This window comes from Microtus pennsylvanicus, chromosome 8, assembly GCF_037038515.1.
Source record: "Microtus pennsylvanicus isolate mMicPen1 chromosome 8, mMicPen1.hap1, whole genome shotgun sequence".
In the NCBI taxonomy this organism is placed as follows: Eukaryota; Metazoa; Chordata; class Mammalia; order Rodentia; family Cricetidae; genus Microtus; species Microtus pennsylvanicus.
The window spans coordinates 14,920,442-14,991,747 of NC_134586.1; the positions used below are offsets into that span (position 1 = coordinate 14,920,442).

Sequence of the window (71,306 nt, forward strand, 5' to 3'; positions counted from 1 at the left end):
GGCATTGAGGTAGGAAGAAGGTGACTAAGGAAAATAGAAAATATATCTTGCTGGACAGTGGTGGCGCACGCCTTTAATCCCAGCACTCCGGAGGCGGAGGCAGGTGGATCTCTGTGAATTCCAGACCAACGTAGTTCCAGGACAGCCAGAGCTACACAAAGAAACCTTGTCATGAAAAAAAGAGGGGGGAAAAAGGTGTATCTGGAATAGAATGAGGTGTTTCAGGCACTGATCCCTGCTCCACCCAAAAGATTGCAGAAGGCTCGTGTGGGTGGAGCCTGTGGGGACCCCGCCTCGGCCACGCCCCGCACTGCCCAGTCCCTTGACTTCTCGGGCACTCACTGGCCGCTCACTCTGTGGACCCTGCTGTCCTGTTTGGCCACGGAGTTTCCGCGCAATCGTCCAGCTACTAGGGTGACACCATGTTGGGCATGATCAGAAACTCGCTGTTCGGGAGCGTGGAGACGTGGCCTTGGCAGGTTCTGAGCACCGGGGGCAAGGTAGGCCCGCAGAACGGCGTTAGAACTGGAGGACTGCGCAGCCGTCCCCACCCTGGCCCTGGGCTGGAGGGGGTGTTGCGAAACTGTGGGTGGGACTGTGACTGAGCTGCGTTCCTGCTGCCGCCGCACTTCACAGCCAGGCGCTGGCCCTGGGAAGGAGGGGAGAATGCTGTCGGGCTCAGCCCGAGCAGGATGCGAAAAGGATCCATCTTGGAGAGTGGGACACCGCCTGTTGAATGCATTCGTCCATTTAAGCATTCCAAACTGTTTGAACTTCCCCCCTCTTAGTACAGAGACCCATTCTGTCCCAGGCTGGCCTGGCACTGGCTGTGTAACCCAGACTGGTCCTGAACTCTGTGGCAATATTCCTGCCTCAGCCTTCTGTGTTCTAGGGTTACAGGCGTGAGCCACCACGCCTGACTACATTCTGAGCAATTTTGTTCGCGATAGACTCTTGGTTGCAGAAACGACTGACAAAAATCCTAGCGAGAAAAAAACAAACAAACATAAAAAAAAAATCCAAATACAGAAGGAATACAAAAGGTTTGTGTTGCAGACATCTTGTGCAGGTTGGGAGTGCCGGGCGGGGTGGGGTGGGGGCAGCAGGCAGATCTGCTAGGGAGCCATGAGGGGATCTTCAACCTGCCTTGGGCTGTGCAGCGCAGCTTGTGTGGCAGTTCACAGTCACGGGTATTTTCAAAAGTTCAGAGCTATACGGGTCATGATTTATAGAACTGTTCGTGTTGGGTGCATAGAGAGAGTGAGGAGATATAATCACCGTGTTCTGTCTAGCTTGCCTCAACACATGAGTGGGCAACGGTCTGCTTTCTTGAAAACTGGAAGCTGGGTACTCAGCTAAAATCTTGCACGCATACATTGTTTTCCCTAAACTCTATTTGATTATTGACTGGTTGATATTGGGCATCAAACCTAGAGCCTTATGCTACAGATTGAGTGTTTCACCACTGCCCTGTGCCCTTGGCCTGACAAGTATTTTATCTCAGTACCATCTCTCTTTATAACAATTCTGGTAAAGGCTTGTATACTTGGGGACCAAGTTCTGGAACGTATCACAGTGAGCCTCACACAAAAGCTCACAACTCACCTCTAGACTAGACTCAGTTATCTAGAGGCCTAGCAAGGCATCTGTCCCTCTCTCAGAGTTTCTCCAGCTGTAGATGGAACAGGCAGTTGAAGGGCTGATCGCAGGGGGACCCACATTCAAAGGCCTTCACCAGCCAGGCAGATAATGGAAATGAACGGAACCGGCTGGTTAGATTACAGGGCCTGGTGGCCACTGAAACATGTTAAGAATGTTTTATGAAGCCAGGTGGTGGTGGCGCCCACCTTTAATCCCAGCACTCGGGAGGCAGAGGCAGGTGAATCTCCGTGAGTTCGAGGCCAGCCTGGTCTACAAGAGCTACTTCCAGGACAGCTAGGACTGTTACACAGAGAAACCCTGTCTCAAAAAACAAACAAACAAACAAACAAAAAAACAAAGAAAAAGAATGCTTTACCACCAAGCAGCTTCCCAGGACTAGTGTTGTCAAGTTAAGAAAAGCCAGATATCCAAGTTCTCTGTGAGAAATCCCCAAGTTTACAATAATTATTTTAACAAATAACACTCTTTTGTGTGTCAACTATGTGTGGGCCAGGCATCTTAGAAAGAAAGAAAGAAAGAAAGAAAGAAAGAAAGAAAGAAAGAAAGAAAGAAAGAAAGAAAGAAAGAGAGGGAGGGCCAGTTGGAGGGACAGAGGGAGAGAGAGAGAGAGAGAGAGAGAGAGTAGACAAAACCATGCTGGATATGGTGGCTCATAGCTACAAACCCAGAACTCAGGAGGCGGAAGCAGGAGAATTGCCACGAGTTCGAGGTCATCCTGGCCTACATTGTGAGCTCCAAGCTGGAGCTATATAACAACAGAATGAATTCACCCAGGAGTTCTGCCCTCATGAAACTTTTGTTTCAGTGGCTAATGAGCAAATAAGACATATACACTATGGGGCTGGAGAGACGGCACAGAGGTTAAGACTGTGCAGCACTCTTGCAGGGGACCTGAGTTCGAGTCCTAGCATCTACATCAGGCAGCTCACACCCCAGTGCTAGGTGTCTGCTGAGCGACTTATAGCGTAGTTATCTCATTGAAACTTCAAAAGACGTTGTTAAGACTTGAACTAAGCCAGGCATGGCTGTGCCTAGCTGCAATTCCAGCACTCAGCAGTGAAGACAGGAGGATTATAAATAAGTTACTTAACATTCTAGCCACCCTAGGCCCCAGATTCTTCAGTTTCAAGGGAAGGCTAAGGCTGCCTTTGTGACATATTGTTAAATATTCAAAGAGACTTGTAAGATTTGTCTTTGACATACAGAGTCAGGGTCTGGGTCACAATCGGTTGTCTACACCCCTGGCAGGTGGAAAGGGCCCTGTGGGCTGGGCCTCATGTGGCTTTGAGCCGCCCACATGCTAGGGACTGATTTCAGCCAGACCTTATCAGGTTCTCCATTGCTCGAGGAGGGAGGGAGCAGGGAGCCCACTAGTCTGAGTTGGGTGGGTCCTGAGAAGGCTTGGCGCAGGACTGATAAGAATGTTCCACCAAATGATCGGTGTCCTCTGGTCCAACCTGTGCAAATACGTGCAGGACGTGCAGGACAACAGCCTAGGTTTGAGTCCTGGGCATGGCACTTAACCTCTTGTTCCCCGATACCTCTAAAAATGAAGACTAAAGCACTAACCTCCCCTATGCATATGTATTGCCTTCCAGGTCAATAAGAGAACCTGTCTCAAAACAAAAGCAACCAAGGGATCTGGAGAGGTGGCTCAATGGTTGAAAGCAGTGGCTGTTCAGTTTCCAGCACTCACTTCACAACCATTCGTAACTCCAGTTTAAGGGGCTCTAAAGCTCTCTTCTGACCTCTGGGGACCAGGGATGCACCTGGTATACATTTATGCATTATTCATGCAGCCAAACACTCATACACATAAACAATCTTGTGTTTTGTTTGTTTTTTTTCCAAGACAGAGGTTTCTCTGTGTAGCCTTGGCTGTCCTGGAACTCACTCTGTAAATCAGGTTAGCCTTGAACTCAGATCTTTCTGCCTCTGCCTTCCAAGTGCTGGGCTTATTACACCACTACTTGTCCAGCATAAATTTTTAAAAAGGTGGTTGGATCCTGATAAATGATATCTGAGCTTGTCCCTTTGTTTACACACACACACACACACACACACACACACACACACACACACACCGAGGGGAGAGAGTGAGGGAAGGTAGGAGAGAGAGAGAACGTGAATGAATTCAGGTCCTTTTGCACAATGATACCCAGTGCAATGCTCAGTCCTTAGCAGATACTCAGAGCCTGCTGATTATTTGCATAGAAGGAGGAAGGAAAGCCCAAAGAATCGGCTGTCTCTTTTTTCCAGTGAGTTCTTGCCTTTAGCTGCCCCACTTGTTACAGAAGTTAACTGAATAAAATGAATTCTGAGACTTTGTTCCAAATTTGTCACCGGACATACAAGTGTCTGACTCCAATAGCATTGACCAAAGAGAAGCGGAATGCCGCGGGCGTCCGCACACCCCTGGGGTCCTTCGACAAGCACTAGAACGGAGGGTGCCGAGAAGAATTCTGTTTCCTGTTTCGCCTTTCAGCAACTGGGTCTTCTTGGGCAATCCAATCTGTCTGATTCTTCATTTCCTACTGGGTAAATACAGTTAGGTGACCTTTGAAACCGTTTGCAGTTCTGAAGCTCTGTGATTCACGTGGTTGAGTTTCGAACGTTAAAACACGGCAAATAGCAGAATGAGGGGGTGCGGGGTTCACGGGGACAGGGGTGTTAGAGAGTGAACTCTGCCGGGGTACACCCAGAGTTAGTCCTGGAAGGCTGTTTGGAAATATCAGTCTCACTAGCTGGAAGCTTCATAGGGGTCCCCGGTGTTACTAGGTGAGATGGCCCAGAGTCAAGGCTGTTTAGCTGCCTCTTGATTCTTGCTTTGATGCAATTCCTCTATCTCATAGGAAGGGGTTTTCTTTCTTTCTTTTATTATTTAATTCTTTGATGATTTCCTACATGTATATAATCAATATTAGTTTTTTACACTCCTTATTATCTTGTCTCATCCCCCAGCCTTCTTTCCAAAAGTACCCCTTCTTGCTTTCATGTGTGTGTGTGTGTGTGTGTGTGTGTGTGTGTGTCTGCCCCACTGAGTTCAAATAGGCTTTCCTGCATGAACATGGGTGACCATGGCAATATGGATACACCAGCCACCATGAACTGTAAAGCTATGAGAAATATTTACTTTTGAGACTGATCTCAGATAGACCAGACTGTTCTTGAACTCAAACTTCTGCTCCTCCTGCCCAGTGCTAAAATTATAGGCAAATACCACCACAGCTTTGTAAACATGAGGCAAGCACTCTCCCCATGAGTTACACTCTCAGTCTCTGAATGGGAGTTAAACGTGAACTGGACACTCAGAGTGTGCATGAAATTTTCCTGGCTCTGGGCATGGTGGTGCACGCCTTTAGTCCCAGCACCAGGAGGCAGGGGCATGTGAGTCTCTGTGAATTTGAGACCAGCCTAGTCTGCACAGCCAGTTCAGGCCAGTCAGGGCTACATAGTGAGACCCCCACCCCCTCAGAAAAAAATTAAGATAAAGTCTCCCTGTCCTCGTTCTTGTTACTCACCTTTAATTTGTACAAAAATAGGTTTTGCATTTTAAATATGAAGTTAGAGTATTAATTATACTTATTCAAACTACAGAGACCATTCACAACCCACAGTCCTACCTAAATTCTCTTTTCCCCTCTTAGAGCCCTAGGAGTCAAAGCCACCTCTCCAGTTGAGACTCGTTGGTGTGGCATGATACAGGAAACCCTGTTTGATAACCCTAACCCTAACCAGCCAGTTCCTCAGTCATGAGTACCATTTTCCTAATCACTAAAGGAGAAAGCCTTTAACCAAATAAACACCCACGGATTTGCATCATGTAAAGTTGGGTGGTTTAGCTCTTATCCACAAAGACTTTATTTTTCGACTACAGCAGTGTCTCATTGCCGGACAGACCAACTTTACTTTTAGTGCCCTGAGATAAACTTCACCCAACCCGAGTAGAAGGGAAAAGACTTGAAGGAGTCACATTGTACCCCGTCGCTATGGGTGAAGTGTTGTTTTTGCAGAACATTGGTTCAGCCACGTGTGTGTTCATGATAAAGGCTGATGTAGAAACAGTTTTCTTTTGTGGATTGTAAAATTTTTTAAAAGTTTGAAGAACAAACACAAATAAAGTTTGAGCAATACTGACTTCCTGGATGTCCAGGAACACAGCATTTTATCACAGAAGATGTCACAAGGCAAGGTGAAGGGGACAGGGCACAGGAGAGCTGCATGTTTGTCGTGAGTCTGAACACAGGGAGAGGTTAAAGGCCATAGGACAGAGGCTCGGTACAAAGGACAGACCTTGGTGGAGAGAAGCTTTGTGTGGGAAGAGAGACTGCAGTGTGCGGGGTGAGCTGGGGAGGCTGGGAATGCAGCTCCATGGTAGGACAGCATTGAAGGCCCATTGCAGGGGAGCTGTTGCCCTTCCAACCCAAAGAATGGCATCTGCCGTGGATAGAGGCATGCCACTGTCTCCTCCCTTCAGAGTTCATGCAGCTGCGCAAGCTAGTCCCCCAAGGAACCAAGGGATCACCCTCAGGAAGGCAGGTTTGCCATAAACCACGATGAAGAGAACGGAGGAATACTTACTATTTTAATGAGATTATAGCACACTTTTCCTGTCCAGAATCCCAGCCTTTAGCAGCAAACGGAGCTACAGTCAAGCCTGCCTACTTTGCTGGTTTACTCAGAAAAGCACAACTTTCAGCTTGGTGGTGGTGGCACACACTCATAATCCTGTCACTTGGGAGACAGATACAGGTGGTTTACAGAGGGAGTTCCAGGACAGCCAGGGCTGTGCTGTTGCACAGAGAAACGCTGTCTAAAAAATTAAGGAAAGAAGGGAGGGAGAGAGGGAAGGAGGGAGGGAGGGAGGGACGGACGGACGGACGGACAGACGGAGGGGGGAAGGAAGTAGGGAAGGAGGGAGAAAATGAAGAGGGAAAAAGGAAGGAAAGAAGGAAGGAAGGAAAGGAAGGAGGGAGGGAGGAAAGAAGGGGGAGGAAAGCAGGGAGGGAGGGAGAAAAGGAAGAGAGGGAGAAAGGAAGGAAAGAAGGAAGAGAGGGAGGGAGGGAGGGAGGGAGGGAGGGAGGGAGGGAAGGAGAAAAGGAAGAGAGGGAGAAAGGAAGGGAGGGAGGCAGGGAGGGAGGGAGGGAGAAAAGGAAGAGAGGGAGAAAGGAAGGGAGGGAGGCAAGCAGGGAGGGAGGGAGAAAGGAAGGAAGGGAGGGAGGAAGGCAAGCAGAGAGGAAAGGAGGGAGGCAGGCAGGCAGACACACCTTTCTCGTTACTTCTCTGTCTCTCTTCCAGTCAGGCTTTCCCTTCACTTCAGCCTCACTCTCTCCAAAGCCCCCCCCCCCCCCGCCACCGTGTGGATGTGTAGTAAGGTTTCTCACCAGGCTTTCTTGTGGGGATCACCACCCCCAAATAATGACATGAAGACTTATTATTAATTATGAAAGCTTGGCTTTAGCTTAGACGTGTTTCTAACTAGCTTTTATAACTTAAATGAACCCATTTTTATTGATCTACATTCTGACACATAGCTTTCACCTCTCTTCCATTCTCTACTGCCAACTTACTCCCCATCTCGCTGGCCTCTCTCACAAGCCGACACTCATCTCCACTTCCTCTTTCTCCCTGGAAGTCCCGCCTATTCTCTCCTGCCTAGCTATTGGCCATTCGGTTCTTTATTAAACCAATCAGAAGGTGCCTTGGCAAAGACCGTCTTCACAGTGTACGAAAAGATTAGCCCACAACGAGTATGGCCCCCATGTGCGCTTAAGTCAAATGGCATGGCTCTTTCTCCTTTCTCTGCTCCGTCTCCCTCCGTCAGACTGCTGCCAAGATTCACAGCTTGCCTGCCCCGGGTTTGTCTTTCAAAGGCTGATAGGCTTTCTTTTGAATTCTTTTGTTAATGAGTGTAAGAACCCCAAGAGGGGACCTCACTCCTTCAGTAACATGGCAACACTGATGGGACGCCACAAATTTTATGACTACATTTTCTTGGGTTCCATCCCCAGCTCCAAAAGAAATAAACACAACTAGAGAAAGGAAAGAAAAGCAAGATGGGGCAGTGTCTAGCTGAGTGGTAAAGCTTGACACAAGCATGCACACACACATGCTTGTACACATGCACACGCATGCACGCACAGCCCTGGGCTCGCTCTCTCTTAACACCAAAATAAACCAAGCGGAGTCAGGGGCTGGTATTGAGTCTAGAGCTATGGAAGAGCATACATACTTCTTTACCCTGGCATTGCTGGGGTTAAAACAGACAGCCTCACCCACAATAAGCAAGTCCTCTACTGCTGAGCTGTATCCCAGTCCTCAACTTCAACTTTTCCTCACTCTCAGCCACACTACTAGAACAAGACTGTTCTTGGTACTGTCAGTTCCTGGGGGATTGTTACTATTAATACATTTTTTTGCTTGTTTTTGCCTTTGTGTGTGTGTGTTTCTTTTTCTGGCATCTCCTAAATGTTGAATTTTCTGATCTTTTTTGTTTTAATTTTATTTATTTGGTAGTGTGTGTGTGTCAGGGTGTGTTCATTCATGTGAGTGGGCATACCATGGCACACATGTCAGAAGACAACCTGCAGAAGTCAGACCTCACCTTCTACCACATAGGACTGGGAACAAACTCGGGTCATCGGACGTGGTGGCAGGTGTCTTGACCTGCTGAGCCATCCAACTGCTGGCTCTCTATTATTAATGTTTTAAGTTAGTATACAAGATAACAAGCTTCATTCAGGGATTTTCACTTACATATCTATATAAATATCAATGTATTTTGCTTGTATTTGTTCCCTGCGTTTCTCCTCCTCCCTCTCCACAGATGGTTCCCCTTCAGTTTTCTTGCCTGTGTGTGTGTGTGTGTGTGTGTGTGTGTGTGTGTGTGTGTGTGTGTGTGTGTGTGTTTAAAGCTGGGTTCTGCATGAAAGAAAACAAGATAGCTGTCCTCACCCTCTTCCACCCTCCCTTTAGCCCTCTTCCTCCTCTATAGTTCACATGCATGTCACAGGTGTATGTACCTTATATGGATTTAAATGTAGATGCAGCAATGCGGAAATGTGGTCTTTATCTCCCCGAGTCTGGATTGTCTCACTCCACATGGTGACCTCCACTTCCACCCATTTTCCTGCTGTTGTTGATTCCCTCTTTACCGTTGTCTACACCTCACACTCGGTGTCCACTGCTCCGCTGGGGAACATCTAGATTGGCTCCACGTCGGAGTTACTGTCAATAACGCAGTGATAAGCATGGGTGTGTGGCTCTCCAGGGTGCAGTGACGTAGGAGCCATCACATATGTTCCCAGGAGGGGAATAGCTAGGTCATATGGTCATTCTTAGCTTTCTGAGGATCCTCCAAACGGATTTCCGGAGTAGCCGAACCACTGTGCATTCCACCCGCAGTGCAAATGGTTCGTCTTTCCCTGCATCCTTCTCCTTGCCAGCATACACTGTCGTTTGTCTTTTCATTGCTGCTGTCACTGCCCCTGCTGCCACCTCCTCTTCTCCTCCCCTCCTCTCCTCCTCCCCCTCCTCTTCTCCTCCCCCTCTTCTCTTCCTCCCCCTCCTCTTCTCCTCCCCCTCCTCTTCTCCTCCCCCTCCTCTTCTCCTCCCTCTCCTCTTCTCCTTCCCCTCCTCTCTTCCTCCCCCTCCTCTTCTCCCTCTCCTCTTCTCCTCCCCTCCTCTCCTCCTCCCCCTCCTCTTCTCCTCCCCCTCTTCTCTTCCTCCCCCTCCTCTCTTCCTCCCCCTCCTCTTCTCCTCCCCCTCCTCTTCTCCTCCCCCTCCTCTTCTCCTCCCTCTCCTCTTCTCCTTCCCCTCCTCTCTTCCTCCCCCTCCTCTTCTCCCTCTCCTCTTCTCCTCCCCCTCCTCTCTTCCTCCCCCTCCTCTTCTCCTTCCCCTCCTCTCTTCCTCCCCCTCCTCTTCTCCCTTTCCTCTTCTCCTCCCCCTCCTCTCTTCCTCCCCCTCCTCTTCTCTTCCCCCTCCTCTTCTCCTCCCCCTCCTCTTCTACTCCCTCTCCTCTTCTCCTTCCCCTCCTCTCTTCCTCCCCCTCCTCTCTTCCTTCCCCTCCTCTTCTCCTCCCCCTCCTCTCTTCCTTCCCCTCCTCTTCTCCTCCCCCTCCTCTTCTCCTCCCCCTCCTCTTCTCCTCCCCTTCCTCTTCTCCTCCCTTTCCTCCTTTTCTGCTGTTTGTAGCTTCTTTGGGTGGTTATATCTGGTAAAAGGGAGCATTTGGAGGATTGTTATTTTTTGGTTTGATTTAATTATTATTTTGCATTTTGAGACAGGATATCATGGAGCCCAGGCTGGCCTAGAACTTCTGATCCTTCTTCCTCTACCTCCCCAGTGCCACCCAGTCCAGCCTTCACGTCTTCTCTTGCTAACTTCCTTTATCACCTTACCCTGTGTTGTTCTTAACTTTCTGGGATGTTCCAAGCAACGCTATCTGCTAACCTTTCTAGGGATTTTTTTTTCATATCAGTAAGCAGATTTTTTAAAGATTTATTTATTTTTAATTATGTGTATGTGAGTTGAGGTACCCCCAGAGTCCAGAGGCAGAGGCTTTGGATCCCTTGGACCTGTAATTAAAAAGAGTGTGAGCTGCCCAACATGGGTGCTGGGATCGAAACTTGAGTCCTCTGCAAGCACAGCACAGTCTTCACTCTGAGCTACCTCTCCAGCACCTCGTTTTTCTTTCTTTCTTTCTCCTTTTTTAGTCTCTAAAATCTTTTCGATCTCTTGGTGTTTCACTTTTGTGTTGTCTCCAGTATTCTGAGATCCAATAGCTTCACTAGCAACCTCAGAATATCAATCATAAAATGTATTTGTTGTTTGGTGGTCATTGGGTTTGCTTTGAGACAGCCTATCATGTAGCCCAGGTTGACCTTCATCTTGTTAGGTAGCTGAGAATAACCCTGAACTCTTATTCTGTCTCTGCCTCCCAAGTGCTGCCATTACAGGCAAGCGCTAGCCCTTCCTGTAAGATTTTTAAATAACTTTTGATAATCTACATTTGTAAAAACCTCAGAATCAGCCGGGCATAGGGCACATGCCTTTAATTCTGTGTTTCTGAGTTTGAGGCCAGCCTGGTCTATAGAGAGTTCCAGGATCTCATGGTACTTCATTTCGACTCCGTCTACACGGCCACCGTACCCACTCTGAGGAGTTTCTCGCTGCTTCGATCTCTGTTCTCATCACTGTGTCGCCTGGATCTCTAGGAAGACGTCTCCTATGAGGAGAGGGCCTGTGAAGGAGGGAAGTTCGCTACCGTGGAAGTGACAGACAAGCCTGTGGATGAGGCTCTCCGGGAAGCAATGCCCAAGATCATGAAGTATGTGGGCGGCACCAATGATAAGGGTGAGCACCCCAGAGGGATGGGGCTCTGTGTGAGCTCATGTCAGCCGAGGAAATGCCAGGGGTGACTAGAGACACCTGTGACTGCCTATTCCAAAGCTCGGGTGTCAGCCCAGCCGGCCTCTCATTTCGAGATATACACGTTCTCTGTCACTCAGTTCGTGGTTCTTCCCAAGTGCAGAGCAGTGCTCACTCGTCTGTTTTACTGTGTTTTTTAACACTACGTGTTCACCGTGGGTGAGTGGGCAGAGCACACCCATAGGAAGCTGGGTTCTGTGCACAGCTGTCATCTGACTGGAAACTGTCAGCACCAGGCTGGAAACCCGTCAGCCCTCAGTGAGCTGTGCGTGTGGCAGCCCCAGACTCAGCTCTGGTGGTAGAAGGTCTGTGAACTCTTAAGCCATTCCTGGCGTTGGGACACAGCAGTCCAGGCTGGCTGCCCCCTCCTCCAGCCCCATTTCTAGTCATTGGGCTGAAGTTTTATGTAAGGTACACCATGAGAGTGTAATTTTTAGTTTTATTTTTACTTATTTCTTGGGGGTTAGGGGTTGCGGCAGGGTCTTTACATAGTGAGGCTGTCCCGGAGCTGACTATGTAGAGCAGGCTGGCCTCAAACTCGCGGAGATTCACTTGCCTCTGCTTTCCCAGTGCTGAGAGGCGTGTGATACCACATCAGCTTTTTGGACTCGTAAGCAGCTTTCTGACTTAGGTAGCCCTGCAGAATCCTTGAAAACTAGTCATGGGTTTTAAAAGAACATGAAAATAGAGATACTGGGTTTGATTTTTTGAGTATTTCCCGTGCTGGTAGTTAGAAAGATAGTACAGAACTATTTTAACCTTGGTAATATTTTCTTAGAGCAAAGTAAGCAGGCTTTACAAATTAAGATGCCCTGTAAGAGGTTAAGGAGATTTTTTTCTCTTAACTGTTAAACTATCTGTCTCAGTTGTCAATATGTATAAACAAAACTCAATGGCTAATTTCCGCCACCGTTCTAGCTCACACATTTCTGTGTCTCTTTAGAACTTCAAAGTGCTAGGGGCCGGACCCAGGGCCTTGGGTGTGCTAAGCAAATGTTCTACCATTGAGCTGCATCCTCAGCTCCTGGATTTTGAGTCAGGATCTTGCTACGTAACTTGGGCTGCCTGGAACGTAATCTTTCCTCTGGAATTCTGGGATTATAGGCCCGTGGCACCACACCAGGCCTTTCAGGGGACCTTTCAATACAAACCGAATATTCCGACTATTGCATATTTTGTCCCTTTTACCTGTTGTTTTGTAATTATGCTCTGTGGTTAAACAGCCTTCTCAGCACAATTCCTCATAGTTGCCTTGTATGGATGGCATTACGTGTCCATAATTTACTCAGACATTCTCCTGTTTTGAACAGTTATACTCTGTCCTGCAAGGGAGGTCGTATTACCCATCCTTTTCCATATTTTATATTTTTCTCACATATGCAGATCCTGACATATCTACAGTCTTGCTATGTGCAACCAAATAGTTTTTTGTCTTTTGTTTCCTCAAGCATGGGGGCTGGAGAGGCGGTGCACTGGTGTAAGATGAATTACTGCTCTCAGAGGACCTAAACTCAGCTCTCAGCCAAAGGAAAGGCTGGAGAGATGGCTCAGCACGTAGGAGAACTTGCTGTACTTGCAGAGAACCAGTGCTCGGCTCCCAGCACCCACAGGGCTCCCAGTCATCTGTAGCTCCAGTTCCGGGGACCCAGTACCCTCTCTGGCCTTCACAGACACTTACATGAACGTGATACACATACGCTCAGAAGGCATACATGCAAACACGTAAAAATGAATAGCACCATTATACTCTTATCTCCAGCATATAAAAGTTATATAAAACATTTGCACAAGTCTAATTATATATTTTTACTGCCTAAAATGTTTGTTGCTCGTTTAAAAAAATGCCTTGGAAGAGAAATTATATCCATGGCTCATAGAGGCTCTATCTAACGCCTGCTGCCCTCTGTGTTCTGATGCCTTTAGGAATTGGCATGGGCATGACAGTCCCTATCTCTTTTGCCGTGTTCCCCAATGAAGATGGCTCCCTACAGAAGAAGCTGAAAGTCTGGTTCCGGATTCCGAACCAGTTTCAAAGCAGCCCACCGGTTCCGGGTGATGAGAGCGTGAAGATCGAGGAGCGGGAGGGCATCACCGTCTATTCCACGTAAGGAGAGGGTTCTTAGCATCCCCATCCACGCTTGACGGCCTCAGATTCTTCTTGAATCTTTTTGCTGTTGAAGATGAATACCTACCTACATTATCCACAGCAGGGGCTTAGAAAAACCAAGGGATATATACATCAATCGTAGTTTGGGCTCACAAATAAATTGGAATGTAATAGTGGGGAACGTGATTTACACCCCGCACTTCCTTTGAATGTAGAAGGGTAGGGAGTGTTTGTCAGAGCTCAACAGCCACCCCCCTGATTGTTCCTGGTCTGTGGTCCTCTAGGCAAAGGACACATCCACTCTCTTGTCCTTCTGGTTCTGTCTCAGGGACTCCCTCACGGTTGCATTTCTTCACTATAGGAAGTAGTGGGGGCAAACCGTTGCCGGCTTCTGTTTGTTTTGCTTTGCTTTGTTTCCTTGGTGCTGGGAATTGAACCCACTACCCCGTGCATGCTAAGCATGTGCTCTACCACTGAGCTACTCACACCCCGGGTCTGGTACATGGCCTGCCCTGCAAGTCAAATCTTTCAGATAACTGGTGACTCCCTGCTCGTTGAAATCCCACTGTGTAACAGGCCCCTGATAAGGTTCAGAAGACCAAAATCTTCTTTAATAGTAGCCATAGGCTGGGGGTTGGGTTCTGCTCAAGACCACTTTGAAAATTAGCCGTATAAATGATCTTCCGCTGCACGGAGTTTCTGTCCACTACTAGCCCACCCCATACAAAGGTGGACTGTAGGCTTCCCTGCTCCAATTCCTGCTCTGAGGGTGGGACTTCCTCCCCACCCTTATTCCTTAGAAGGCCAGCCTGTGAGAGCGCCAGCTCTCTTAGGTCTTTGGCTGGGTGAACAGAGCCCCCCAGAGGTCAGAGGTGGAATACACAGCTGTGCTGCTGCCGATGGAGTTGTTTCTTTTTACTCTAGTCCTCATTCAGACTTCCCTGCCTCTGCGCAGAGGCTGGGTGAACTCTAAGCAGAGTCAGGACTGAGATAGGTAACTGAGGGACCCAGGATGCAAACATTTAAGGAAGCACTTTACTCCTACAGCCACCCAAGTGCGGGGTGAGCTCTGAGAGTAAGAGCCTCCTTAAATCTCGTCCCCTAGCCGCCTACTGGTCTCTCTGTCATTCCCACTCTGTCTTGCCCGCTCTCCTTCCTACAGTTTGATAGGTGGTCTGGGGCAAAGTATAAACTGCTATTATGTAGAACGATTCTCAGTTCTGCTGCGTTAATAGCAAGACTTTGCTTTAGAAGTTACTAAACTTCATTAAGGCCTAGTTTTCCCCATAGGTTAAGCCCTGCTGATATAATGAATGTGATACACAGTACCCTGGGCTACTGTGAAAGGCTACCTATTAATACTCTCTAAAACACTATTTGTAAGTTACTTAATGCTGTGACCTATTATTCTTTATCTAGTAATTACCTGAAGATTGGCACAACTGAACCAGTTCCCCGCTCACCCCAGCCCCAGCACATGTCTTTTGTCCTTTGGTCCAGGCCTCTCTCAGAAGGCAAGTCTCTTCTAAGTGGTTGGTGATTCCCCATTTGTTAAAAATCCCAGGTGACAGGTACCTAGCCACGTACAGAGGAAGACAAGCATCTTCAGCCGTGGTGGCCACAGTTGAGGATGCAGCTAAGCTCTAACCATTTGTCCATCCAGACTCAGAATAATGGGTTGGTACTGTCATAGTTACTGTTCGGTTGTCGTGATAAAATCCTGTCGATAGAGTTTATTTTGTCTTACGGCTCCAGAGGGAGAGTCCATCATGGTGGCTGGTGCATGGGAGCAGGAGGCCCGAGCTAGAAGCTGAGAGATCGCAACCCAACAGGAAACACAAAACAGAAAGGAAAGCGAATGGAGCAAGACTTTAAACTCTTAGAGCTCACATCTCCTGACATCTTTCCTCCTGCAAAGGTTCATAATCTCCCCAAACAGCACCACCAGCTGGGGACCAAGTGTTCAAATACCCGAGCCTACGTTTGCACCCAAACTACCACAGTATAATTGCTTTTGTTATTTTATATTATATAAAATATATGTTAGAATATATTTTGTTGATTTAATTGCTAAATATTTTATGGAAATTTTCATCCTAAGCATCCCCAGCCACCTATAAGAGGCAGAGATCAAAAGATAGTGAAAGCATTTGTACCTGTCATTCGCATGGATGGTGAACCCGGGGTCAGTTTCCTGTCTTATGATGACAGGCATGAACACCCTGAACTACTTTTTTGAGTAAGTCCAGGCATTATATGATTTCACCCATAAATAGTTTAATGGAACTACTGGATTTTCTTTTAAAAAGTACAATCATAAAACCATACTACTTCTAAATGTTAACAGTAATTTGTTCAATTCTAAAAATATATAAACTAATTATTTATCTAGATCTTTGTTTATTAATTTACTTCCTTATTTGGGTGCTTGAGTCAGGGTCTCTTAAAGCATTCCAAGCAGGCCTTGAGTTCTGGGATTACAGGCATACATGACCATGCCTGACTCTCCCATCATCTTATAGTTCATTTTCAAGGTTTACTTGAACCCATGACTGCTTTGCGATTAGTCAGTTAATTTTTTATTGTGTATGTGTAATGCATGTTCATACGTGCCTTGGAGGTCAGAGAACAATCTTGGTAGTCAGTTCTCTCCTTCCATTGCCAGTTTGGGGGATCAAACTCAAGTCATTAGGTTTGTACGGCAAGTACTTTATCTGCTGAGCCATCTGGCTTTGGTCAGTCTGTCTTCAAGCTTTTTCAATCTCTAATTCTCCACACCACAGAACGCATTCATTTGTCTTGCAGTTGGTGGATCACTGGTCTTGTTGTTTCCCAAATGTCTCAGTCTCGCAGCTTGCATTTATGTGACATTTAAACATGTCCCTTTGTCCTGTGTTGACTGGAGACTGGTATTTGGTACTAGAGATCCATTTAGACTGAGGGCGAGTTTGGAACCCAAGTATTTCTTAGGAGTTTGGCTCTGGTAGGGACTCCTGTGTCTCTAGGTGTGGAACCCTGGTAGGGGCTCCTGTGTCTCTAGGTGCTGAGCCCTGGTAGGGGCTCCTGTGCCTCTAGGTGCTGAGCCCTGGTAGGGGCTCCTGTGTCTCTAGGTGCTCAGCTCTGGTAGGGACTCCTGTGTCTCTAGGTGTGGAACCCTGGTAGGGGCTCCTGTGTCTCTAGGTGCCGAGCCCTGGTAGGGGCTCCTGTGTCCACTAACCTCTGTTCCTGTGGAGTTGTCTGGTAAGCCATGGATGTCCCCACTTAGGTGCCTGTCCTATTGGAGCTTACCAAATAATGTCCTCTATTTGCATCTTAGTTTATCTGCTGGCGTACCTCAACAAAGACAAGTCTCCCCTCTTCCCTTGTTTGGTTCTACAAAGGCAGGGTCATATAGAAAGATCAGGATGCATGGCTGTCACCTTCTCCTCCTTTGCTAGTTTTTAGAATGACGATTTCTTTCATCCATGTCTTCCAAAGGCAGAGATCTTCCTCTCTGTTGCTTGTGTGTTTTTGTTTTTGCCATACACAGAAACCTACGACTTTAGACATGCTGGATGCTTTGCACTACTTTGTACTCATTCTTTGTTGTTTTTTGTTTTTCCTTCTAGACTTTTTGAAAAGAATCTATTTATTTGTTGTGGGTATAAGCGCAGGCGTGGGTATGCCGTGGAGAGGATGTGAAGGTCAGAGGAGAGCTTGGGTCTTGATCCTTGGTGTTCGCTTTGTTTCAGACAGACTCTGCTCCTTTTCTACTACCAAACCAGGCCAGCTGTCTCCACTTCCTGTCACCCCAGGAGGGCGCTGATATTACAGGTGCTCTTGCTATGTGCCTAGCTTTTATTGACAGGACTGCAGATTCGCTCAGGATCTCATGCAAGCACTTTTACCACTGAGCTATTTCCAGCCCCTCCCTCCCTTTGTGAGACTGGGTCTTAGGATCCCACACTGGTCTTGAACTTGTCCTTTTGACACACCTTTTGGCATCTTCCTTGCTTTCAAGCACATCTTACTGTTTTCTGCTCTCAACTCGAGTTAACCACCCTCTAAGGAACTTTGTTCCTTAGCATGGAAAAGGGCATTTAGACAAAGGGTAGATTAGGACCAGGGAGATTGCTCTGTGGGTCCGAACAGCCACACAACCTACTAACCTAAGTTCAGTCCCCAGAACCCACATGAAAGCACAGATGCAGTGTCATGCACCTGCAAGCGCAGCACCCCTATGGCGAGATGGGAAGTGGAAACAGAACCATCTGGAAGCCATAGCCTAGCTAGCCATGCGGTGAAGCAGCAGAAACAAGAAACCCTAAGCTCAACAAAGTGGAAGGAGAGAATCAGCTCCCCAGCGTTGTCCTCTGGCCTCCATATGGCATGTGTAAACATGCATACACACACATAGCACACATGTGTGCACAAATAAATCAGTATTAAAGGGTCGACTCAGGGCTGGAGAGGTGGGCCGGTTGATGGCGTTGCTTGCCGTGTAAACCAGAGGACCTGAGTTTGGATCTCTGGCACTTATGCAACGAAGAAAAAGCCTGGGGCAACATCACACATTTCTATTCCAGGGCTGGGGAGGCAGAGATGGAGAGAGCTCTGGTGCTCACTGGCCAGCGGCTCTAGCAGAACCGGTGAGCTCCAGGTCTAGTGAGGGACATTTTAAAAAATAAGGTGGAGAGTAGTAAGGAAGACACCCAGTGTTAACCACTGGCCTTCACACATCTGTGCATGCACAGCAATGTATACATACATGAGCACACACTGTACTCAATACACATATAAAGTAGAGCCATGGAAGGGAGGATGTTAGCGGAGACTGTTCATTCCGACCACCTGGACCCGAAATAATCACACAGAAACTGTATTAATTAAAACACTGTTTGGCCAATCACTTAGGCATATTGCTAGCTAGCTCTTATATCTTAAATTAACCCATCTCTATCCATCTGTGCATCATTATGAGGTCATGGCCTACCGGCAAGTTTCCATCAAACCCCTGCGGGAATCTTTCTCCTTCAGCGGCTACATGGTGTCTCTCTGATTCCGCCTACTTTCTCCCAGCATTCAGTTTAGTTTTCCCACCTAGCTCTATTCTGCCCTGTCTATAGTTCCAAGCATCTTCTTTATTCATTAACCAATAAAATATACAGAAGGACTTCCCATACCAGAAGGAAGGAAGGAAGAGAAAGAAAGAGAGAGGGAAAGGGGAGAATTGGGAGAGGGGAGGAAGAATTGAGCCAGGTCTATGGAAGTCTATGAAATCTAAACACATGAAGGCAGCACATATCTATAACCCCATCACTTGGGAGGCAGTTTGAGGCTAGTCCAGGGTACATAGTAAAACCTTGCCTCAAACAAACCAAAACAAAATTGAAAAGTGCCAAATACTGCACTGATTTAGCCTTGCTCCATGAATGAATGTGTTATAACTGAACATAGAATTCTAATTTATTGTGGGATTATTCCTAGGTTGGCCACATGGTGTCACCACAAATCAAATGTGCATTTCCAGCACTGTGTGTCACTCTCTGATTCCGCTGAAAGCAAGGTTGATAAGACAAAGCAACAGGGCTATTTCTAACCAGAAGTACTATTCCCATAATGCAGTCTGGTGACTAAATTCTTTTCCTACAGTCTTGTAAAGAGGTGTCTTCAGAGAGATCATACATTAATTAACAGGACTTTCTAGATAAATACAATGCCTTAGGAAGAAATGTAATACTACCTGAATACTTTTAAGTCTTTGTCTGAGACAGAGTCTTACCATGTAACCCTGGCCCTGGCTATCCTGGAACTCACTATGTAGATAGACCAGGCTGACCTGGAACTCACAAGAGATCTTCAGGGATTAAAAGTATGCACCACCACAACTGGATATATATATATATATATATATATATATGGGTGTGGGGTGGGTGTGTATATACATGTATATGTGTGTTTGTATGATTAGAAGAAGTTGGAAGGGCAAGGGGTGAGACTCAGTGATGGAGAGCATTGTGAGCATGATTTTTAATTTGCTTCCCTACTCTGCAAACAATAAAGAAGAGAGGGGAAGCTGGAAACCAGGAGTTCATTGTCAGGTGACCAACGTTACAGCCCCAGTTCACTCAGCAGCCATGACCTTAGAATTGATGGCATATGACTCATGGTTTCCATGTCTGTAGAACAGATGTAAGAATGCCTAGCCCACTGTAAGGATGAGATAAGATCATATATGTAAATGTCCACACATCACCCGTTAGGTTGTGTTTCCATCTGCCCTTATAGTCTGACCGAACAATTAAAGCTGGTGGCCAGGGGGCCACAGAGCTTTTCAGCTGCCGTGCTCCGCCTGGGCTTTGTGCTCAGGGATGTTCCACGCAGTCAGGGCTTTTCCATCTGCTTGAGCGTCCACGCAGTCAGGGCTTTTCCGTCTGCTTGAGTGTCCACGCAGTCAGGGCTTTGTCTGCCTGCTTGAGCATCCACATAGTCAGGGCTTGTCCGTCTGCTTGAGCGTCCACGCAGTCAGGGCTTGTTCACCTACTTGAGCGTCCATGCAGTCAGGGCTTGTTTGCCTGCTTGAGCGTCCACGCAGTCAGGGCTTTTCCATCTGCTTGAGAGAAATGCCCTCCTCGTTACGGAATCGAGAGATGCAGTTACTCCGCTGCTGTTCTTCATGCCTGGTGCATAGCTGTGGCATACAGCGCTGGGCTGCTTAGTTTTTGTCAACGTGGCACAATCTAGAGTCACGTGGTGTCTTCGTTGCTCTGATGAAGCACCATGCCTGAAAACGACTTGGGGAGGGAAGGGCTTATGTGGCTTAAGAGTCCACATTGCTGTTTATCACTGAAGGAAGTCAGGACAGGGACTCACACAGGGCAGGAACCTGGAGGCAGAAGCTGATGCAGAGGCCATGGAGGAGTGATTGGCTTGCTCTTCATGGCTCACTCAGTCTGCTTCCTTATAGAACCCAGAGCCAGCAGCCCAGGGGTGACCTCATCCACAATGGACTGGGCCCTCTCCCATCAATCGCCAATTGAGAAAAGGACCTACACGCTTGCTCTCCTCAGAGTACCCTTGTTTGTGTCAAATTGACATAAAACTAGCCACCTGGGAAGAGGGAATCTCAACTGAGAAATTACCTCCATTATATTGGGCTGTAAGGAGGTTTTTGTTTTGTTTTGGGGCCTTCTATTGATTAATGATTGATATGGGCGGGCACAGCCCACTGTGGGAGGTGCCATCCCTGGGCTGGTGGTGCTTGGTGCTATAAGAAAGCTGGTTGAGTAAGCCATGGGTGGCAAGCCAGTAAAGAGGGTTCCTCTGTGACCTCTGCTTCAGTCCCTGCCTCCAGATTCCCATCCTGAGTTCCCTCAGTGGACTGTGATGTGGAAGTTAAGCCAAAGAAACCCTTTTCTCCCCTGGGTTGCTCTGGGTCACTGTTTGTCACAGTGACAGTGGGAAAGGAAGGACAGCAGCCAACTCTGCCAGCTGCTGTTGACCTCCTGTTAAAGGTTTAGACAACACTAGATGGTCAATCCCATAGTCATTCCATTTTTCTCCTTCCCTGTGGTGCTAAACTGAATGTTAGCATCACAGACCTCAGAGAGATAACATGGTGGGCGAATTACCCTCTTTGACTGACTGAAAGTCTGCCTCTTAACCACCTCCTAACTTCCCTAGTCTATTTAGTTAGTCCCTTGTTTCTGGAAGTGTGTGCATGCGTGTGTGTGTGTGTGTGTGTGTGTGTGTGTGTGTGTGTGTGTGTGTATCTGTATCTGTGTGTCTGTGTCTTTTGCTTCCATGGTAACCGTAGTCTCTATTCTAACATTGGGCGAGATAAAATACAGCGCCCCAGAGGACAGCTTCTTTGAAGACAAGGAGTTAGAAACTTATTAACAGGCTTACAGAAACAATGGGAGCACTTTATTTCCTTTTGGGAACTCAAAGTACTTTACGAGCATTCCTTAGTGCGCATTTGAGCACGCTGATGCATCTGGAGTGCTGTGGACACGTAGCTGTCATCCTGTGTGCAGCGGGGAAGCTGAGACCAGCAGGAACGAGGTGGTTGGTGGTGGTGACGGGCTGAGTCAGCCAGTGCTGGGCCTCCTCCGTGTGAGGGGCCAGTGCTGGGCCTCCTCCGTGTGAGGGGCTGTGGTCCTGGGTGGAGTCGGCTGTCTGGTTTGTTTGTATCTTTCTGGGATGGGGCCAGAGTGAGTTGGTAAAATGGGCAGAGAAGAGAGCACGTGCCCGTGTCTCTGTGACCCTCCCAGCGATGTTTGTTTTCTAGTCGTTTCCATGGTGAAGCCAGAGGGAAATTTTATTTTTATTCCAAGCATCATGTTTTTCCCAGGAACAAATGTTAAAGAAGCCGGGGGCTTTCAGGAGTGAACTTAATAAATTCCTGAGCGATGGCATTCCCTTTGTCGCCCTCCACGGGGTTTCCTCCTCCCAAGAGTCCTTTGTCAGGTCCTGTTCCTGTAGTCACCACTGAGGTCCCTGGGCCCCTGAGAACCATTTTTGAGCTCTCCTCGCTGTGACTGTAGCCAGTACCTCCTGTGTGGAGACGCCTTTGCTTCTGCTACCAGCTCCATCGCTTTCCCAGTGAGCCTGTCTGACTCCAGTTCTTTGTCCTGTCTACGATTTCAGTGTGCGTTAGCTTCCTTGTTGCTACGACAAAAATCCTGACAAAGAGCAGCTTAAGGGAGGAAGGTCCTCAGAGGCTGGGTTTGAGAGGGATTGCAGCCCGTCATGGCAGAGAAGCTGGAGGCAGGACTGTGAGGCAACAGGCACAGCGCATCCATCAAGCGGAGGGTAATGGGCGCTGTGGATGCTCAGCCCACTTTCTCTGAGTTTGCATTCAGTCTGTGAGGCCACACTGCGCATGCTCGTTCTTTTCTCTGTTAAACGTCGCTGGAAACATTCTTTTTTTTAAATTTATTAATTATTTTATTAAAGATTTCTGCCTCCTCCCCGCCACCGCCTCCCATTTCCCTCCCCCTCCCCCGGTCAAGTCCTCCTCCCTCGTCAGCCCAAAGAGCAATCAGGGTTCCCTGCCCTGTGGGAAGTCCAAGGACCACCCACCTCCATCCAGGTCTTGTAAGGTGAGCATCCAAACTGCCTAGGCTCCCCCAAAGCCAGTACGTGCAGTAGGATCAAAAACCCATTGCCATTGTTCTTGAGTTCTCAGTAGTCCTCATTGTCCGCTATGTTCAGCAAGTCCGGTTTTATCCCATGCTTTTTCAGACCCGGGCCAGCTGGCCTTGGTGAGTTTCCCGAAAGAACATCCCCATTGTCTCAGTGTGTGGGTGCACCCCTCGCGGTCCTGAGTTCCTTGCTCGTGCTCTCTCTCCATCTGCTCCTGATTTGGAACTTGAGATTTCAGTCCGGTGCTCCAATGTGGGTCTCTGTCTCAGTCTCCTTTCATCGCCTGATGAAGGTTAATATTCAAGAGTACAGACGCTGGAAACATTCTTACAGGCACACCCTGAGGTGTGTCCCCTGGGTGATTCCAAACCCAGTCAAGCTGACAAAATTTAGCTGTCACACGGTGACGGTGACGGATAGACATTAAAATAGTTAGGAAGGGCTACGTGAGGGCTGTTGAGATGGCTCTGCTGGTAACGGTGTTGGCCCACAAGGCTGACAGCTGAGCTTAATTCTCCAGATCCACACTGTGAAAACAAAGAAACGACCTGCACAAGTTGTTCTCAGTCCCCGCCACAGCGCGGCACCATGCTGTGCACCACATGCACCACACACATACACACAACTAACACACACACACACACACACACACACACACACACACACACCTTAAATAAATAAATAATAAATAAGTAAATAGACTTGTTTGTTTTGTTTTATTTTTCGAGACAGGGTTTCTTTGTAGCTTTTTGGAGCCTGTCCTCCAACTCCCAGATATCCACCTGTTTCTTTCTTCTTTTTTTTTTAATTTTAAGAAATTACCACATGAATATATTCGTCTATCTGCTTGACCCAACACAGATCTGTGTGGAAAAATACTTGTAATCAGCACCTGTAACAAACATATATAAACATTTTACAAAACACTTTGGGACAGCTGCTGGTGGTGGTTGGTTGCGTGCGTGCGTGCGTGCGTAAATGAGTGCATGGCATGGTGAACATATGGATGTCAGAATGACTTGGCAGGAGTTGGTTCTCTTTGACCACGTGGATCCTGGTTATCAGGCTTGGTTGGCAAGTATTTTTACCAAATGAGCCATTCGCTAGCCCCACAAACCTTTTTCCCCTCATCATTATTCCCTTAAAAAATGCATTGTAATAGCTATTTATAGAGCATTTCCATTGCATGAGGTATGGCCCGTAATCCAAAAATTATTTGAAGGGCATGAGAGGAGCCAGCACTCAGTGGGGAAAGGGTTTGCCATGCAAGCCTGGAATTCTGAGTTTGAGCCCCGAGCCCCACCACAGAAAGAGAAAACTGACTACCCTAAGGTTGTCGCCTTCTCTCCACCTGTGCTGTAGCGTACATACACATATCCTCCTTCACACATCATACCTGCACACACACGCATGCATGCACACACTCACACAAGCATATGAGAGGATTCCATGGGCCATATCCAGATACTGTGCCTTTTGCATAAGTGACTTGAGTAACTACAGATTTTAATATCTTTGCGGCGACCTAGAATACACACCTCATAGACGGCAAGAGACAGCTGTTATACTTGTACCCCCTAGCACTCCACTGGGCAGTCCGCAGTCTTTTCTCCTCACTTCAGTTCCCCGATAGCCTCTCAAGATTGGCACTGTCACCATCCTGACTTAACAAAGGACTCAAACAGTCAAGATACTAAAGAATTTGACTTTGACTGGGAGCTGGAATGTGGCTGGGATAGGATTGGAGCAGGCGCGCAGCCATTTTGCCTTCGGCTGATGAAGGCACATTTAAGAACAATACTTCTAGACCTTTCCAAAATCAGTTCTTTAGTGCTTTTTGTTTGTTTGTTTGTTTGTTTTTGTTTTGTGTTTTTCGAGACAGGATTTCTCTGTAGCTTTGGAGCCTATCCTGGAACTCACTCTATAGACCAGCCTGGCCTCGAACTCACAGAGATCCACCTGCCTCTGCCTCCCAAGTGCTGGGATTAAAGGCGTGCGACACCACTGCCCAGGTCTGTTTTTGTTTTTTAAGATTTTATCTCATATTTAATTAAGCATGTCTGTGTGCGTCTGTATGTGGTTTTGTGTCTTCAGAGACCAGAAGAGGGCATTGGATTGCCTGGAGCTGGGGTTGTGAGCTGCTGTGTTGTGTGGGTGCTGGGAACTGAACTCAGGTCCTCTGCGAGAGCAACAGGTACTCTTAACCTCTGAGCCATCGTGCCAACCCACCCAGAATTGGTAGTTGAGAGAACATGAGTTATCCGTTTTCACGGAACAATTTCATATCGAGGCCTAAGTCGAGGTTGTGGGAAGCCTTCTGTTCATGCTCCTATTACTAGATCCTCACTTTCACACGGGCAGTCTTTAAACACAGACATTACAAAACTCCAGCACCTCACCCGCGGGCCTTTATTGCTAGAAAAGCCCTTGAAACTTATCTTCTGTCTGCTAATCCAATTTCCTCCTCAGCAAGTCCCAGTGAAGCAGAACTCAGCTGTCTTCATCTGCCTCCTGCCCTGCCATAAGTTTTCATGAAGAACCAAGTTGCAATCAATTGAAATTGGCTTCGTCTCCAATATTCGCTGGCTGTTGTTTGGTCCTTAAGATGAGCAATGCCTCACAGAGGAAGTCCTGGGTGACCCTGTAATCAACAGGCGGAATGCTTGCTGAGTGTGACTAACCGCTCGTAAAAGAGCCAAGCATGATTCAAAGAACCCCACCAAAAATAATGTACCATTTGGCCTCGTCTCGGCCTGGTGCGAAGTCAGATTTTGAGTCACAAAGCTCATTAGCCATGCGGGTGTATTGGACTCTAATAAAGAAGGTAGTGTAACCCAGATGTAGAATGATATATTTAGAGCTGGCTGCGGGATGGGCTTTGGTGTGGAGGCAGTGACATAAGGAAGCACCTCACCCCGAAAGGGACGGCTCCTCTAGTCCCCGTTTCTGCCACCAAGAGAAGTAACCCCATCCATGGGGAGTCTCTTTACTTCCTAGAAAAGAAAGTTTTCGTAATTTTGCAAAAAAAAACGGGGGGGCAGAAGAGGTTTTTTTCGTTGTCAAAGCGTGTAAAGCTGGCATGGGTCCCTCCCAAGACACCCTAGGGTCCCAACCTTGGTGAGCATCTAATGAAGACACTGTTTGTCTCCATTAGAATGTGCTCCATTGTGACAGCTGCCCTGCTTTAGAAGACATACAAGTGCTACTCCAGCCACAGCAGCACCACCATGGCTTCTCCTAGGTGTCCCTTCCTGCTGGTGACAGGCTAAGAATTCTCTTAGCTGAGGCAGCAGAGGGAGCCAGAGAAGAGGGTGACAGGCCCTGAGACTGTCAGCCTCCCCTAAGGGGACTCATTTAGCTGCATTTCATTCTCTGGGTTACTGGTTTTAGTTGCAATGCTGCATGCAACATGCATAACTTGAGAACAACAGTCTTTGCGTGTTCACGGATGAGGTGAATCGGACCCCGCTAGTCTCGCCTATCTAGCTTGCTTAACCTAACCACGGCCGTGTCTTCTCGACCTAAACGACTGCCCTTCCCTGCACGATCATGTCCTTTCTCACCAGCCCTTGCTCTCCTATTTCCAGACAATTCGGTGGTTATGCCAAGGAAGCAGACTACATCGCTCACGCCACCCAGCTCCGTACCGCCCTGGAGGGCACGCCAGCCACCTACCAGGGTGACGTTTACTACTGTACCGGCTATGACCCGCCCATGAAGCCCTATGGACGTCGTAATGAGGTCTGGCTCGTGAAGACATGAGTGGCCCTCTGAACTGAGAACGTCCTGGAGGTGTGCCACTCTGACCCCTGACTTGGGGTCAACAGGGGGCAGTGCTTCTCCAGTTCCAGCTTTTCTTCAAATTCCCTCCCTGCGGGTTTTCTAAAACAAGACAAGATTGGCAACATCCTTCTTGTTGAGGGATAAAATTCCGTGGCAGAGTAGAAAGATCCCAGCATCATTTTCTCTGCTGTCTGGGTCACTGAAAACTGGTTCTTAAACATTGTTATCAACTTTGTATTTTTGTTAGTGAGGGAACATGTGATCTATGCATGGGCTTTCACCTATGATTCGTCTATGAACTTATCTAGAAAGAAACCAAAAAAATACAAATCTTTGACTTAAGTGGCAGAGACAATTCTAAGTATAATTTTTTTCCTGGGTTCTATTGTCCTTTAAAAAATATTTATTTTTACATGCGTGTGTGCATGTGTGTGTGCGCATGTGTGTACAGGGGCCCTCGGAGCCCATGAGAAGACATCAGATGCCATGGAGCTGGAGTTACAGCAAACTGGGAGTCACCTGACTTTCATTGCTGGGAACTGAACTCCAGTCCTCTGGAAGAGCAGCAAGCACTGTTGAGCCATCTCTCCAAACCCAAGGTTCACAGTCCTAGCAGAGCCCAGCTGATTTTGCCACTGCAGTTAGAGATCGGGAGTCTGCAGAGCATCCTCAGGGATCCCAGGGAAGAGGCGGTGTTCTGATGCCTGGCTGCCTCTGAGCCGCTATGTACCAGGGCTACCAGGCAGCGCATCTGGGAACAATAGCCGAGGGTCGGGTTTGCAGCTGTGGTCCCCAGGGGTTTGCAGAAGCTGGCAAAGGCAGATGGAGAAGACAACCACACTCCCACACACAAGCAGCCCTGGGGGCAGGGAATTTCACGAGAAGGAGGATTTATTCAGTATGATCAGATGAGCTCAGAAAAGGCCCAAGTCCAGTTTCCTTAACTGAACGAGATAGGAATGAAGAAAATGAGTAGTTTGGCCCACAGAAAAGAAAAAGAGGGAGAGGCCATGAGCGGGAAGTGGGGAGTATGGCTGAGCTGGAACAGGTTGTGGGTAGGCAAGGCAGTGAGCTTCGGGGTCATGCGGTGCTCCAGGATCAAGTCCCGTCAACAGCCCTGCCTTAGACAACTGTAAAGATCCCCGGGAGAGAGTCAGGAAGCCACCTGTCGGGGTTTGGTTACTATGGGAACAGCAGGGGCTCTGTGCTTAGTAAAGGTGGGCACAAGTGAGAGGTAAGGAGAGACCATAGCAGATGAAGTGATTGCTGGAGGCCTTCCAGGGTGGCTTCTGGTTTGCAGCCCCGGCTGTTTCTAAAGATCGGCCTCACCTCCTCGTGCACTCACTGCATATTCTGACTCTGTATTGGGGGTGGTATCATGACTCTCACACAGATGAGGAGGTGAGACCCACCCCAGGCTTTCACAGTGAACTCAAGACTAAAGGAAGTGTAGCATAGGGCCCTTAAGTCATGTCAGGCAGTGTGGATTTTTATTTACTTATGGTGTGTGTATATGTGTGTGTATGTGTATGCATGTGTGCATGCATGCGTCTTTGTGTACACAGAGGCCTAAAGAGGGTGTTGGGGTGCCTGGCTTCTTATGTGGATGCTGGGATCCAAACTCAAGCCCTCATGATTGAGCAGCAAGCACCCTTAATCACTAAGCCATCTCCGCAGCCCCAGTTTGGATTTTGTCCTGAGCAAAATTAAAAGTAATTTGCGGCATTGATCAGGAATGTGACCCCCATCATATTTCAGAAGGAAAAGTCTGTCCCATGGTGCAGAGAACACAAGAAGGGGCACATGGCTGAGACAGGAAGCCCAGCTTCACTGTTCAGGAAATAAACACAACCCCCTGTCATTGTACTAAGACAACTGAAAGTCTTTCTGACCTGCACAGCCCTATGTGATTTGACCTCTGCCTCCCTGCTCTCTGATCTCTTCCTCAATACGGTCCAGCCACAATGGCAGTACATTCTTTGTTACCTTTTCAGGTGGCTGGGTCTCATCATCCCATTGATGGTACCTTGACCCCTACCTTTTCAAAAAGGCCTGGAATGCCCCTGTCTCTAAATTACCCTACTCCACCCCATCCCAGAGATATCATTTAGGAATACGGTTAAGTGTTTAAAAGAAGCTGGTAAGGTTTTTTTTTTTCTCCCACAGCAAGAAACACACAAGTATGTTGAACGACAGGTGCTTGCTTTTTGTCTCAGGATTGCAAAATGGCAGAAAAGGGCAAAGGAGAGCAAGCTGCCACTTCCATAGTCTCATTGTGTGAGAAAACAAAAACATTCTCCAGAGTTCCACTAACTGGTGAGGCCAACTTGAGCTGTAAGGTGTGTGTGCAACCTGGGAAGTATGTGCACCTGGGAAGTGTGTGCCTTTGTAGCTAGGAAAGTCAGAGGCATATGAGATAAGTATTCAGAATGGCATTGGGGGACAATCAGCAGTAACTGTCACATGAGGGGGTGAGCAGGTACATCTGCCCAGAGCAAGTTAGAGAAGGCGCAGGAGGGCAATGAGATGGGTGTGGCCAGATCTCAGATCTGCAGGTTTTGCTTGGCCTTCTCCCCCAGTTCCTGCTGTTCCCCAGCTCCCCTCCCTCCCCTTAGAAAGCCAGAACTGAAAAAAGAAAAGAAAAGAAAGCCAGAACTGGGGAGCACAGTCATGGGGGGGGGGTGGTTTCAGTCACCTGCCTCACGCTGAGAACCCTGAGTGGCTAGATGACAGTGACAGAGCTAACAAGACAAAGGGAGAAGGGCTAAGGAAGCAAAACGAGTTTACCCCAATTCTGCATTTAATAATGGAAAGTAGCTGGCACAGTGGTGTGTGCCTGTAATCCTGAATTTCAGAGCCAAGAGGAATGGGAGCTCAGAGTCAACCTTGGCTATGTAAAGAGTCTGAGTCTAGCCTGTGCTGCCTGAGCCCCTATTTCAAGCAGGGGGAAAACAAACAAACAAACAAGCAAAACAGGACAGACGTGATGACACACACTCGTAAGGCCAAGGCACGAATGTCACAAGTTCAAGGCCAGCCTAGACTACACAGTGAGTTCCAATCTGAGCTAAAAATGAGACAATGTCTCTCAATGAAAAAAAAAGAGGGGAGGTGAGAGGGAAGGAGGGAGGGAAGGGAAGGGAAAGGGAGAATGAAAGAGAAACAGTAGGCTACAAGCACCAGACTTTCCCATTGCCGATCTACAAATGAGGAAACTAAACATTCCTATCCCCACCTACCCTCATCAGCATCACTGCCCAAACCGAAGTTTACTTTTCAAATCGTTCGGTCTCGGCTCACTTCTCTCCCTGGGGTGCTGGAGCAGAGCGTGTGGCTCCTGTCTTAAATGGGTAAAAACCTGCACTGGAAACCAGTGACCAGAAGAACTTAGGTGTCAATGACTAACTCTTTCCAGGACTGAGTACCCAGGGCACAGCTTGAGCTACGGCCTCCTGAACTGTGTGCGTGAAAAGGGCTCTGCCTCTTCCCAGAAGCTACCACCTTCCCGTGGCCTTAACACTCCTTGCATTTTTGCAAGCTCTGTCCAGTAAAATTTGCTCTGTGTGTACCGTGGCACAATGCCACATTCTTAGGCTTACATACGAGTGTCCTGGGGTCATGGGATGATTGTATGCACAAACACAGGGGAACCCTCAGTGAGCCCGGAGACTTAGTCACAGCTCGTTTAAGGAAGATCTCCTTAATTTACACTTGGCTTCTCCACTCTTGAGTAATGTTCTTTGATCTTGAGAATAATAATTACAGTTTCACGGCGTGCCACACTGATGGGTTTGTATTTAGTGGATGCCACAGGTTTGGCATTTGAATTTATGTCCTGAACTGGAGCTAACCTTTTCCCTACTTTTGTTGCTATAGCGACATCAACCTCTAAGAATCTGGGGAGAGACCCAAATAATAGCCACAAATGCAGAATCAGGAGCCAAGCTAGTAAGGTCGAGATGGCACAGCAGCCTGTGAGCGAGGCAAGAAATGGTGTTGGCTGTGAAGAGCCATTGCACAGCCCGACTGTTGGACTGTTTGTCTCTGTGAGTAAACTACACCTTCATAAACAAACAAACAAAAAAGCTGTGCCGTGGAACCGGAGAGATTGCTCAGTGTCTTTCAGAGGACTGGAGTTCAGATCCCAGCATTGACACTGGAAAGCTCACAACCTCCTATAACACCACCTCCATGGGATCCAACTTCCTCTTCTGGCCTCTGTGGGAATCTCCATCTACATATACAGACAAACACCCACCCACTCCCACACACATAAACAATAAAAATAAATAAATAAATAGAGTAGATCTTTTAAAACATAAGCTTATGAGTTGGCTCAGGCCCCAACCTCTTCTCGCCTGGCATCTCTTCCTCTCTCCTCAGTCCCTTATTCTTCAGAAGGTTCCTTTGCCTCCCAGGGCCTCCTTCCCAATGTCACTGTGCTCCCCTGCCAGACTCCTCCATCCCTCTCTACCCTGTCCAGGTCCAGCTTCAGCAGCTTCAAAGTTTTCCCTGGCTCCTCCAATAACAGCTGCTGCCTCTGTGATTTCTATCCCCACCTCACATCCGCTTCCTGGAGATATGTTTGCTCACAATGGAGTCTGGGGTGTAGCTTGATTGCAGAGCACTTGCCTAGCATTCGAGAGGTCCTGGGTTTCGTCCCCATAGACTGGGTGTGGTGGTCCCAGCACTGAGGAGGTAGAGGGAGGGAGATCAGAAGTTCAAGGGCATCCTTAGCTACAGAGCAAGCTTGAGGACAGCCTGGGATCTATGAGACTCTCTCCACACATGCACACATGCACACACACATGTTCACAGTACATTATTTTATTTTATTTTTTTTCACCACTATACAAACGAGGAGCATTATTTTATTAATATAGATTAAGTAGAATTTTCAAAAGAACTACAGCACTCAGGAGGCTGCCAGGCCAGGCTGGGCTACATATCAAGACCCTGTTTCAAAAACAAAGCAAGGGTCTGGGGACACAGTTCAACAGCTAAGAGCATTTGTAGCTCTTGCAAAGGACCTGGGTTTGGTGCCCAGGACCTGCCTGGTGGCCCACAGCTATCTGTGACTCTAGTTTTAGAGGACCTGATGCCCTCTTCTGACCTTTGAGGGCACGCACATGGTGCAAATATATGCACGCAGGCAAAACACCCACACACATAAAATCAGTACATCTAAAAGGAGTGTTTTTCTTAGCAAAACAAAAACGAGCTATTGATAACTAAAACTTATGACACATTCACTGTGTCCCGGCTACTTGTTCATTCTGTGACTGGCCTGATTTACCCTGTAAGCAGGTCATCAGCACTATTTTCTCTATTCTGTTTACAGATGAACTGGGAGATTCATTAGGGTGGCCTAGGCTAGCCCGGTGTGATGAGCACCAGGGAGTTGGAGGCAGGAGGATCAGGAGTTCAAATTCATCCTCATTTATATAGCAGATTTGAAGTTAGCCTGGACTACAGGACAGAATCGCCTGTTCAGAAGCATGTCCTAGAACTAACTGAGGGACTTTTGAGCTTAACTGCTGTCTACAGAGGGTGAAGAATAAAGACAAGTCACTCAGATCACTGCTGGGAGACAGTGCTGCTTCTGGATGTTCAGGTTCACAGAGTTGTCCGTCTTCATCCAAGGCCCATACCCTAAGGACACAGGGATCGAGGACAGCCACTAAGCCACAGAGTAAATCCCACAGGAGGACGAGCCGCCTCCCTCTGCCTCACCTGTAGGCACACGCCCTGTCTCATTCGTCGTTCTTGAATATCCAGAGCTGGCTGCCAAGCGGCTGAGAGTGTGAACCCAGCTTCCAGGAGGCAAATTCTGGCTCTGACATATCCTATTATCCACGTGACCTTGGGCATTCTAGTCTGTGTCTACAGGGTCTCGTGTAGTCAACATTCACCTGACTGCTCAACTCAAAATGCTGGACATCAGCCTGGGAAGAGATGAGTGGCGGGATGCTCTCAGATGGCATCTGTCTCCCCCACGCTGCCATAATCTGAAATTAGCCTTCTCCAAGGCAGCAAGACCATCCTTATCCAGGCAAGCCCCCATGCTGGCATATCATCCTGCCAGTTCCTCTCAGCGTCCCGTGGAATGAGAGTCTTTTTGCCTGCATGTGTGTCTATGTGAGGATGTCTGATCCTCTGGAACCGGAGTTACAGACAGTTGTGAGCTGCCATGTGGGTGCTGGGCACTGAACCCAGGTCCTCTGGGAGAGCAGCCAGTGTTTTTAACCACTGGGCCCTCTCTCCAGCCATTAAAAGCCTCATGCAAAATGGAGAAATGAAAGGGGAACAGGGAAGAGCTTCTTCAGAACTGGACATCCATGGGGCGGTGAGGAGCAGAGGGAACCTCTCCTGGATCACAAACTCACCGGGTTGTTCCACTAGCCATGACCAGACAGGGCTGAGAATTTATGGGACCTTGTGGAATCGGCCAATCCTCTTTTCTAACTCACCATAATTCAGCCTGCACCGTGGTTTTTATTGTTCTTGTTTGTTTGTTTATTGTTTGTTTTGAGTTTGATTCTACTGTTTGACCTAAAATAGTATTAAATGTTCTCATCATTTGTTCACTTCTCAAACTTTTTATTCCCGCCTCCAATGCACCAAATACGACTCTAGGCAATTACACGTGTCAACAAACAAGCAAAACAAACCCTTGCAGAGCAGGTGTGGAGGAAACATGTGTCGTCTATGACATCATATTTTAGGAAGTAATAAGTGCTATGGATGAATTAAAAAGTAGGGAAGAAGGAAATGAGTGATTTTAGGGAATTCGTGAAGAGGGTGAGGTCATATGAGACCAGAAAACAGTGTTGGGTGCTAGCCAAGCATCTGGGCAGATGGATGGCTGGGAACAAAGATGCACCGAGGAAACAGCCAGTGCAAAGGCCCCAAAGGAAGATGAGGCTCTGTGACTAAGGGTTGCTGGAAGGTTAGGGGGTCCCACAGGGAACAGGGGGAAACACGGACCAGAAGAGTTCGTGTGAGGACCAAGCAGAGGCCATGTAAGGACCGAAGGCTGTTGCAGTGCCTTTGACTGTTCTACAGTAAATGGACAGGCCCCCTCCAGGGCACAAGCACAGGATGAAATGATCAAAGTTAACTTTGAAGAGAACTCCTCTACTGCGAATGAGGATGCACTGTAACGAGTGCAAGATTGGAGCTGGGTTCACGAGAGCAGGAGTCAGTGACCCGCTGGGGTCCGTGACAGCAAAGCAAGGAAGAGGTGTTTGTCACTTGAAGCAGTGAAAAGCGCTTACCAGAGTAGGCGTATAGTGTGAAGGTTGACCCAACAGGATTCCCTAATGGACTAAGCACTGCATATGAAGGAAAAGAATGACATCAAAGAGACAAAGATTCTTTAAATTTAACATTTATGTGTTTCTTGGAGAGAGAGAGACAGAGACAGAGAATGAGAGAGACAGCATGCCCTGACTCATATGTGAACAACTTGGGGGAGTTGGTTCTCTCTTCCACCATGAGGGTTTCAGGATAGAACTCAAGTTAGCAGGCTTGGTCTCGGGTGCCTTTGCCTGCTGAGTCATCTTCCCAGCCCCAAAGGTTTTGTTCACTTGTTTGTTTGTTTGTTTGTTTGTTTGTTTGTTTTTAGTGGGGTCTCACTATGTTGTCCAGGTTGGTCTTGAACTCGTAGAGTCAAGCAATCCTCTTGTCTCAGCCTCTCAAGTAGCGGGGAATACAGATGCAGACCAGCATGCCCGACTTGACTCTTGAGTGTTGTTGTTGTTATCACTATAAGTGTGGCTTTCCTGTCACCCGAGACACAGAGGCTTCTAGTGGGGCAGGTTTGGGGGAGTCGGGGAGTTCATACTCTTTCTTCTATCCTTAGCAAGTGTAATGTCTACGATAGTGGTAAATTGTTATATGGTTTATGAGTCACTGAGAAGCTGGCCTAAAACCCAGGTTTTCCACACTCCTTCAGACTCAAATATATTTATGCCAAGTGTCCTCCAAAGTCCTTGCCCTGAACCAGGTTGGTCCCTTGGCACTGTAAGAGGGAGAGAGAACATCAAAAGCTCTTACTAGTAAAGACACAGTGTCCTTGAGAACAATAGAAGATAGACCGTTTCTGCCCATGGTTACCATAGTAGTTGGCCTATATTACAAAAATGCTTACGGTGCAGAAAAAAAGCTATACTGTGCCCAGAACTCTAGCCGTATGCCAGCAGGCCTTCCCCAGGCCCTTCCATGGAGTGATAAGTGCCAGATTTGGTGATGCTCACTGTCTGCTGCTCCCTGCTTGTACTCTTCCTTAGACGTCTCCCCAGACGCCAGCTTCTTCCAGAATTCTTGACCGAGAATTCCATCTCACTACCTCAGGATCCAGTTTCTCCTGGATGACTGGGAACCTTTGATTTGATGATGGTGGCTTTTGTTTGCTCTCTCTCTCTCTTTCTCTCTCTTTCTCTCTCTTTCTCTCTCTCTCTCTCTCTCTCTCTCTCTCTCTCTCTCTCTCTCTCCTGCCTCCTTTGCTTATGTATCAGATGTCAACTCTCAGCTACTGCTCCAGTGTCAAGCCTGTCTCCCTGCTGCCATGCTTCTTTCTGCCATAGTCAGGCACCGCAGAGCAGTGTTAATCGACAATAGCCCACATCATGATGTAAGATCACATTACCTATGAGTGCGCCTTAGCCTTCTTCATTTAGTGAGTACACTCAGCGATTGTTTAGTTCCCTTTCTCATTGCTCTGACAAGACCCCTACAGAAGCAAGCTAAGGGCTGAGGTGAGAAGGCATGGAGGCAGGAGCGGTAGGTGGCTGGTCACCTCGCATCCACAGTCAGGAAGCAGAGAGAGACGAATGCTGGGGTTCCACTTGCTATCTCTCTTTTTTTTTTTTTTAGATTTTTCGAGACAGGGTTTCTCTGTAGCTTTGGAACCTGTCCTGGCACTAGCTCTTGTAGACCAGGCTGGCCTAGAACTCACAGAGATCCGCCTGCCTCTGCCTCCCCAGTGCTGGGATTAAAGGCGTGCGCCACCACCGCCCGGCTTGCTATCTCTTTTTTAAAAATTCAGTCCAGAAATCTCCTTTTTAAAAATTCAGTCCAGAAGTTCAGCCGATGGCATGTGCCAGCCGCATCCCAGGAAGGTCTTCACTACGTGGTGAATGAAGTGCTCTCAAAGACACGCCCAGAGGTGTTTCTCCTAGGTGGTTCCAGAGTCAGTCAAGTTGATAGTGAAGAGTCCCCTTCGAAGTGGTGCTCCAGCAATGATATGTCAAACAATGTGCTTCCTGTCCCCAAGAGAGTCACAGCTCTCACATAAAATGGAAGTTTAGCTGTGAGCTTCTCCTGCCCTGATTATAAGCTTATTGCAGAGGAATGCCTGAGGAGAGACCAGATGCTCCCCTGTGACATTGTTCAGCCTTTAAAAGTCCAACCAAAGCTGAAAATCCAAAAATCCACGTTAGTAGATTGTTGTGGTTGTTATCAACAGAGATTTGCTAGTAATGACTGTAATGCTGGAAATTTTTCATTAATATTGATCCAAACAACACATGAGCCTTTCACTCGTGTTCCCTTGTAAGAATTCAGGGAAGTCACCTACTATTCCCAAGTTTTTAATTCAATTATTCACTTGGAATTCCGAAAAGAAAATGGATATTTGATTCCTATGTTTTTATTTCTTCTGGAAAAAATAAACCATCGTGATCCTGAAAAAAAAAAGATACAACAATATGTCTAATTATTTCATTCATGCGGACTCTCTATCCCCTTCTGTGTGTTGCAACAGTTAGGGAACACACAGAAGTTATAATCATTCCGTTTATGAGAACATTTTTAACACTTCAGAGCATACGCCCTTTCGGGGGAATGCTGGTGCCTGTGGCTCTACCTGTTTCCATAGAGATAAAAGCCTTGGGCTTTGACAACGCTGGCTTAGAACTCTGTCGAAAGCCAGCATGATAACAAAGCACACAGTTCCCTCCTGTCGACACAGACATGAATTCAGCTCCGAGATTCAGCTGGACAGTGGGAACCAGAGGATCATTTCTTGCTTTGGTGGCGGCAGCTGGCAGGCTGGGCTCAGCTGGCGCTGCGGACCGGAGAGACTAAATGTGCACTCCTGTGTGGCAGCTGTGTCCCAGGAGAGAGCATTTGGTGACCAAGCCCTCCAAGATGCCATGCAGGTGCCGCAAGGCTCTGGCCTTGCCTGGGAGTTCACGCGTCATCACGCCCCGCTGTAGTTTACTATGTATGTACGAATGCCTAAGGCCAGCCTAGATCTGAGGGGGGACCAGACCCACCCTCTTGGCAGGAAGAGTGTCGGATAATTAGGGACATCTTGAAAACTGCCCTGTCTTCTTCGGAAATCCTTAAATGTGCTTGGCATATTAAAACATATCATTGTCTATCCTGTGATTTAATTTCATTAAGCATTTACAAATACCACCTAAACATGCATTCTTATTATCCAGGTGCCATGTCCAAACATGTTTGTCAAGTCAGATAGTTTTGTTTTGTGTGTCTTTGGGTGTTTTGTTTAATTAGTTCCTTAGCTGGTTTCTGTCTTGTTTGACACAGTTTCACTTTGCCGCTGATGCTGGACAGTAAGCCATCGTGTTGCCCAGGCTGGCCTTGAACTCCCACCAAACCTCTGCCTCCTAAATGTCGAGATTACAGAGGAGCCACCCTGCCCTGCTGAGAAAGTTTTCAACTTAACGCATTTAAATAATTTTTTAAGTGGGGGAGGCGATAGGGAGAGGGGGAAGGTATTGAGCCCCCAGAGGTCAGAATAGTGGATTACAGGTGATTGAGAACTGCTAGATCTAGGCTCCGGGAACTGAGCTCAAACGCTCTGCAAAATCAGTATGCACTCCTAACTGCTGGCCACCTCTCTAGCAAAACTTTCGCTCTCGATTCTGAGTTTTTGTAGTGTGGATGTCGCTCTGAGACTTCGTGTTTTTTCTTGTGGAAAACAGAAACATGGCTGTGTGGTAAGTGGATCTGGCCGGCTTCAACATCCGAACTAAAGATCTCTCTGCAACTTTTGTGTGCTAGGACCTCATCTGATTCCAGTAAATCAATAAAATCTATCTTAGTGTCAAGGCCTCATTATAAATTACTGCTGGTCCTGAAACTGAGAAGCTTCTGTAAAGCAAAGGACACTGTCAACAAGACAAAACGACAGCCTGCAGAATGGGAAAAGATCTTCACTAACCCCACATCAGACAGAGGTCTGGTTTTCAAAATATACAAAGAACTCAAAAGACTGGTCACCAAAAGAACACATAATCCAATATAAAAAAAAATGAAGTACAGACCTAAACAGAGAACTCTCAACAGAGGAATCTAAAATGGCTGAAAGACACTTAAGGAAATGTTCAACATCCTTAGTCATCAGAGAAATGCAAATCAAAACAACTCTGAGATTCCATCTTACACCTCTAAGAATGGCCAAGATCAAAAACACTGATGACAACTTATGCTGAAGAGGATGTGGGGAAAAGGGAACACTCCTGCATTGCTGGTGGGAGTGCAAGCTGGTACAGCCCCTTTGGATGTCAGTGTGGCGATTTCTCAGAAAATTAGGAAACAACCTTCCTCAAGACCCAGTAATATTACTTATGGGTTTATAGCCAAAGGATGCTCAATGGTGCCACAAGGACATGTGCTCAACTCTGTTTATAGCAGCTTTGTCTGTCATAGCCAGAACCTGGAAACAACCTAAACACCCTCAACTGAAGAATGGATAAGGAAACTGTGGTACATTTACACAATGGAGTACTACACAGCAGAAAAAAATAATGACATCTTGAATTTTGCAGGCAAATGGATGGAGCTAGAAAACATTGAGTGAGGTATCCCAGACCCAGAAAGACAATTATCACATGTATTCACTCATAAGTGGTTTTTAAACATAAAGCAAAGAAAACCAGCCTACAAACCACAATCCCAGAGAACTTAGACATCAATGAGGACACTAAGAGCAATTTACATAGATCTAATCTACATGGGAAGTAGAAAGTAGAAAAAGACAAGATCTCTGAAGTAAATTGGGAGCATGGGGAGAGTTGAAGTGGGGAGGGGAGAGACAGAGAGGGAAGCAGAGAAAAATGTAGAGCTCAATAAAAATCAATAAAAAAATTTACCACTGGTGTCGATAATTTTTAAAACTCTGCCATCTAGTCTAATCTAATTTCTTGCTCATTTTTGCAATTCCTTTGTAGATTTTTTCACCTTAAATATACAGTCTGCCATCTTGAAATTTTCAGGCAAATGAATGGAGCTAGAAAACATCATTTTGAGTGAGGTAACCCAGACCCAGAAAGACAATTATCACATGTACTCACTCATAAGTAGTTTTTAAACATAAAGCAAAGAAAACCAGCCTACAAATCACAATCTCAGAGAACCTAGACAACAATGACTCAAAGAGAGACATACATGGATCTAATCTACGTTAGAAGTATAAAAAGACAAGATCTCCTGAGTAAATTAGGAGCGTTGGGGACCTTGGGGGAAGGTTGAAGGGGAGGGGAGAGGCAGGGACGGGAGCAGAGAAAAACGTAGAGCTCAATAAAAATCAATTTAAAGAACCATATGGGAACCTGCTACTCTGAAGCCTTCTACAATATATGCATCTATGAAATATATCTATATTTATATACATACATACATATATATATATATACATACATACATACATACACACACACAGTCTGCAATGAACTTCTCTAACTGGGAGCTTGTAGCTAATTGAGGTGTGATTGAACCACATTTAATCAGAGCAATAAATGGCAAAGATTGTTCTTGTCACTTGTGTCTGGTCTAACTAAGAGTTTGAAGAAATTGCAGCCCCAGTATTCGTTGACGTTTGAATCCTGGAGCTCCACACCAGGCTGGAAAGTGTCCAGAGAGCATTGCTTCCTCCTGATGGAAGACAATGTGAACTTGATGACTGACAGCGGTCCACGGCCTAATTTATCGGTAGATTTATCACTTTATCATCAAAGTCCTAGGAACCATTTCATACATACTATAGAAGAAGAAGACGCCGCCTGCTGTGTAACCCCAGTATACAACCAGGAGATGATTATAAGGTTTTTTTTGTATTAATAGAAGTTGACAACATAGAAGCTAGTAATGGTATGTTTCCTTTGGGAAAAAAAATGGGATATTCATTGACAGAATATCATGGCCCTGTCACGGGGTGTGTGTGTGTGCGCGCGCGCACGCGCGTGCATGCATTTTTTATTATTATTTTGAAGGTTTTAAGCTTTCTTTTTTCTGAATTTTATTGCAAATAATGCTATCTGTCATTTTTTGTTAAGCCTTGCACAGTTCACGAGAACACATTTGAATAACCTCTGCCAAAAGGTCCTATATCTGCATTTTCCCTTTTAGGACTTAGTAACTTAAGGAAAATTAAATTTTTACGCGTCAACATTTGGCTTAGTAGTGTCAGGCTCTCCCTTCTAGATGTAGCGGCCGAACTTGAATAGACCTGCAGTATTTTTCACATTATCTGCTCTCTTCTGCTAATAAAGCAACCATGGGCCAGGAGAAACTGCTTGGCTTTTAGAAGTTCTTGCTGCTCCTGCAGAAGACTGCAGTTTGGTGCCCAGTCATCTATGTCAGGAGGCTCACAACCACCTGCAACCCCAGCTCTAGGGAACCCACTGCCTTCTCCTGGCTTCACACGCACACACACACACACTCACGCACACACACATATGCATGCACGCACATATGCATGCACACACATACACACACGCATGCACATATGCATGCACACAAATAATACAGCAATTCTTTAAAAATAACTCATTATAAAGAAGCAATATTAGTGCAATAGAAAGGTTGTAATAGCTACGGACTAGGGAGAAAGCAGAATAATTTTCTTTTCCTTTTGTAAGATTTTTTAAAAATGTATCTGTTTAAGTGTATGCCATGCGTATGCCCATGACTCCAAGCCCAGGAAAGGGCTGGAGTTATGGGAAGTTGTGAGCCCCCTGGCATGGAGCTGGAAACTGAACTCAGGTTTTCAAGTGTGTAGCAAGTGCTCTTTTTAATATTTATGAGTTTATTTATTTTTGTTTTAAGTGCATGAGTGTCTGTCTGCATGTATTTGTACCACATGTGTGAGGGCTTAGGGAGGCCAGAAGCAGGCATTAGATCCCCTGGAATTGGAGTGTTATATGGCTGTGAGCTGCCATGTAGGTACTGGAAAGTGAACCTGTGTCCTCTGGGAGAGCAACCTCAACCACTAAGCTATCTCTCCAGCTCCCAACTTTTCAAAACAGAACCTGACAACTTGACAGCCAGGTCTTGCGGCCTGTCCTAGTAATTCCAGCATTTTGGGGGCTGAGTGGGGCTACAGGGTGAAAGACCCACCTGGCCTACAAAGTAAGACCTTGATGTCAACATAAAACATAAATAATTTAAAAATTACCCAGACAGTTATAAATGAGACTTGGCTGATTTTAACAGTCTAGACTAGTTGTTGTGGTACTTTACAACATCTTAGTACATACAACTAGACTGCACAGTTTGTACACACTGATACAATTTGATATAGACCAATATACTATTATTTGAAAACTATCAGAATGCGATACCTAGGGGCCACCACATCATTTCTGGGTCTCGGTGTAAAATGGAAATGTAGGGGTCCTGCGTAGAAGTAGATATGTTAACAGCCCTTTCTGAGAGCACTGTGCCCACCTCGTTCCCAAAGCACCCTACCTAACCCATGCAGACACGTGACCCAGCTGAGGCTCAGATATAGATCTGAGGCTCAGCTATAGGCCTGAGGAGGCTGACCGATCCAGGACGCTAGCAAGAACCTGTCTGTGGAAGAGACTGTGGGAAGCTGGGTCATGCTTGAGTCACGGCTTGAAGAAACACACACATGCACTGTGGCCCCACCCCACTTCACTGACCAAACATAAATCCAACACAAAGGCATTAAGGATTTCAAGATGGTGACCACAGAGCGTGAAATGTCAAGCACAAGGACCTGTTGAGTTGGGGCTTTTCTTTTACAATGTGCCAATTGCACCCTGTGGACATCAATGAACCAAAGAACAAACAGTCCTTTCCTGGCCCGCTTGTCACAGCCTCTTCTCGTGTGACCAGTCACAGTACTGGTGGGGTGAGAAGCATGTGGCTCATTCTCACACTCCGGTTCTTTCTCCTTTCGTCTAGTCCCGATCCACAATTCCTATCTATGGACTTGACTCTTTCTAAGGACCTGTCCCTAAGATGTGGGACGTGTCAGAAAATTCAACCTGGGACCGCAGCGAGAGCATGACTGGGCAACCGTCAATGCCGGAACTACAGATCTCCTCTTGCAGGGAATAAGAGATTATTTATTAGGGAGCCATTTTGAGTGACCATGGCCAGGAAACATAAATTTAGGTTACCCCAAATTCCATGTTTCAATGTGGAAAAAGTTTCATGGAGTTTTTATAGGAAAGAGAAAGTCATCTAGCAAGGCAAGTTTATATTTCATTGGTAGGTAGAAAGAAATGGGGCGGGGGGAGGAGGCTTTTCTTTGGACCCAAGATGCTGTCTGAGCTTTTGGGATGGTGAAAGCTAGCCGTCTGCTAAATGAATAGATTCCAAAAGGCATGTATCTGTTAGTTAAGAGATGTTAGTTCTAACACAGAAGTGGGCAAAGGAATGGCTGCTCCGGAGGACTAGAACTACCCGAGATAAAGTAACTGGCCTCTGGACCCGCGACATTCCAATCTCTCGACAGTGCTGAAGTTGTACTCAATCAATCTCTGCAGACACAGCTCTTTCCTGAAGTCTTGGTTTGCACACCCTGGCTGCCTTCCCTGACATCCCATGCCTTGGGTCCTTGCCTTCATCTGTCTAGACCTCCGCTTCTCTGTTATTAAGTTCCTCGAGTTGCGGTGTTGGCTTCCTCACCCTGAATGGAAGAGCGAGGGCGGATGAGTGCTCACATTGCCTCCCAGATCCATTCCTGTGAGAGGGCTATTTCCGGCAGAGGGCGTTTGGTCTCTTGATTGTTTTATCGCCATTTTTAATGGACTGTCTAGAATCGATGTATTTTGATTCATCAAAGCCATATCTCAGCTGTGTGTTCTGATGCTGTTTGTAGAAGCCAAAACAAATGAGTTGTGAGTAATTCGGATGTGTGTTGTGTTGGCAAAATGGGTCTCATATCCTCCAGGCCCAACAACAGACGGGTTCATTCTATCACCCTAGATTTTTAAATAACAATAATTAACACTTAAGACAGGCCCTTTTATCCAAGGTGCTCAAAGGGCTTTGTGGTCATTAACCTATTAGTTTACCTGCCTCAAGTCACCCCAAGGTCAGCAGGACCTCTTCATATAACAAAGAGAGAGAGAGATCCATGACTAACCTGGAGGAAGGTGGAGAGGTGGAGGTCACCAAAGCACCTCACCTGGAAGAAGTCGGTGGAAACATCTCTGCTAGCAGCTCTCCCAAGGCTCACAGAGCTCCTGAGAGAATTCTCGTGGATGTCCGTCCGGTCCTCTGCAGAGTGTTCTTTCCCTTACAGTTACTGAGGGGCAACAGTGATGGTAAAAACAAGTGAACCACCCCAGAAGGTTCTTTTCTCCCAAAGGAGAAAATGGCCTCTTTCAAGTTAAAGACACATTTCAGGAGGAACCTGTCAAGGGTTTGTTAAAGACCCGAGGTCTTGGCAGGCGGACAACATTAAAAAGCACGTGCTGAAAGCCACACTGGGGGGAAAAAACTATCTTCTCAGAAACAGTAGATTCACTCATTTCATCAAACCTCGCACCAGAAGATGCTCCACGTGGGGGCAGGTGCTCCGGAGTAACAACGAAAATCCTGATGCGTTAAATCCAATCAAGGAAGTAAGGTTCATGTTCCTTTCTGGTTTGTTTGGTTTTTGTTTTTCAAGGCAGGGGTTTCTCTGTATAGCCCTGAATGTTCTGGAACTCAGTCTATAGACCAGGCTGGCCTCAAACTCAGAGATCTGCCTGCCTCTGCCTCCCAAGTGCTGGGATTAAAGGCGTGCATCACCATTCCTGGTTCATGTTGACAACGTATTTCTTATTAGTTGTTTTTTATTTATCGACTTTATTTATTATTTACCACTTCACATATTTATAGACAATTAACTCATAAACTAGGTCCCAAAAGTTAGGCAAGTATTCTTAGGTACTGTAGAGTTTAGCAGAAGGTACTCAGTGAGGGCTGGAATAAGACCGGAAGACAAAAAGGATCTAGGAAATCCAGTGGAGCAGCCTTTAGACGTAGGGGTCAGGTTTAGGTGAGAAACAAAGCGCATGGGAATAAAGGTGAAGAGTCATTCCAAAGGTGAAAGGTCATCCCAAATAGAGACAGCATCTAAGACAAGTTGAGGGGTGGGCTTATTTCGTTGCAAGGCTCTGAGAAAATAAACTTGGCTAAACCACCCAATCTGGAGATCTGGGTGAAATGGGGTTGGATGGAACATGTAGAACTGGGTCCCGGGATATCCCAAAACCGAACTGGGTGCACAAAGGTAGGATCTTCAAACCGCATATGGGAGAAGAACCACAGAGGAAACTGGAGGGTTGTTTTGGAGGACTATATAGGTCACCATAGAAAAAATAAGTGTGTTATTTCAGTATGGTTGGTGCCCTCTAGTTATGACTCCCTTCATCTCTGGACCTAGGGATGTCCAGAGGCAGCGAGAGCCTAAGCAAGTGTATTGTTAATGGGGCTGAGGAGATAAAGATGAGAGGTCACAGTCAAAACCCGGGGAGGTACCAAGAATGGTTTGTCCAGGAAAGAGACCACTCACAGTGAGCAGCCAGGCTCTCAGGAATGACTTCCCAAAGACAAGGGCAGAGAAAAAGGGTTCCCCCTAGCTTCACAGTTTTATCCACCATCAGCTATTTGAAGACCAGGTCTAGGTAAAATTGCCCTTCTATCTGCCCGGAGAAAGTTCTAGTACTTTGCTGAATGGGTGCTCTTTGGAATCTTAGGATTAAAATCAGACTTTGGGAGAAGCCCCGAAACAGGGATTAAGCATCCTCACCGTAGCTTCCTAGACACATTGGAATAGACTCTAAGGGAGAAGATGTTCCTGAAGACACACCTCTCCGGGCCGAGGCACCTCTGGCCAGCAGTAAATGAGAAATAATTGTTCTCACCAAAGGATTCTCCGTGGAAACTGGACTAGGCGTGTCTTTCTGTCCTTCCGGTTCTTTTTATAGACACTTCTGGAACCTGAGTGAGGTCCTGCAGGTCTTCCGCCCATTTGAGGAGAGATTAAAGCACCTGAAGTTGTCTCCTCCTTACTCACTGCAGTCACAGCTTCAGCACCACTGCGGCCTCATCAGTTTCCAGAGTAGGCACCGAGGAGGTAAGTGGGCATCCAGCGGCTGGGAATCGGGATCCCCACTCCTGCCAGCTGAGTTTGGACTAGTTGAAGGAATGGAGCTGGGAGTATCCAGATGCAACAATATTTGTATCTTGTATTTGTTTATTGTGCTGTTTTATTTTATTGGATTCAAAATTATTGTTTTCCTAGGCCACCTCATTTAAGTCACGGATTTTAGTCCTAAATATCTGTAAGGTTACTTGAAGGAAGGTGACATTTTGCATACTTTTTTGGTGAACAAAAAACAGGTGTTTAATAAAAGCCCATTGCATTGGGTTGACTTGAATTAAAATAGAAGAAGAAACAGCCATTCAAATTACTGGGGAACATGGCTGGCCTCTTTGCTTTAAGCAGGGCATCCATGTTTGAGACAATCCAACCAAGGATGGCTTGACATTCTGGTGCCCGATACAACAAGGAGCCCACCAATCAGACAAGAAGATTCTGCTTGCCTTTAAGCGGCCTTTGGAAATTCTGATGTGAAAACAGACAAACTATCTGGGGTCACCTAGGAAAGAGCATTCTGCTTTCGCTCTGCAGAGAGGGAGCTAAGTTAGTATGGAAGGGTTTAGGTTAGCCTTCTCATTTCCTTCCTGGTTGTCCTATACACTGCAGTTATAAATAAGGGGCTAGTGGAGAAGAAGGCATTCCTACAATTGTAGTCTATACTTGTATCTCTCAGATCCTTATCCCAGCCAGGAAGATTGGTATCAAATAAAATGTTACTCCCCTGTGTCTGGTGACTATTGGGAAAGTCATTCCCTGTGAATGCTCGTGTGTCTTCATTTGGAACGAGGGACGGGACACCCAGCAGGCATTCTCGGGAGTGAATTTAACATCACAAGTTACCTTCATCTTTTCTTTTCCCCCGCAGGAGACCAGGCACTCATTCCTGTGAGGTCTACCTGTAAGCCACCATGTACGAGGACTGCGTGAAGTCCACAGAAGACTATTACCTCTTCTGTGACAATGAGGGGCCATGGACCATCGTTCTGGAGTCCCTGGCGGTGATCGGCATAGTGGTGACAATCCTGCTGCTCCTGGCAGTCCTCTTCCTCATGCGGAGGGTGCAGGACTGCAGCCAGTGGAACGTGCTTCCCACACAGTTCCTCTTCCTGCTCGGTGTGCTGGGGCTCTTTGGACTTGCTTTTGCCTTCATCATCCAGCTCAACCAACAAACCGCCCCTGTCCGCTACTTCCTCTTTGGGGTTCTCTTTGCTATCTGTTTCTCCTGCCTCTTGGCTCACGCTTCCAACCTGGTGAAGCTGGTCCGCGGTAGAGTCTCCTTCTGCTGGACAACAATCCTCTTCATTGCTATCGGTGTCAGCCTGTTGCAGATCATCATCGCCATAGAGTACGTGACCCTCATCATGACGAGAGGGTCGATGTTCGTGCACATGACACCCTGTGAGCTCAACGTGGACTTTGTCTGTCTCCTGATCTATGTCCTCTTCCTGATGGCCCTCACGTTCTTTGTCTCCAAGGCCACCTTCTGTGGCCCTTGTGAGAACTGGAAGCAGCACGGGAGACTCATCTTTGCCACGGTGCTGGTCTCCATCATTATCTGGGTGGTGTGGATCTCCATGCTCCTGAGAGGCAACCCTCAGCTCCAGCGACAGCCGCAGTGGGACGATGCGGTCATTTGCATTGGCCTCGTCACCAACGCCTGGGTCTTCCTGCTGCTGTATATCATCCCCGAGCTGTGCATCCTCTACAGATGCAGTAGGCAGGAGTGTCCTCCGCAAGGCAACGTCTGCCAGGTCCCAGTCTACCAGCGCAGCTTCAGGATGGAGAACCAGGAGCTCTCCAGAGGTACAACCCCAGAGGGACTGTGGCAGGGAGGGGATTAAGCAGGCAGAAAGAACCCAGAGCTGTCTCACTGGCACAGGCCAGAGTTTTTGGTGAGTTGTGTCAAGTGTAGAGACAAAGCCTTTTGGAACCCAGTGGAAAGCAGATCTCCTAAAACGTAGACTTTATGTGGAAAGAACAAGACAAAAAGAATTGAAGGCTCTTAAGGAAAAGGTGCGACTGTTGCTCACACTTGGCAAAGAAAATCATCCACTCTAAAATGAGTTAACGAAGCCGGTGTGGTAGCACACACAGAGGTGGATACGAGAGGCTCGGGTGCTCACAATTTTCCTTGGTGACACAGAGTTCGAGACCAGCTTGAACTACACGAGTGTCTCCAAAAATAATAATAAAATAAACAAATAGAGTAAAATGAGTTAACCAGCCCCAGGCTAGGGATACATAAGGCCATGGAGAGTTCAGGCATGTCAGCTGTCAAGCACGAAGGCAGAGCCTGGCAAAAGTAATTGACGTTTTGAAAAGTTTAAGTCTGCGAGTTGATTTACCCAGATAAAACGTAAAACTGATTTGTGGGACTCAGCACTCAGAAGAGTCACAGAGTTCAACAACTTCTGGGTTTCTATTTTGCAAATTGTTCACTGTTTCAAAAAAATTTTTTTCAAGGCCCCGGTAAAAAAAGCAACAGGAAAAGACATTGAATCTGAACGCTAAGCCGAAGCTCAGATGTAGGATCGTTAGTCAGCAGGGAACAACTGCTTGTGTGACATTTTCTTGATAATTTCTAGGTCACATGTTTATCCATACATAAAATCAAGCCACCTGTCTCTCTTTTGTTGGGGGTTGACATTATCCGTGATCCCAAAGATGCTTGGTTCCTGTCAACCTGGAGGGAACAGTGGCTAATTTCAGTTATCTGAAAACATATCAAGACTCATTAACGCCTCTTGTGAAACATCTGACATTATCTATAGCCCAGTGCCACGGTTTCACATCAATTTTGGTGTCTTAATAGACAACTGATTTCTCCCATTTTCTTCCTATTGGGTAACAAAGATGCTATTTCATATATTGTATGGGTCACATAATGTTCGCCAGGCTCAGAAACATTGAATATAAGCTTTCAAGTACGTACACATTCTGAGCTGTTATCGCTAGTTAATTGCACATTCAAATTAAATCCTGTCCAGATAAATGCATCTATTAGTTCTTTTCAGTTCCGCTGATGGAAAGTCAGAAATTGATGCTAAATATCCTTCCTACAAAATTATAGCTGTGGATGCTTCCCATCAGATCCCTGAGGTCTGGGGGTGGGGAAGGGATTGCAGTCTGTCAGTCTTTACAATTCCTTTCCTAGTTTCTACCTGAAGATGGGATAAAAGTTGTTGCTTTTTTTTTAATCCCAGAGACAAAGAAGTTCTTGTAGTATAATAATATCCCAAAGCATGCTTGTAATGACCCTTATTCCATGCCCCCCAAACGTTAGACATGTGTTTAAGGTGTTATAGGGAGGGCACCACCCTGTCTCAAACAAACAAAAATAGTTAAAGAGTTGCCAGGTGTGGTATAATAACCTCATAATACCAGAAATGGGGGCAAAACAGTCCATGTAAAGTAGATGCCAGCCTGGGCTACAGGATGAATTCCAGGCCGTATTAGGACTGTCTCAAAAACAAGGTATAAGGAAAGTGTCAGAGCTCACAGAAGAATTCCATTCTTAATTTGGTCAGAACTATCCTACTATCCAGTTAAAACTAGAACAACCCATTTCTTGAGCTGGGTGGTGGTGGTGTACACCTTTAGTCCCAGCACTCAGTACTTAGGGGGCTGGAGGAAAGCAGATCTCTGAGCTCAAAGCTCACCTGGTATACAGAGTGAATTCCCAGATAGTTAGGACTACACAGGGAAACCCTGTCTCAAAAAAAAAAAAAAGCAAAACCTGGGCAGTGGTGGCACACATCCAAGCATTAGGGAGGCAGAGGCAGGCAGATCTCTGAGTTCCAGGCCAGTCTGGTCTACACTGAGTATCAGGACAGCCAGGTCTATACAGAGACACCCTGTTGAGAGAGAGAAAAAGAGAGAGAGAGAGAAAGAGAGAGAGAGGCTCCATTTTAAACAGGAAATAGTCTGCCAACGATAGAGGATAGTTATTGCCAGAGTCAGTTGACGTTTTGTGGGGGGGAAGAAAAATCAATACTATAGTGCTTTAAAAATGCAAATTGCCCTCAGGGTTGGGCAGAGTCACCAGATAATTCTGGTGGGAGACTAGACTAAGAATTTAAGTCTGTGAAGAAGCAGTTATCAAAACATGACGAGAGTAACTGAAGTGCAATAGAAAGGGTAGCGTTACAACCAGCTAGGGAAAACAAGAACCCAAATACATAAGAGCCAGCAGCTGGGAAACCACAAGCGTGATCATGGCGCCCGTGGAGCTAGCTGGAAAGCAAATCTCCTTGGCCTACAAGCTTGTCTATTGAAGTAATAATCACAGTGTGACTAAGCAGACGTGTGGCTGGTGAGAACAGCCATGCCCTTGTTCTCGGCATCAGTCCGGCTCCAGCCTCAGCACAGGTCTGGGATCCACTAATGAGACGAGCCGTGTGGGGCACTTGGGGAGGTTCTGTGGAAAACCACAGGGCTGATTAAAGGGCTCTAGCGTCGCACCTGTGTGCAAAGGTTAGCACAGTAAAACTGAGTTGGTAGTTTTAAGTTTTATGCGCCTTTCTCATAGCCGATCCAGGCTCTGTCTCAATTCTATCCTGAAACATGGCATTTTGTTCAGGTCCGTGAGGCACACAGTGGCCCTGTGACTCTTCTGACTCAACGCTGCTTGCCACCCAGGCTCCAATGGCATTGTTATTTGATTTACCGCTGGGTTTATAAAACCAGAATTATGCAGCTGCGAGAAGAGGGGTCAAGGGGTGATCAGCAGAGAATTTCACGAGTGCAAAGACATCTCTGCGGGAGGCAATTGTCCTACCGGTTTCCAACCCCAACGAAAAAACGGGGTAAAATGAACTTGAACCAACACATAAAGGATTGCTACTGAATGGGAAAATAAGAGATGGCAAGGGATTTGCTGAAACCGATCAGCAAGAGGGATTAAAGACTCCATCCAGTTCCTGGAAGTCTTTGCAAAGATTAGGCTTTAAAGTCGCTCTGAAGTAGCTTATGGACTTAACTCTAGAGCACGCCAGACAACAACATCTGGATGCAAACGCAATCAGGCATGTCATTACCGGACATAGCGCAGACGGGAAGATTTCCTTATACTCTCAATGTGTTCCTAAAGAACTGGATAAATAGCTCAGTCAGCGAAGGACTTACTGTGCAAACAAGAGGCCTGAATTTGATGCCCAGAACCCACGTAAAAAACCCAGATGTGGCAGCACGCATTCTTTATTCCAGTGCTCCGCAGGTGGAGGCAGGCAGGTCCCTGTGACTCCCTGTCCAGCCAACCTAGCCCATGCGAGACCCTGTCTCTTCATGGCAGAGCTGGGGAGATGACTCAGTAGGTAAAGCACGTGTCTCAGAAGTATAAGGACCCCAGTTCAGAACCCAGCATCTGTAAAAATGCCAGGCAAACATGGCAGCCTTGTTATGCCAGCCTTCACCAGGCAGAGACAGACAGGAGATTTCCAGAGCAAACAGGCTAGAGAGGTTAGCCAAATCGGAAACCCTGGGTTCAAGTATGTAATATGTAAGGTGGGGGTGATCTAGAAGATACTGGCCATCAACTTCTAACCCTTATTGTGTGTGCATGCATGTTCACAAGCATACATGCACATACGCCATACACATGTACAAATTACCATAGTGAATAGTGTCTACAGAACAACACCCAAGGTTGACCTCAGGTCTCCCCACACAGGCACACACATACATAAACACACACAGACACACATGCACACTCACATGCTTGAGCATGCACACACACAGCTGTATATTGATGGAATTTTCAAACCAGTTGTTCTTCATAAGGCTTTTTTGGCTTTTTTTTTTTTTTGAGTCAAGGTCTCATTTCGCTCAGGCTAGCCTTGAACTCCTGACCCTCCTACTTCTGTCTCGCTAGTACTAGGATTGCACTCACATGCCCCACACTCAGCTTCACTTGAGCCACAAATGTATCTATATATTCTCACAGCATTTGATTAATATTTCACAAGCTCAACATATTGTCAGGCGCTGGGAATGTCGTCATAAAGATATCCAAGAATAGTGCAAAAAATGTGAGCGAATAATTGAAGGAATTAAAATGTATGAGTGAAGAAGTCATTTATGAATTATGTTTGTGCTTAATCAACTCATTTATATGTATCTGGGGTGACGGTATTTTAACAGATGCCTCTTTGATTAGTTGGTGGGCTATGTTGCTTTCTATTTGAAGTTAGTGGAGTTCAGAATAATTGTTCTCCTAAGTTATAGCTAGCTCCCCTCCACCAACCCAAATCAATGGCCACTTAACTAAACGAGTTGTTCACACCGAGGACTTGAAGAGATCATAAACACATTAGGACATCAGTTATAGATCTTCTGGGGACAAGACAGGAGTCGCTTCCTCTCCTTCCATAGTAGGAACTGGGACCAAACCCAGGTTGGCAGACTTTCATGGCAAGTGTCTTTACCCACTGAGCCATCTCACAAGTCCCCACTTTTTTTCTTCAAAGTGTACCTACTTTCTCAAGGGAAATCCAGTGCAATGGACCCAGGTGAAAATTTTTGCTTGCTCTTTTACAGGAATCTTGTTTTTCTTTCCTGTCACGCTAAGATGTTACCAGAATCTTAAAACGAGAGAGAAATTTCCCACCCGTGGCGAGTAGAAAGGTTCTTCCCAGGTGGGAGTCTAGTGGGCGGGGAGACAAGGGGGAAGGTCATTGAATGAGTGCTACCTTAGAGTTAGGGAGGGCCAAGAAATTCTGGCCTGCTGCTACACAGTAAGGTGTACTGTGTGTTATCTGGTTTGGTTTTAATCTAGAAAAGAAGAATTTGGAAGGTTTTCCTCATAAACTCATGGCTAAGGAAATGTGTTGCCCTCGATTTAAACACTGTGTGATGCATATACATGTGGAAACATTGTGTGGTCCTCCTCAGTGTACCACTTAAGAATACGCTTTAGGAACTGATGAGATGGCTCAGTGGGTGAAGCCTCTGGCTGCCAAGCCTGACCACTTGAGTGCAGCCCCAGAACCTACTTGGTAAGAGGAGAAAGCTGACTGCATCTAAGTTGTCCTCTGACATCCACACTTGTGCCGTAGCACACACTCACATGTACTCCCTGACACACACAAAGTAATACATGAAACCATTTTAAGGGTGAAATGTTGAGGTTATAGCTCAGTGGTAGAGTGTTGTCTAGCTTGAGAGGGGGGCCTATGTTCAATCCAGCACTATTTAAAAAGAGCAAAACAATAACAAAACAAAAACAAAGCAGACTACACTCTTTAAGTAGTTATAGGTGAAGGCTAGAGATAGCTCAGCTCTTTTTCATCCTCACCATCATCATTATTGTTATTATTATTGTTTGCTGCTCTATCCTGGGTCTCTGGGCTATTGTGTCTCGAGTCCTGGTGCTCAAGGGTGAACTCCCTCTCACAGTATGCGTCTCAAGCTAGATCAGTCATTGCTTGGTCACTTCCATTGTTTCTGCGCCACCTCACATCTTGTAGGCAGAACAAACTGTAGGTCAAAAGGTTTGTGGCTGTGTTGGGGTCCCAACCCCTCCACTGGAAGCCTTGCCTGGTTACAGAAGGTGGCTTGCTTAGGCTCTGTATCCCGTATTACCAGGAGTCTTTCTTAACTAGGGTCACCTTCGTAGATCACTGGGAGTTTCCATCACTAGGCGATGGCTCAGCTCTTAAGAGCAAATGGTACGCTTGCAGAGGACCAAGGTTCAGTTCCCAGCACCCCTGTCAGAGAAAGAATTGATGCCTTCTGCTGGCCTCAGAAGGCACCTACACTCATAGCTCAAACACACAAGCGCATAATAAATTAAGAATACAACTCTTCTTAAAAAGTAGTTATAGACCAGGAAAAGGGGAGAGAGACAGAAACAGAGGGGAACCAGCACAGAACAGGGAAAGACGGTGAACCGTGGACAGAATTTGTCGGGTCTAACATTGGATAAGGCTAGGATGAAACCCACAAAGACTGGAGCAGAAGCATAACCCGGTAGCTGGGACAGCGGTGCGTGTCACCTGCAGATGGATGCTCACAGCCCTGGCCTGGAGAAACATCGGCTTCCTAACCAACGAGGCGACATATTCAACTAATGATGTCGCGCTCTGCTCCTTCCACACGCAGATGCCAAGTCCCACTCTACAACATGAGGTGGCCAGGGGTTTTATGTAGAGTACCAGCACTTTCATAAATTTGTGAAAAATAACTAGAAATGGGTGCATCAGGTTATTCTAAGTTCTGACCCTGTCTAATGAGAATGTGAGGATGAAATTTGTTGCCAAGGGGCAGCGTGCAAAGGCGTCCCATTATATTACAAAAGCTAAACCAAGGACTCAGTTTCTCCTGCATTTCCCACATCACAGCATTCAACCCCTCTAGAAAACGCCAGTTGGAGGAAGCTGTCAGGGGCAGGCATAACCACACCACCTTCAAGAATATACAAAGTGTAGCTCACACACTCTTTCCTTACGTCCCAACCCCAGGGACCTGCATAGACATCAACTGTTTGCATCCTCAAGAACCTGTGGAACAGACTTGCTGTCAAAACCATCCAGGTTTTCCTTTGGTTTCCACCAGGAAGAAACATGAACAAAAGGTTTAGGAACTTGACAGACAGGAGAGGGCAGGGAAGTAATAGATGGGGGGGGCCCAAGCTGACCTTCTCCAGGGTCCAGTCACCAGCACTGCAGCCTCGAAGTGTGGCCACCACTGGCACAGCTGTGTCCGTGAACACCCAAACACACAAGCATGTGAACACCCAAACACACAAGCATGGTTGGAGCAGGCGCTGGGCCTGAGAGACAGAAGTCCCTGACTTCATAGAGTTTCCCACCTGGTTGACAAGACTGTCACTAAACAAATAACAGTCTATGTGCTGATTCTATGACAATATAGTATTTCTCTAAGGAATTCTCTCTCGTGTGTGTGTGTTTGTATATGTGCACATGTGTGTGCCCCTAGGTGCTCATTTTTGTGGTACTGGGAATCAAACCCAGAGTGTTCCAACGTTAGGAAAACCCTGGAAATAATTTATTATTATTATTATTTCCAGTTTTAAAATTTGAATCCAATTAAGTTGGGCATAGTAACACACTACTAAATATCCAACACTCAGGAGGCTGAGGCAGGAGGATCACCAAAAGTCTGAGGCCAGTCTAGGTTATACAGGAAGTTCTAAACCAACCTAGGCTACAAAGTCCCTTTTCAAACAGCAACAATAAAAATGAATCCAACTCGTGGAGAAGTCAGCCTGCAGGGACGATTGAAAGCCTATGACCCCAGGGGTCACTGTTAAGTCCAAGTGAGAGAACATTCCAGCCCAGCGTTGAACCATTTTCAGGAACGTTATGACATCTCTCCTGCCTTTGCTGTTACCACATATGCGTGTGCTTCTCCTGAACACGCATGCTCTAACCGTGTACAGCCTTCCTCATAAACGTTTAAAAGATTCTCTTAAATCGGATCCTTCAAGCGCCGGATATGGAGGTGCACGCCTGTCACCCCGTGTTTGAGAGCTGGAGGGAGGAGCATCCAGAGTTCAAAGGTAGTGTCAGCTTCACACTGAGTTTGAAGACAGCCCGGGCCACACGACACCTTGCGTTAAATCAGCAGCTGAGGGAATAACAGACGAATGAAAGAGCAAACCCATTGGGTTTTTGTTCAATAGCTGCCACAACCAAGTAGTCCTTAAAGCAGCAAGAACCAATCTGCGAGCCACTGAGTGACCTCCCAGGCCTGGTGAGTCCGACACTAACACGGCCCCTCCCTCCTTTGGCTTTCAGCCCGAGACAGTGACGGAGCTGAGGAGGATGTAGCTCTAACTGCACATGGTACTCCCATTCAGCTGCAGGTAAACATGCTCGACTCACTCACTCAGGAAGACACCGCTAACACTTTCTTTGGAGTCTACAGGATGTGTGTCCAGTGACTTTATTGGTCCAAGGGAGGACAGGCAGGGCAGGGCAGTCTCAAGTTACGCCAGCTGGCCCAGGAGAGACCCTAGGTTTAAACGCCGAGAGTCTCCCTCCACACCACCACCTCAGTGTATTTTTTCCCAGGAAGGATCAAGCAATGTATGGAGATCTGGATGATGTAGAGGGGACTGGCTAAGCTAGGACGGAGGGCTGTAAATCCGCATGAGTGTTGAGTCTGGCTTTAGCACGGGCCATCTAAATCTATCCCCCTGCACTCTCAATTTCCCCCGTTAACCACTCTCTAACCCCGACAGCTCAGGCCATCCTGACAACAGGGCTGGGTCTCGTCACCATCTGGAAGCCCAGATGGATGAACCAATTTTAATCCTTTCGGGCAAAAACAGAGGGAGTTCTCCTTAGTCGATTGGACATCGCACGTCACCCCGTGGCATGTCGAGCTGCCATGGCTCACAGGCAGATGCTGAAAACTCAAAAATACCCCGCTGGGGAAAACCTCTTGCTTTGTGGGGACCACAAGCAGCTGAAGCCCAGGAGGGAAAGTCGCCCTCACATTGCTTGTCTGCTTTATGAGGCAGCCGGTTAAGCTCAGCTGTCCCATCTGGAGCGGAGAATCTGTGTCTCCCTGAATGGCACTTAGACCAGGACATAGCCACATGTCGATTGCTCTGATTAACCCTGGCAGAAAGGAGTGGGGATGGGGAGCTTTTACACAACGAGGAAAATTGTTTTTTATCCATCCTGTAGAGTTTCTTGGATGCATTTTCAAATTCTAGGAATCAACTATTCCATGGCTTTGCAAAAAAAAAAAAAATCTTATTAATGACCAACAGTGGAACCCGAAATAAATAGGTTTGTGTGATGGTTTCCAGTGTCAACTTTCCACAGCTTAGAATTACCTGGAAAAAGAACCTCAAGGAGAAACTGTGTACATTAGCTTGACCTGTGGCCATATCAGTAGAGGCTTGTCGTAGTTACTTTACATAGTATGGGAAGATCCGAACCATTGTGGGTAGAATCGCTCCCTAGACAGAGGATCCTGGATCATATAGGAGGAGAAATAGGAATCATATAGGAAGAAGCTAGCAGGCAAAGTGAGCATGCATTCCTTTCTCTCTGCCTTCGAATGGGGAATGATGTGACTAGCTGGTCTCGAGTTCCCAGTGTCTTGACTAGAACCTGGAATAAGCGAAAATCAACCCCTTATCACCTGAGTTGCTCTCTATGAGGTCATTTTACCATAGCAACGGGAATAAAACCAGGACAACTTTATTGTAAGGTTTGCTTTTTTTTTAACTAACGAACTAAATGATAGTGAAAGGACACTATTGGGCTCGGAAAGTTGCTGATGACATCCGTTCCTTTCCAGACTGTTGATCCCAGTCAGGAGTATCTCATCCCACGAGCTACACTCAGCCCACAGCAAGATGCGGGATTATAGAGCTACCAGAAACAGAAGAAGGACAACCTAGAAGCCTGTGTCCTGCTCAACACAACCCTAACGGGCCTAGGAGAACTCTCTGGAAACACTGTCCGTGCAGTATCCGCCCTGTCCTTCCTCTCTGCTTCCTTGCCCTTACTAGCCCTTCTGGACCCATTCTCTGAAGATTACCCTAGCCCGCACAATTACAGTCTTGCTGCCTCCCTACTTTACTGTGTCTTCTGCATTTATTTAACTACATGTTTGTCTTTCTTAGCGATGCGTGGAAGAGTTGGTGTCTCTGGTTAATGGGACTGGAATAAACACTTCGGTGTGGAGACATGCCTGGTGGGGGGGGGCGTTCATTCTAATACGACAAAGAGATTGCAGCGACTTGGAACGAGATTGCGCCTCTGGCTGTTTTTCTACTGTACTAGAAACCGTACCTAGCAATGCTACCATCTTAGCTGTGCTCAGCAGCTCAGCTCAAGCCCAGCACAGAGGCATGTGCCCGGAATCACAACACTAGTTATTGTGGAGTGAGTGGTTTCAAGTCGGCCTTGGCAAATCTGCAGTCAGCTGGGACGAATGCGATCCTGTCCCAAAACAAACAAAAACAGGCCAGTTCAGTGCTATTAACTACATTCACGTTGCTGTACTCGAAAGGGTCCTAAAACTTTGTCATTTAGAAATCCTAAAATTTTACACTCCCCGAGTAACAGATCCCCCTTTTCCACCCCCACCTCTGGCTGTCGCCATTCTGATTTCTGTGAGTCTGACAACTTTTGAAGCTTCATATAACAGAATCATACTTCATCCAGTGTCCGTCCCTATGTGCCGGCCTTATTTCCCTTAGCGTAAGAGCCTCAATGTCCACCCATGTGTCTGGGGTTCTTTGAGGGATATTTTATTGATTTTATTTACATGTATATATACAAGTCTGCTTGTCTGTATGGGAAACATATTTGTACAGTGTCTGTGGAGGCCAGATGAAGATGTCAATCCCCAGACCTGGACGGGTAGGCAGTTTGGAACCCCGTGATGTACTGAGAACTGAATCCCGGTCCCCTGCAAGAGCAGTAAGTGCTCTTAACCACTGAGTCTTCTCAGCCCCAATTCCACCTCTTGCCATGTTGTATTTGTTTGTAACAGGAGTCCTGTTTTGTTTTTTGAGGTTTGCGTGTTTTGGGTGTATGTGTGTGTGAGTGTGTGTGTGAAAGCATGCTCACACACACGCATGACGCATGCACGTGGAGGTCCGAGAACACACTCAGGTATCAGTGGTTGCTTCCACTTTATTTGATACGAAGTCTCTTTGCTGGTTGCTGCTGTGCAGACCAAACACTGGCCCAGGAGCTTTCGTAGCTCCTCAGTATCAACCAGTCTCCCAGCAGGAGCACACTGAGGTTACAGACACCAGCACCACTGTGTTTGACTTTTACGTGGGTTCTGGGCGTGTGAACCCTCATCCTCGTGCTTCCTCACCAACGCTTACCCACTGAGTCATCTCCCAGCCCCATCTGCTTGGGTTTTGAGCCAGGGTCTGTGATAGAGCCCAGGATAACTTCATGGCAATCTTCCTTTGGAAGGTAGCTAACATTACTTTGCACACCTCTGCCCCATTTTCTAGGTACAGAAAATATGTCATTGGACATATGGGTAACTTCTACCTGTGGCCACTGTGAATAATGCCACAGACAGCTACAGGACTATCCTAAGTCCTGTTCTTGTTTCTTCTTCTTCTTTTTTGAAGGGTGGCTTCAAGACAGGGTTTCTCTGTGTATCTTTGGCTGTGCTGGAACTCATTTTGTAGACTAGACTGCCTTGAACTCATAGAGATCCACCTGCCTCTGCCTCCTGAGTGCTGGGATTAAAGGTGTCATACACCACCACGCCTGGCTGTTCTTGTTTCTTTTAAATATATCTCCAAAAGTAATAGATATCTCTGGACCATATGAAAATTTCATTCTTTGATTTTACATTGTTAAATTTTAATGTATTTATTTGGGGAGGCCCATGTCATGACATATTTGTGGAAATCAGTAAAAAGCTTGGGGAAGACAGTAATCTCTTTCCTCCATGTGAGGTCCTGGGGATCAAACTCGGGTCATCAGACATGGCAGCAGGTCCCTTTACCCACTGAGCCATCTTTGGGCCCCATTCTGAATATTTTAAGAGACATTCTATTGTTTGCTATTCATGTCTACACTATTTTATGTCTGTCAGAAATGGAGAGAGGGAATCCAAATATCGCTACCTCCTGGACCACACTTATTATTTCCTAGGTAAGGTTCTGTTTTCATAGTGACATCCTCGTGGGTGGAAAATGTTTCTCCACTTTCCATAAGGAAACCGTTAAAAGACTAAGGAGAAATGCTGAGGGTGTAGCTCCGTGATAGAGTACTCGCTTGGAATGCATGAGGCCCTGGGTTCAATTCCCAGTACCACATATAAAAAAAATTTAGCCCAGTGGTGGTGGCTCATGCCTTTAATCCCAGCACTCAGGAAGCAGAAACAAGCACATCTCTGTGAGTTCAAGGCCAGCCTGGTCTATAAGAGCTAGTTCCAGGACAGTCAGAGCTACACAGAGAGACTCCTACTCAAAAAGCAAAACAAAACAAACAAAAAACATTGAGGAAATAGTACAATGGTAGAATAATTGCCCAGCAAGCACAAAGCCTTGGGTCCCATCTCCAGTGCTGTCTAAATAACCTGAAGAATAGAGGGAGGGAGGGAGGGAGGGAGGGAGGGAGGGAGGGAGGGAGGGAAGGAGGAAAGGAGGGAGGGAGGGAAGGAAGGAGGTCGGGAAGGAGGGAGGGAGGGAGGGAGGGAGGGAGAGAGGGAGGGAGGGAGAGAGGGAGGGAGGGATAGCAGGCAGCAGATAGGGGAAATGGCTCAACAGGTAAAGAAACTTACTTCCAGTCTAATATCCTGCGCTCAAGTCCCCCAAGGAACCATAAGGAGGAAGGAAAGAATCAACTCCACACACTTACTGTGGCATGCACACACCCATATGCCCCACACACATATGCACACAAGTAAATAAATGTAATTTTTATTAAACAGAACTGAAGTATGGAATTTGGCAGTAGCCTGATCTACATATGGAGTTCTAGGACAGCCAGGGCTACATGATGGGAACCTGTTGAGAGAGAGAGAGAGAGAGAGAGAGAGAGAGAGAGAGAGAGAGTGTAGTAATATGGGCGGCGGCAGGGTTGCGTCCCCAAATCCCCAGCCGCCTGGCTCGGCTAGCTTATGCCCCAAATAATTACACGGACACTGTATTCTTTTAAACACTGCTCTGGCCCATTTCTAATCATCTGTGTAGCGCCCCTAGGTGCGCTTACCGGGAAGATTCTAGCCTAAGTCCATCCTGGGTCGGAGCTGGGGCATGGTGTGCGTCTTCCCTGGAGCAGGTAGCATGGCGTCTCTCTTGCGTCTGCTCCCGAGAGGAGAGCTGTCGGGTCTGACCTCACTTCCTCTTCCTCCCAGTGTTCTGTTCTGTTTACTCCACCCACCTAAGGGTGGGCCTATCCAATGGGCCTAGCAGTTTCTTTATTGCTTAGCCAATGAAATCAACAGATTGATATATGACACTCCCACATCACTTCCCCTTTTTCTGTTTAAACAAAAAAAAAGGAAGGCTTTAACCTTAACATAGCAAAATTACATATAACAAAACAGTTATCAAGTAAAAGTTACAATAATCTTTATCATAACTAAGGAAAACTATAACTAACTATTCTTAACTCCATCGAAGACTCCAGAAAGATACAATACTACATAAACAAACAAGAAAAAAGCAACTTTTAAAACTCTAGAAATGACAGAGACATCTCACTGCCTGGACAGTCACCCAAAGTTCCTCTGTACCGTTGGGGCATCCATCTTCAGCCTTCAGGCCCATGGTATCCAGCAGACATTTCCATAAAGCAGGAAAATTCAAAGTCAGTTCAGTCACTATCTGTTGTGTCCTGCAGAATGTCTTGCAGACTCTTTCATGAATCAGGAACCCCGAAAGATCATCTCACCTTAGACAAGTTCAGCAGTCCTCTCTCTGCGGGTTCTTTGTGTCCAGTTTATGCAACAGTCCAGGCAAGAGCAGTTTCTTGCCCAAATGGCTATCAAACTCCAGAAGGATCCTCTTCGATGCCCATCTTCTTCTTGAAGTAGATTGGTGCTGCCAGGAGCAGAGTGTCTCATTCTCATGAAAAGTCCTAAGTTATTGAAACATTAAAGGCCATATTCTGCAGTCTTTGAAAGATATGAAGAATGTCTATCTATCTGAAATGTATCTCTATATATCTAGAAAATCTAACTAACGTGACTACAATCTTGACTATTACTGATGATTATCCACTAATCTATATTTCTTAACTATACAGTACATATTTAAATGAACTACACAATCACAATACCTTAATCAAAATCAGAAACACTTATACATATAACAAAATTGACCTTAAATCTCTATCAATAAAGCAAAATCTATACTAATGCAAATTATTCATATCTATATCCTTTCCCCCTTTAAATGTAAAAGAACGTTTATAAACCATATTTGGGAACATGGGCGCAGTTTTTTCTCTCCAAACTGCTTCCTGCTGAATGGGGGCGTCGTTAATTAGGTCTTTCATGGTATAACCTGTGTGCCAGGGTCATCTCAGTTGACAGTTGAGTGAAGTAATTTTCTGAAGATGTTCACAGCAACCCTTCAGGAGGACGTGGTCCATCATACCAAATCGGGATAAATGCAATCCACAAGGTCTGATCCTCTGTGAAAACAAAAGCAGAATCTCTTTTCCAAAGTATCATATCCTTAGATCCAAATTCTGAAATCATACCCTCATGATATCCGTTCTGGTTCCACTGGGCAGCCCATATAATGAAATGTCTCTCTGTACTTAGCTCCTTCACAGTCAAAAATTTTAAAGAAAACACAATAATACAAAGAATCCAGACTCTCTGTGAATTTTTCATCTTTACGCGGCTTATTTTTACTCTATCACTTTACTTTATTCTGTCTCTTTAAAGACTTTACCTTTTTTTTTAACATTAACTTTATTCTCTATATTCTTTTTCTTCTCTCTCCCAAGCCTACGTACATTCAACCAACAGTGTGACTCATTCAGTGGTCTGAATCTGTCCTATTGTGAATCTACAATTTTTTACTATCCAGGAGCACTTTTGATTTGCGCCTTTAAATCACTAGGCGCTTAAGAATCTAAGATGTGACATTCCTAGGTTAACTTTTTGCTTTTTGAGCGTATATCTGTAGACCAGGCTGTCTTTGAACTCTCAGAGATCCGCCTGTCTCTGCCTCCCAGGCACTGGGATTAAAGGTGTTTGCTACTACACCTTGAACTCACAGAGATCTGTCCGTCTCTGCCTTCTAGGCACTGGGATTAAAGGCGTGTGCTACCACACCTTGAAGTCACTGAGGTCTATCTCCCTCTGCCTCCCAAGTGTTGGGATTAAAGGTGTGTACTAAGACACACAACAACTCTCTTCCTTTTTTTGTTTTTTGCTTTAAGAACTTTAACTTTCAGCTTGCATATATTTTTAACACATTTTAAACCATTCAGAAATTTTCTCTGTCTTTGAATCTCTCTTTACTGTATATCTCTCTTTTTCTGACCACAAGAGCCTTTACTTTACCAAGCAATATCAGTAGGACTAAAGGCGTGGCTTTGCCGGCTGGATCCAGCCCATTCCTTAGCTTTCCAGCCTCATGGCTGATGTACAGGCTGCAGCCATGTTTATAGCCACAACTGGCATTTCAAGGTCCCTGCCAGCCAGAGAGCTACAACAGACAACACTCAAGTCCTCTCTCGGTAGCCGGCCCTCCTGCCTCAAACAGTCAGAGTTTGCCCTGGCAGGATGGCCCAGAAAGCCGGCATTTTTAAACGGCACAGCTTTTTTCCTGCTACGGCTGAAAACCGAAAAGCATGTGTTCAGCTTTTCATCAACACTGTTTAAGTGTTTTGTGGCAGGACCTCTTAATGAGCCGCAGGGTTTTGCAGCTAAAGCTGAGTCAGGAAGCCTCTTGGGGCTACCAGGTAGGAGCAGCACTCAGCACTTTAATTCTGAGACTGAGCGTGCAGCACAGAAATTCTTTTCATCCAAGTAACATCCAAATCTGACACGCAGAGCACTGCGCAGTCTGAAAACACGTCCCTGTATGGCGGCAGGAATCCGCCATGCTCTTCCGCCTGCCTAAGCCTGATTCTGCCTTCTGCCCAGGAGCAGGCGGGGAGCTCTGAGTCATCGTCAAGGTCTCAGAGCACTCTCCTTCCGATCCCAAGCGGGAACACAAACATAAAACCAGAGTTTGCACTGGCGGCACAGCCCCAGGAAGCCACTCTTTGAAATGACACAGCGTTTTTTCTGCTGCTGTTGCCGAATCAGGAAATCTCTCTACAGCACACCACCAACAAACAGCAAAAATCTGTGTTAAACTCTCTCTCCCTTATTTTTAAGACTTCTCAGGTTTTTTAAGTGGGTTTAGTTAGCCCCACGTCTGGGCGTCATCTGTAGTAATATGGGCGGCGGCAGGGTTGTGTCCCCAAACACCCCAGCCGCCTGCCCTGCCTGGCTAGCTTATGCCCCGAAATAATTACACGGACACTGTATTCTTTTAAACACTGCTCTGGCCCATTTCTAATCATCTGTGTAGCGCCCCTAGGTGCGCTTACCGGGAAGATTCTAGCCTAAGTCCATCCTGGGTCTGAGCTGGGGCATGGTGTGCGTCTTCCCTGGAGCAGGTAGCATGGCGTCTCTCTTGCGTCTGCTCCCGAGAGGAGAGCTGTCGGGTCTGACCTCACTTCCTCTTCCTCCCAGTGTTCTGTTCTGTTTACTCCACCCACCTAAGGGTGGGCCTATCCAATGGGCCTAGCAGTTTCTTTATTGCTTAGCCAATGAAATCAACAGATTGATATATGACACTCCCACATCAAGAGAGAGAGAGAGAGAGAGAGAGAGAGAAGGAGGGAGGGGAAGCAGAGAGTCCAAACGCTGATGGACCTAGACTCTTCTGTAAAACGATAGCAGAATCCTCAGGCCACAACCCTGGACAGCATACACACCGTGGACATTCCCAGGGGCCGTCCGGCAGGTGACCTCCCACAGAGTTGCCACCCAGGGACAGCAGGGATAATGGAGCAGCAGCCCGGCTTTCATGTGCCATTAGCAGCTGATGCTCATAAAGCGCACCAAGCGGTGACCATGAAAGGCCGTCTGCTGCCTCGCCGTCTTTGATGAGCTGGTGCCTCTTACTAATTGTCCTGTCTTTGTGTCTAGCACCACCTCCATCCCCGTGGTTTCACCTGTCCCAAATTTCTTCTGTATAACAGGCACAAGAGGACTAACGTCAGAGACGTGTACCCAAAATATCCTTGGGGGTCAAATATAGCCTTGGAGAAGGAAAAGCAGAACTTCAACGAGATGGGATGACCAGTCAGAAGTCACTAGTGACAGGCCAGCTTCCCTGGCTGCTAGGCCAGTCCTTGCCCTCTGTAAAGTCTCCCCATGTCTTTATTTCTGTGTTAGAGACTTAGGTGTGTTCCCCTGAGAGCACTGAGTGTCTGTGTGATGACGCAGTGAAAAATAACAAAGGCTGTGTGTGTGTGTGTGTGTGTGTGTGTGTGTGTGTGTGTGTGTGTGTGTGTGTCAAACCACAGTGCACATGGAGTGGGTGGGGCATATACGGCAGAAGGAGACAAAGATATTTGGGGGCTAATAATTCTCTTAAGAATAAGCCCAAGGGGCTGGAGAGAGGGCTCGGTGGTTAAGAGTGCTTCCTGCTCTCACAGAGGACCCAGATTAGATTCCCAGTTCCCACTTCGGCTCACAACCACACATAACTCCAGCTGAAGGGAATCCCACACACCTCCGGCCTCTGGGGTACCTGCCTTGGCACACATTATCAAGTACATAAAGCTTAAGTCCTTTTCTCGGAGTAGCTCAAAGCATCTTAACCGGCCAGCCCGATGTTCAGCTCTGGTCTTTCACAAGTAACCCTGTTTGCCACTCTTCAAGGATATGGTATCTAAAATTAAGTTGTGCTCTATGAGATACCTCAGAACTGACATATTCAGGAGACATCGAGGTGGCTCTCTCGGGGATGCAGAGATGCTCAGTTGCGGATCTCTGTAAGTTCGAGGCCAGCCTGGTCTACAGAAGAAGTTCCAGGACAGCCAGAGAAACCCCTGTCTTGAATAACAAAAATAAATAAAAAACATCAGCTCGATGCTTGCTCAACTTTCTCAAGCAGACACTCACCAAAAGAGCAGCAATAGGAGAAGGTTCCAGACACCAACTAAGTGTGAACTTGAGGCTTTTGTCCTGAAAGAAATCATTTGACTATGGCAGATGAGAGGAGGCTCCTGGCAAGGGACCCGCACCTCCAAAGCAACCACAGTCCAAGGCAAAGAAAAACAGGACCTCTTTGTTCACAAATCCAAACTTTCCAGATTTGGTCCTAAGAGGAAAAAGTTGATTAAAAGACTCCCATTGATGGGTATAATGGCTTGTGCTGTAATCTCAGAATTTGGGAGGCTGAGACAAGAGGTTCACGAAAGTTTGTAGCCAAACTAAGCTACATAATGGGCTCCAGGCAGGCCAAGGCCCCAACAGTGTGAAACCATGTTTTTAAAACAAAAACAAAAGCAAAACCGCGAGAAGGCTCAGTCGTGAGGACTGCTCGCTGAGCAATCATGAAGACCAGAGTTCCCGTCCCAGCGCCCAGGCTCCACACTAATAAACTGGGCAGGACACAAAAGACAGCAACTCTAAATCCCTGGGACCCAACACCCTCTTCTGACCTGTGTGTCCATGTGGGGGGGGAGGCAGGTGTGCCTCTCACACTTGTGGGTGTACATTGACAAAGATTTACACACAAACTAAAACACATCTTTAAAACATCTCCGGAAAAAAAAACAAAAAAACCTACAAATTCCTCATTGCTGTTTGCTCACTGCTGTCAGGCCTCATAAACCCGTAAGTGTAGCATAAATTCTACACATAAGAGGAACTCAGTCTTCATAACCCTATAAGAGGGACCCAGAGGGACACAGGCACACACAGGCTGGAAACTGGAACCTAATTGCTTCTCTTGTGTAATAGCATGAAATCTGAAGGCAGCCAAACCACAAAAGCCGATTTTTATTAAAATTTGACATGTTATTTATTAAGGACTCTTTTTTCAGTGGTTTTTCAACTTTTAAAATATGGCATCAGATATTTCTCTCAGTGCCTGATTTTGTGTATCATGGGCCCCTGATCCTGCGGCTGAGGTGTGTGTCTCCCAATCCCAGACCCACTGATGAAACTGGCTTCTCAGGAAAAGTGTGGCTCGGGTGCCCAGGACCCCAGGCTTTGAGTGTGTGACTTGGAAAACTGTTCCTGCCGTGGCCCCACACAGCCCAGTTACATCAGAGTTCCTGGGGGCGGAGTTCATTGTATGTCTGAACTTCTCCTTAGGTGACTCTGTTTTGCCAAGCTGCAAGCCGCTGCCGTGAAGAGATATTTAACATCCTGTGTAAGGGATGAGAAAGAGAGGACATCAGCACCTTGGCTTGATCTACTTCCTGAAGAGGAGGAGCTAAGGACGGTGGCACACTCCTGCAACTCCTGAATGTAGGGAGTTGAGACAGGAGGATTGCTGTGTGTTCTAAGCCAGTCTGGGCTGCACTGCAAATTCTAGGAGACTGCAAAACAGTAACAATAACAACAAAAAGGAAAGGGGAGATAGCTGGGCATGGTGGTGCACCTCTGTGATTCTAACACTGGGAAATCTGAGGCAGGAGGATTGCTACAAATTTGAGAACAGCTTGAGCTACATAATAAAACAAAAACAAACAAAAAAAGACCATGTATTTAAAACAAAATAAAATACTAAAAGGAGGAGGGCTGGGGGAAGAAACAGGTTTGGAGAGGGAAAGGACAACCCTGTATTCAGCCCTGGTAGGTTCTGTCTGGCAGAGGCAGTGCCCATAAGCAGGAGAACCACGGGTTCAGAACCGGTGTGTGTGTGCAGTCAAAGGGGCCGCTTTCCGCTTTCTCTTCCCACCATGGGATCCAGGGACATGGATCCAGGGACTGAAGTTGGGTCACCCGATTTGTATGGCCACCACTTTTACCCACTGAGCCATCTCTCTGACCCAGCACATTAATTTTTAATTGGCATCTACGGCCAGGTGTACTGGCACCTGCCTATAATACCAACACTTGGGAGGTTGAAGCAGAAGGGTCAGGAGCTCAAAGTCATCTTCAGTTACACAGAGGATTGGAGGCCAGCCTGGGCTGCATGGGATCCTGCACCAAACAAAAGAAAACCCAGCCAAAGTCAAGAAACAAGAAGCCAACGTTCAAAGAGGCTGTGTCTAGTTGAGGTCCCATGGACCTCTCAGGCTGTGTGTTTGGGGAGCTGCCCTGCAGCCACCAGAAAAGGCTTCTGCACTGTTTCGTGGCACAGATGGATCCAGCCTTTCCCAGTGAGGTTCAAGAACGCAGAAAGGGGTTGGCGTAACCAATGAGTCTAGCGTGTCCGGGCGGACAGGCAGCCTCACAGTTGCGTCTTTTCCTGCTGCCTCGTGGTGTGTCACTGCCCACCATGTCTGGGTTCTCACCACGCTGGACCCGTGACACACTCACTGGGGTTTAAAAGAAGGAGCTCAGGCCTTGACAGCGTGGCAATGTAAATCCTCTCCGAGCTTGCCTGCACGCTCCCCCACCCACTCCTGATTCTGTTTACACAACCCGGTGGGGCCTTGTTCAGTTCCCCTAGAAACATCCTTGGGGAAGATGTGTTCGGGTGTTGGGTGTCCGTGGAGCTCAGACCCTGCTGCTTCTCTTAGTTTCCGCCCTGGGGGCGTATCCCTTTTCCCTCACGTTTCAGACGTGGCCTCCTGTAGTTCTTCTTGGAAACAGCGTTTTCTCAAGTGCAATAAAGCAAAACCTTCCAGAAAGAACCAGACGTGAGGAAATGCATTCCACCAGAGAAGTGAATAAGATCCTCTCCTCCCCCCAAGCCACGGGCTCGAGAATTGCTTTTATCATGTTGGACTGGTGTTCTTATTGAGAGGAAAGCAGTCTGCTGACTGGTCGGCTGAAGCCATGGGAAGCCTTTGGGGACTAATTAGTACTCACGGCACCCGAGCAGACACGAGGGAAACCCGAGCACTGAGTTCTCAAATTAATAGCACCATAATTCTAATTTATCAGGTGTGTGCGTGTGTGTGTGTAAAACAGACTTTTCTCAAGAAGTTCACATTGAAGACCAGATCTGGTGCCTCATGCCTTTCATCCCCGGCACTGGTGAAGTTGAGGCAGGAGGATTGCCATGAGTTTAGGACAGCCTGTGCTTACATTGTGAGTTCCAGGCCAGTCTGAACCGTAGACTGAGACCCTATGCTGTGAGCTGAAAGTGAAATCTTTCACTACACTTGATTCCCAGCTAGTGGTGGTGTTTGGAAGGGAGTGGAACATTTAGGAGGTAAAGCTTCCGTGGTGTGCTATAGTTCAACCCACTGAAAAACCTTCCACCTTGGGCTTAAAAGCTGTCTTATGGCAAAGACAAACTAGGCTCATTCCTGTTCATGACTGAAACTGTTTCTCAAGGACGGGGCTGTGTTCCACCTGTAACCTTATCTACAAGTGGGTCTGTGCTGCCTGTTCCAGGAAATAGCAGCCACGCCTTTGCTTCAGAAGACTTTATGACCAATTTATCAGGCTTGTGTTTTTGTGACCCCTTATTTTCCTGCCAAATCCCTCATTTAGAAGCCCCTTACTCCTGAGACATACAAATCTTTATTTTTATTGATTTTTTTATTGAGCTCTACATTTTTCTCTGCTCCCCTCCCTGCCTCTCCCCTAACCTTCAACCCTCTCCCAAGGTCCCCCTGTTCCCAATTTACTCAGGAGATCTTGTCTTTTTCTTCTTCCCATGTAGATTAGATCCATGGAGACATACGAATCTTATATTCCCTATGTCCAGTGCTGATCTCTTGAACCCTGTCCTGGGGGAGACAGACCGCCTGTGTACTTGAATAAAGCTTGCTCTGATTAATTTGGCTGTGATTTGGGTCGGCGACCTTTCTCATCGCAGCTATGGGATTAACACCACCCACCCACTTTCACAGACAAACTCTGGAAATCGTAACTTAATATCTTCCCGAAAATCTCTTGAGTCTTCTTGAACGTCATCCTGAAACACTTTCTCATGGTGACTTTGCCAGATTGCTAGTTTCAGGGCTCTTCCTGCTGCTGAGCAGCCTACACTGCCACCACCCCCCTCTATCACCTCCCACTCCCCCCCCCCTCCACTCCCACAGTCTGCCCCCCATTGTCTTTAGTCCCCTCCTCTCTCTCCAAGTAGGAACCGTCAAGCTGGACTCACATCTTGGTTTCCGAGGATGCAGAGTTCGTGGGCTGTGAGGATGACTAACAGATTCAGCCCACAGCCCCTTCGGATTTTGCTTTCCTAACACAAATCACAGGGTTTCTTCTCGTGCAATTAGTCACCCTCAGAGAACAGCATGGAGTGGCCTTTTGTTCTATTTTATTGTATGTGTGTTGTCTTAGTTAGGGTACCTCTGGCTGTGATGGACCACTATGACCAAGACACCTTGGGAGGGGAGGTTGGAACGGTTTATTTCAGCTCACACTTCCAGTGCATCACTGAAAGATGTCAAGGAAGGGATTCAAATAGGGCAGGAACCTGGAGGCAGGAGCTGATGCAGAGGCCCTGGAGTGGAAGGGCATTGCTTACTGGATTCTTCCTCATGGCTTGTTCAGTCTGCTTTTTTACAGAACTCAAGTCCACCAGCCCAGGGATGGCACCACCTACCATGGCTGGGCCCTCCCCCACCAACCCAGAAGTAGCCCTATAGACTTGCTGAGAGTTGATCTTATGGTGGCATTTTCTTAATCAAGGTTCTCTGTCCCCTCCTCTCAACTGACTTTAGTTTGTGTTAAGTTGACCCCTGGGTCCTTGCTCCCTTGTTCTCTCCCTTTCTGTGTGAGGTAAAGAATCTTCTCTGCCACATGCTCCTGCTACCACAATGTTCCCAAGTACATGGGGCCAAGTGACCACACACTGACTCCTCCGAAACCATGAGCCATTACTGATCTCCCTTAAGTCTTTCCTTCAGGTGTCTCGTCAAAGCTATGAAAAACTAAACTAAAACATAAAACCAGGAAGAGGAGACTTACTCTGAAAAACCCAAGTTTTAGCCAGAGGGTGAACTATCACCTACCACTAAGAGACTATCACATAACTGTCCAAAAACACAGAGAAGAGTATCTCCAGTCTTACGCGAAGGACTGAGGAAGTACTTGTGTTGTCTATGAAGGGAAAGGACACTGTACATTAACACTGTTGGGCCTGGGAGATGGCTGTCAGTAAAGTGTTGGACACACAAGTATGAGGACCTGAGTTCAAGCCCTAGGACCCAAGTTGTATGGGGGTGGGGGGGATAATGATGTTGCATATTTGTAATCCCAATGCCAGAGGGCAGAAACAGGCAGATCCCTGGCGCTCTGTAGCCAACCAGCCTAGTGGGTGAGCTCCTGTCTCAAAAAATGATCTGGGCCAGTGAGGGGATACAGTAGGTAAAGGCATATGTGTTCCAGGTCTGATGACCTAAGTTTGATCCTGGGACCCACATGGCTGAAGGAGAGGACAGGCTACAAGCTGTCCTTGGATCTCCACACGTATGCCATGTCGTGTGCATAACCACACACATGTGCCGTGTTACACACACAACCACACACACAGACAAAGGAATAAAAATGTTTTGAAATGTAAGGTGGATGACATTTGAGGAGCCACACTTAGGGTTCCACATGGATGTGCACACATATGCAGAGGTGCACACGTTTGCACACACACACACACACACACACTTGCCCCTGGACATACACAAAATAGACATCATTAAACCGGCTAACCCCTCCATGAACAACTAGGAGAAATCTGAATAAACCCTCCAGCTGAGCTTGCTGTTAGTTACTTGACTTCAGTAGGCTTTAACAATCGTGAATTGGATCGTGGCGATCACACAGATGACAATGGACCATTAGTCTCTGATCAGCTAGGCTGTAGGGGTGCCTCTGACACCAGGATTATGATGGTATCATTACCTTGGCTGCCCTTTAGGGGTTCCAAAGCTGTTTTTGTTGAAAACACTGGCTCTTCCTTTGGGCTGAGGAAGTGTGGGATGGATGTCATCAAAGAGCCAAGAATATCAGCATGCTTTGTTTTGGTTTTGATTTTGACAAAGTCTCACTATATAGCCCTGTCTGACCTAGAACTTGCTCAGTAGACCAGGCTGGCCTTGAACTCACAGAGAGCTACCTTCCTCTACTGGGATCAAAGGTGTCCACCGCCACACACAGCTATACTGCTATGTTCTAAGCATGTGAAGAGCCTGAAGACTGGATACATACATGTAGCCTGCTAGCTGCTATACCTCTGACCCTCAGCACCTTTCCCCACACCTCAGACCACTGTGTGTGTGTGTGTGTGTGTGTGTGTGTGTGTGTGTGTGTGTGTGTGTGTGTTTGTATGTATGTGAAACTACAGCCCTGGGTATGGAAATCCTCCTGCCCCAGCCTCTGGAATCCTGTGATCACAGCCACTATTCTTGGCTCACCCTGATTCTTTATCATATAAATACCCCCAAATCCTGCCCTGAAGAGGTAGATTTGAGACCTATCTTCCCACACAGTCAACTTCCTGAATAAACTTGCCTTTTAAAATATGTCTGTTTTATATGTGTGCGTGTTTGCCTGTATGAATGTATGTGAACCACATATGTGCCTGGTACCCAAGGAGACAAGAAGAGGGTGTAAGATTCCCTGGAACCTGAGATACAGGTGGTTGTGAGCCAGCAGGTGGTTGCTGGGAAACCCGGGTCCTCTGGAAGACCGGCCAGTGCTCTTAACAACTGAGGCATCTCTCCAACCCCTGAATAAACTTTCTCTTTTGAAAAACCCATGATTTTGTTTTAATTGGTATACTCCATTAGGTAAAAGTGGGTCTGATTTGGTAACACGTGGTATTTAGCTTCAAATACTAGAAACAGTGCCAGGCATAGTAGTGCACTCGGGATGCTGGGGCAGGAAGCCCTCGAGTTTTAGGCCAGCCTGGGTTGCTGTGTCTTGGGTGATTCAAGATCCTCTTAGTTGGAAATCAATATTAACATCGCAGCTGGCCAGAACCTCAAATTCTAAGAGCTCTAAGACCCTTTAAGCTTACCTGGTTCATCTTTGCACCACACAGAAGCCCATGTCCGCCCTGGCAGAGCATCATTGAACTTGAACACCCCTAGCAAGAGCAGCTCACCTTCCCAAGAAACTGCTTTAGGTGCCTGTCCACTGGGCACCTGCTCAGCGTGACTATCGAACAGGCAGAAAGCAGCATACTGCTGTTGATCCCAGATCTGAGACAGCCCACCCAGCCTGACTGCCAGCCCCATTCCCTGGCAACTCTGCCCT

The 71,306-nt window shown here is 46.8% G+C and overlaps 2 protein-coding genes across 2 annotated transcripts; both read left to right on the forward strand.

Moving 5' to 3' along the window:
• The first annotated feature begins 313 nt into the window (after positions 1-313).
• Hebp1 (heme binding protein 1) lies at positions 314-26,446 on the forward strand. Its single transcript, XM_075982495.1, has 4 exons — positions 314-500; positions 10,875-11,013; positions 13,012-13,192; positions 25,909-26,446. Exons 1-4 carry the CDS (start codon positions 423-425, stop codon positions 26,081-26,083), a joined length of 573 nt encoding a protein of 190 aa, XP_075838610.1. The 5' UTR covers positions 314-422; the 3' UTR covers positions 26,084-26,446.
• Positions 26,447-45,391: 18,945 nt separating this feature from the next.
• Gprc5d (G protein-coupled receptor class C group 5 member D) lies at positions 45,392-55,829 on the forward strand. Its single transcript, XM_075981932.1, has 3 exons — positions 45,392-46,286; positions 54,239-54,306; positions 55,758-55,829. Exons 1-3 carry the CDS (start codon positions 45,392-45,394, stop codon positions 55,827-55,829), a joined length of 1,035 nt encoding a protein of 344 aa, XP_075838047.1.
• The last annotated feature ends 15,477 nt before the right edge of the window (positions 55,830-71,306 follow it).

Excerpts from the sequence above, each read along its gene's own strand:
- Hebp1 (XM_075982495.1), top strand. The coding sequence starts at position 423 with ATGTTGGGCATGATCAGAAACTCGCTGTTCGGGAGCGTGGAGACGTGG. Across the intron at positions 501-10,874 it reads TTCTGAGCACCGGGGGCAAG|GAAGACGTCTCCTATGAGGA; the intron begins GTAGGCCCGCAG and ends CTGGATCTCTAG. Across the intron at positions 11,014-13,011 it reads GGGCGGCACCAATGATAAGG|GAATTGGCATGGGCATGACA; the intron begins GTGAGCACCCCA and ends TGATGCCTTTAG.
- Gprc5d (XM_075981932.1), top strand. The coding sequence starts at position 45,392 with ATGTACGAGGACTGCGTGAAGTCCACAGAAGACTATTACCTCTTCTGT. Across the intron at positions 46,287-54,238 it reads GAACCAGGAGCTCTCCAGAG|CCCGAGACAGTGACGGAGCT; the intron begins GTACAACCCCAG and ends TTTGGCTTTCAG. Across the intron at positions 54,307-55,757 it reads GTACTCCCATTCAGCTGCAG|ACTGTTGATCCCAGTCAGGA; the intron begins GTAAACATGCTC and ends GTTCCTTTCCAG.